Genomic DNA, 69963 nt, shown 5'->3' on the forward strand with positions numbered 1-69963 from the left:
ATGGTCCTGAGCCCAGGGGTGCTGGCAGGATGAGCAGTCCATGCCCAAGAAGATCCCAGTCTGACAAGATGGTCTGGTACACTGACAGTTACAAGGTCCCACTGAAGAATGTTGTAAGAGTGGTAAGAGCAAGGGGCTTCAGAGCTCAAGGAAGTGCTCACCTCTACCTGGGAAGTCAAGGAAGGCTTCCTGGAGGGTGTGTCTTCTGAGCTTCCAGTAAAAAATGAGAACAGAGCAGGTAAGAGTGAGGAGCTACAGACTGGGAGGGGAGAGGACTGAGTGAGTGGGAACTGGGGTAGAGGGAGTGTATCTCCTGGGGTGAACTGACCAAGTGCAAGTGACCTCTTGCAAGGCTGCCCCTACTCTGACAGTTGGCTTGAAGAGTGTGGTATATAGCCTGTGGGGTCTGAACCCTGCTTGGTTTGAGCAACTCGATGCCCTTTCTCTGCTGGGGAGGCGGGCTGCACTAATGGCAGGTCCACAGCCAGAGCCAAGTCTTCGTGTCTCCCAGGGTAACGTCTTTCCAGCCCCTGCTGTTCACGGAGGCTCATCGGGAGAAGTTTCAGCGCAGCCGTCGCCACCAGACCTTGCAGCAGTTCAAGCGCTTTGTGGAGAACTATCGGCGCCACATCGGCTGTGTGGCCGTGTTCTATGCCATCACCGGGGGCCTTTTCCTGGAGCGGGCCTACTGTGAGTGCGGGCAGCCCCAGGGGTGTGGCTCCTGCCAGTGTGCCCGGCCTGCTTGAAGGAAGGCTGCTGTGGGGGAGGCTCCACCTGTAGGCGGCACCCTTTCCTCTGCACTGCGACCCCCTTATCCACCTGGGCCCCTCCACAGACTACGCCTTCGGGGCTCACCACATGGGCATCACAGACACCACCCGTGTGGGCATCATCCTGTCCCGGGGCACGGCCGCCAGCATCTCCTTCATGTTCTCCTACATCCTGCTCACCATGTGCCGCAACCTCATCACCTTCCTGCGCGAGACCTTCCTCAACCACTACATACCCTTCGACGCCGCCGTGGACTTCCATCGTCTCATTGCCTCCACTGCCATCGTCCTCACAGGCAGGACCTGGGGGTCCCAGGGATTCTTGTTTCTGTCCTCCCGCCCCCCCCCCCCCTGGCTTCCCCTCCTCTGAGAGCACCTCCTCTCTCTCTGGGCTTGACTTGAGTATAAATCTTGGAAGTCCTCAGGAGGGTGGAGCTGGCCCCACAGTGGTGTGAAATAAGCCCAGGGGCCACTCACTGCCCCTTCCCATGCTTCCAAAGCCACCTCATCAGCCTCCAGCTGACAAGTTACCAACACCCCAGAACAAGTGCACATATGTGTGATCTCTTCCAGTTTTTATGTTGTAAAACACACTATGAGAGAAACCAAAAGATAGAATTTCTAATGGTATCATTTCAGACTCTTGTGGCTGTGTTCATGGATGGTATATATGGAGCAGGGGTTGGGGGGAGGAACAGGAGGTTGATTAGAGATCAGAGGTACAGATCCCTAGGGTCCTTCTTCAGGCTCCCAATTCTGGGTGGCTGGAGTCCTTCATCTTGGGCTGAATGGGTTGAACACCCCCACCGGGCTGCCCCCAGGCTCACTCCCACCCTTCCTGGTCTTCCTTAGTCTTACACAGTGCGGGCCATGTGGTGAATGTGTACCTGTTCTCCATCAGCCCACTCAGTGTCCTCTCCTGCCTCTTCCCTGGCCTCTTCCATGATGACAGGTGAGTGAGTATGTGCGTGTGTGTGCGTGTACATGTACGTGTGTGTGTGTGTGTCTCAAGGTAGGGGTATTCTTTATGGATGGAAAGAAGCAAATTCTCTTGGCTGAGAGCAGAGTGTCACCTTCCAGATTATAGAGACAGACAATGACCAACCTGAGCCTTGGTCCCAAATGGGCAGAAAGGGACACTAGTGGCTGGGTTGGGGTATTTCCTCTGGAGGATTCTTTCTGGAAGTCCCAGACATCTCCTCTCAGCACCCTTCCTTGCTTTCCATTCTTGACAGGTCTGAGTTTCCCCAGAAGTATTACTGGTGGTTCTTCCAGACTGTGCCAGGTGAGAGCCCTCCCTGTTCTGAATTTCTGGTCTGGCTCTGAGGTGCAGGCTCTGGGTTCTGTCTGCCATGAGGCAGCCTAGTAGCACTCACTTGGCTCTCATGGTGAGCCAGGCTCTGCCCTCTGGTCCTAAGGACTCTCCTGGGCAGTAGGAGCCTCTGCTATCCAGTCCTTCTCTTGGAAGCTTGGCTGGGCTACTGCCCCACTCTGAAGTTCCTCCCTCTGTAGAATGGGAGTGGACTCCCTCACCTCCCACCCCAGTATACACAACCTACCATGACAGTAGCTTTGAGTGCTGTGCCCAGCTGTATGTCAGAGAGACCGGGCTCATTGTCAAACTAGGCAGAACCCCCCATCCCTTGTAGTCTTCTTGACAAGGGCTGTTTAGGGAAATATTCCTAACTCTTCATAATCACCCATTTTAGAACTATTATCTGTGAATCTATTCAAAAGCTTCTTGAACCTGTTTATATTTTCAGTCTATTTCCTCTTTGGGGTAACACATTTTCTATATTCACTCCCCTCTGTGAAACACAGCATTTTTTTTTTTTTTTAATCCTAAAACGATCTGCTTTGAACTTCAGAGTGCTTGCTAATTCCTGCACAGTGGGATTTAGTGGATAAGGCTGTGTTTATGCTCTCCTCTCCGTTCAGGTCTTTACAGGCTTTGGTTAGATCTCTTCTTAACCTCTGCTTTTCCATACTGCAGGGCTCTAATCTTCCTAATTTCTGCCTCTCTCCTCCTTAATCACTTGAGGGGCCATTCTCTGGCCCCAAACTTCCATCCTGAATCTTGTATTGCCCTCTCGTGTACCCCAGGCCTGGGATCCCCTGTAAAGGGGGTTCCTCCCACCAACTCTGGGATGAACCCAGGGGACTCTGGTGGTCACACTTACTCACTAATGGTGCCATTGCTCATGCTGTGTCAGCCAAGTGTGATGCTACAGGGACGTAGGCCAAGCCTTGACTCCACGGGGGCAGGACCTGCAATGTCCAAAGTCTGACCTAGAGGCCAAAGTAGATGCCCCATGGATTCATTCATTCATTCAGCACACATTTATAAAAGCCCCACAGGGTGCCAAGCCCTACAGTAGGCACTAGGATTCAGTGGTGAACTAGCAGCCTGGTCCCTGTTCTTGTAGGCCTGAAAGTCAGGGAAGTGACAGACATAAATGGCACAGTTACTTGAAAAATAACAGTTGTGACAAGGTCTATGAGGGAAGGGTAGAGTCTGTTGAAATAAAAGGCGCCTGTGATCACCAGTGTGGGGAGAGAAGAACAGAGAAGCCTGGGCTTCTGTGCCCTTACCCAGAGCAGTGGAGTGGAAAGGGGACCCTGATCCATGGCAGCCTCAGAATGGCCCTGCTTCTCTGCCCTTCACCCCATGTTCGTTTTGCAGGCCTCACGGGGGTTGTGCTGCTCCTAGTCCTGGCCATCATGTACGTCTTTGCCTCCCACCACTTCCGCCGCCACAGCTTCCGGGGCTTCTGGCTGACCCACCACCTCTACATCCTGCTCTATGTGCTGGTGAGGGCTAGCAGGGTTTTGACAGGATGATCCCAGGGAGGCAGTGAGGACCGAGACATCAGTTTTCTATCCCCTTAGTTATTTCAAGACTCCTCTTGGCTTCTCACTTCAAAGCTGGAGGTTATAGTATGGGGCTGTCAAGCAGACTGACCCCAATATACAGCACTTGGAAGATGGGTGCCCTGACATGGGTTTTGCAGTAGCAGCCCTACTAGGCTGGTCGACATTTCTTCCAGATGTCATTTCTGCCCAGCCACTCACTCCCCAGTTCCAGTGGCTGGTTTGGGCTCCTGGGAGGACTTCCTACTCTCGAGGGAGCATCACCCTTTTTAAGAGAAACTTACCTGAATTTAGTTTTGCCACTTTTGTTCTGATCTTGTTTTCTAGAGTATTAGCACCCCACCCAGCTAAGTGCCACCTGTAAAGTTAATGAGCTTGCTCCAAATGTCTTCACTTGGGCTGTTGATACAATGGGTTTTAAAGAGTCTGTCTGTTCCCTTTCCTTCTCCTTAACCTGGGCTCTTGCCTCCCTTCCTTCACATTCCCTCTCTTCTCTTGTCCTGTTCTCTTTACCTTCCCTGGGTTTGTCATCAATTTCGTCAGCTGGTTAGTTCCAGAGCTGACTGTGATCTGTGACTGTGTCATAGCTCTGATTGGCCTGCCTTTCTCATGGACACGGGCAGTTCCCTAAAGGGCACCCTGAGGGTCTCTCTGAGAAGCTAAACTAAGGTCCAAGGCCCCAGTGTCCCCACTAATGATAGCTTGGCTGCCAGCATTCAAGAAGCACAGAGCCCACCTGGCTGCCATCTGTCACCTGGCTCAAGGCAGAACTTCACACAGGGGTCTCCCTTGTCCTGAGACACAGGGAGAGTCCATTATTGCCTGGGTCAGGCTGGTGTCTGTGGGCTGCCCTCCCTCCTCCTGTCCTCACTGATTGGAAAGGTCTGTTTCCATGCTGCCTGAGGCTCAATACTTCATGGTTGTGAAGATGACTACCCAGTCTTGGCTTAGGTTGTTTCCTAGAACTGATGATGTTTATTTCCAAAGAAATCTCAGCCCTCTTTGGAAGCTGAGGCTAATTTATCCCTTCTTCCCCACCTTTGCTAGGGTGGAGCCCTAGAATCTGGGGTTATTGTTTCTATGAGGGATGGAGATGATGTTCTTGTTTCTGGTGAAGCAGGAGCTTCTTTGAACTAGATGGGAGACCCAGAGGAGTGGCCAGGCCAGACGGGGCTCCCGGAGACCAAGACCTCTTTCTGACTTACTCCTGCGTTTGGGGGCTCACTGGGGTTTAGAGCCACCCTTCCTGCCAGCAGGGAAGTCAGCAGCTCAGAAACGTGCAGGACCCTCTGCTGGGCAATCCTAGCCCTGGCCTCTAAGGAGAGTCTCACCTGGGGGGATATCTGGGCCAAAACTTCTTCCTTCCCATTTATCCCTTATGTTACCATTTTGACTTCAGGCAGAAAGAGAAGTCACAAGTAAAGGGTCCCAGTGTGGAGTAGACCCTGCAGAAGGATGCCAGGCTCCTGCTCCAGGCTAAAGAGGGCACGGCTAGCACAGCAGAAGCTGAGCTGGCGGCAGCTCTCCTGGTTCATCAGCCAACCATGAGTCTGCAGCAGCTTTGTGGTTTAAAAGTAGAGCCAACACCAAATGGGGTGTATAAACAGGAGTATGAGGTCACCCTCACATTGTTCTCAGCCTGGCTGGATGCTTAGAAAGCCTGGAGGGTGGGCATGGTCTCCATAATGAAAGAAGAACTTGGGGAAACCAGAGCCAGTTCAGAGAAGAGCCCACAGAGGTTTAAGTTAGTCCTGTGGGAGAAGGCCCAGGAATTCAGGAATGCTGAGCTGGGGAGAGAGCTGAATGAGGAACCAGAGTTCAGTTTAACAGTTATCTGTCTGTCGGAGGTCTAGTATGTGCTAGTTTGGTGCTAGGCCCAGTGGACACCTTGGGAACTTAGGATTTGCTGCAGAGATAAGTGCCATGCACTTGAAATGATCAAAGTGAGCAGACAATATAGGATTAATTGCTGAGCTGAGTGTTTCAGTGAGTTACAGTAGCTCACTGAAGGGAGTTTCATTTGGACCAAATTGGTTAGTGAAGACTTTGGGGAGAAGATGGGTCTTGGGCCAAGCCTTGAGGAGAGGTAAGCTGAGATTTGACAGGGCAGAGCGGAATCCGAAAAGCATTCCAAGTAGAAGAAAGGGCACAAGCGCTGGTGCAGAGGTGCAAATGATGATGGAATATTCAGGGCATAGAGAGGACAGCCCTGGCTGTGGATGGCCCCAGGGAATTAGGCGGTAGCAGGACATGGTGGACCTGTGCGGGCTGCACTGAACCGCTGAGGGGCTGTGGCTCAGCTGACTGGCCATGCCTCATGGGAGAGCACAGAGGAGAGCAGAGTGAGAAAGCCAGGTTTGGGCAGCATGCAGGATCAGGGGTGGGAGAAGGAACAGAGGGCCGGTGGAGGAGATGGAAAGTGAGTGGCCTGAGAGAGCTAGCACAGCGTTGTTGCAGAAGTGGAACGGAAGGGGTAGTTGCTAGTGCCACAGACTGCCAGTGGTGGGAGCAGATGAAAGGAGACCTTGGGGTCTGGCCATTCATGGGGCCGGTGAGCCCTCAGTGAGCAGGGCCTGAGAAGAGGTGGAGGCAGGAGCCAAACTGACCAGACTTAGGAGCAAGCAGATGGGAAGAATGGGGGCAAGTAGTGTCTGACCTTGTCAGACTAGCTTGTTGGGGAAAGGACCAGAGCTGGACAATACCTGTCAGTTATTTCATGGAAACGGGAGGACTGGTTAGATGTTCTTAGTCTCTAAAGGGAGAGGACAGGGGTGCCTGGGTGGCTCAGTTGGTTAAGCGTCTGACTTCAGCTTAGGTCATGATCTCACAGTTCATGAGTTCAAGCCCTGTGTCAGGCTCTGTGCTGACAGTGTGGAGCCTGGAGACCGCTTTGAGTTCTGTGTCTCCCTCTCTTTCTGCCCCTCCCCTGTCATGCTTTCTCTCTCTCTCTCAAAAACAAACATTAAAAAATATATATTTTTAAAGGGAGAGGATAATTTAGAGGAACTCCTTTTACTGAATCAGCAGTTATTAAGTGTCTCCTGTGTGCCAGAAACTGCCAACAGCTGAGAGTATGATGGGGAAAAAAAAAAAAAAAGGACACCTCCTTCCTCTACAGTCCAGGGAGTGAACGGGCAGGAGGTATGGGGCAGGGGGAAGAAAAGTAGTGTGGATGATGATGAGTGCCCTGAAGGGAGTTGACTGGGAGATAAGATAGAGAGGACTGAGGGAAGGCCCAAGGAGGTAGCGTTTCTGCTGAGGCCTGAATGAAATGGAGGCTCCCATGGGAGCCATGGGAGAGGGAACAGCAGGTGCAAAGGTCATGAAGCAAAAAGGATTTGCCATGTTTAAAGAACAGGGAGGAGGAAATGTTGGCAGGCAGAGGCCCAGAGCATCTCAAGTTTCTGTGGTGTAATGGGAAGTCCACTAAGGCTTTTTAAGCTGGGATGGAATGATAAAATGAACTTTAAAATGTCACACTGGCTGCCTTGAAGGGACTGCGTCATGGTAGGGCACCCTAGTAGAAGACCAGTTAGGAGGCTACTGCAGGAGAGTGGGTGAGAGTCAAAGTTCCAGGAAGGTGCAAGTAGTCTCATTCATCATGGATGCTCTGCAGGATGGGGCTGGGGTTGGGAGTGGTTAGATTTGGGAACCTGAAGGGAGCCTAGTACTTGGAGAGGTGGGGATGGAACGAGCCCTGGGGAGTGTGGGGTGGGTGGAGAATGCAAGGGGCTAAGGGCCAAGCTAGCCAGAGACACTGTTGTGGGTATGGCTTGGTCTGAGCTGTATTCTTCACTCTCTCCAGCTCATCATCCATGGCAGCTTCGGCCTGATCCAGCTGCCCCGTTTCCACATCTTCTTCCTGGTCCCGGCACTAATCTATATGGGGGACAAACTGGTGAGCCTGAGCCGGAAGAAGGTGGAGATCAGCGTGGTGAAGGCAGAGCTGCTGCCTTCAGGTACCAGCCTTTAGGCTGTCAAGGGGCCAGCTGGGTGGTACTGAGGAAGCCAGTGGGGGGTGGGGGTGGGGGTGGCAGAGCCCGGACCTTGCAATCTCCTGACCTGGCCAGTGGAGTTGGCAGGGCCCTTGAGCCAGAAGTGATGAGGGAGCTGGCAAGAGAAGCTCTTTGCCAGAGGACCTGAGCCTCTCTCGCAGCAGAGAGTAGAGGAGCCCAGGCCAGGTGGCTCCTTTCCCTGCTGACCACCAGCACCAGTGCTGCATAGCTTCTCCTCAGGGTGGACGTGGCTCAAGGGGAGTAACGCCTTCCGGTGTGGGGGAGGCCTTCCTTGTCATATTCCAGAAGCAGAGGTGAGGCTTCAGGTGGGGAACTCTCTGGAGGCCACAGTGTTGCTGGGCCCTGGACAGCAGCCTCCTAACCACTTCTTTTCCTCAGGAGTGACCCACCTGCAGTTCCAGCGGCCCCAAGGCTTTGAATACAAGTCAGGACAGTGGGTGCGGATTGCCTGCTTGGCTCTGGGGACCACAGAATACCACCCCTTCACACTGACTTCTGCGCCCCATGAGGACACGCTCAGCCTGCACATCCGGGCAGCAGGGCCCTGGACCACTCGCCTCAGGGAGATCTATTCACCTCCAACGGGAGATGGCTGTGCCAAATACCCGAAGGTGACCAGGCCCAGGCCAGATGTGCCACATGCCCCCACGTCCCCTTAGCAGACCGTGGCCCTGCAACCCCAGGCTCCCCACTGTGTTCCTCCCCTCCCCCAATCCAGAGACTGGTTGTTCCAGGTAATGCCACAGTAGCCGCTTTCCCTTCACTCCTGCCTCCCATTTCCAGCTTCAGAGCTATGGTGGTGGTGGAGCTTAACTCAAACCCACTCCTCCTCTTGCAGCTGTACCTCGATGGACCATTTGGAGAGGGCCACCAGGAGTGGCATAAGTTTGAGGTGTCCGTGCTGGTGGGAGGGGGCATTGGGGTCACCCCCTTTGCCTCCATCCTCAAAGACCTTGTCTTCAAGTCATCAGTCAGCTGCCAAGTGTTCTGTAAGAAGGTGAGTGCCCCCTCCTCCTGCCAACCCATGGCCCCTCATCCCAATCACTGGATCCATCTCTGCCTGTCTCTCATGCCTCTGTTTTTGGCCTGATCTGGGCAAGGCCAAGTTGACTTGCTCCACAGGGATCAGAATATCCCCAGACCCTAAAGAACAGAGTTGGAGAGGGGTAAAGAAACCCATTCCCTCTTACAGAGGAAGCCAGCACTTGAAGGAAGCATTGTTGGGTGAGGAGAAGGAAGGGCACACTTAGGGTGGGGCAAAAGTGAAACTGGCTCTGCTTTCAAGAGGAAAAGGAGGGGAGGTGGCAAGGCTGGGCTGATGGGCTGGGTTGGCTCCAGGAACACAGCCCAGGCCCTTAGGCCCCCTCTATACCGGGTCCCTTCACCCCAGTCTGGACCTGGTAGCAGGCTCCTGCTTGTCTCTCTGGGCCTGGCAGGTGAGTCAGGGGCACAGGAACGCAGCGGGCAGGGGCCTAGCCCATATGCTGTCAGCATTTAGAGGGTGATACGCAGCTTCTCTGCTCCTCTATTGTGCCAGCTCTGGCTCTTTTTTTGTTTGTTTGTTTAATGTTTATTCATTTTTGAGAGAGGGGTGGGGGGCGGGCAGAGAGATCCAGACAGCAAAGAGCCCAGTGCAGGGCTTGAACCCACAAACCATGAGATCATGACCCAAGCTGAAGTCAAGACGCTTAACTGACTGAGCCACCCAGGCATCCCTCTGCCTCTGCTTCTTAACCCAACGCAGTCTCACTTCATCCTCTTCAGAAGTTGGAGATGGGTTCCTCCATGACAGCTTCCATCCCCCTAGTCTCTCTTTGAGCCCACTCCCATCTGCTCCAGGCAGCAGCATCTTCTGTAAGGCTGTTCTGTGACATGCCCCTCAGTGGGACCATATCCCTCTGGGCTAGGTTTGGTTGGGAGCCCAGCAGCCTGAAGAGGGCCCATTGGAGGGAGTGGCAGGTCCAGCTCAGTGTGAAAAAGCGGCTTCCCACCCCATTAGACCTTCAGCTCACTTGACAAGTGTCCTTTTCCATCACCCCAGATTATTATTCCCTTCTACCTCTCCATGACCTGGGGTAACTCCATCTCCCACTCCAGAGCCTGATCCTTTGGCCCCACAACACTCCATCTCCCCCGGCTGTCTGGGGAAAGGCACAAGCTGACTGAGACCAGAGGGTTCTATTGCTATGGGGATCCCCGGGAAATAGGGAGCCTGAGATGAGCCAAGTCCTAAGCTCTAGCCATGTATCCCCAGATCTACTTCATCTGGGTGACACGGACCCAGCGGCAGTTTGAGTGGCTGGCTGACATCATCCGGGAGGTGGAGGAGAATGACTGCCAGGACCTGGTGTCCGTGCACATCTACATCACCCAGCTGGCTGAGAAGTTTGACCTCAGGACCACCATGCTGGTATGTCAGGGCCGGCCAGGCAGGGCAGCTAGGTGGGTATGTGGGTTGGCAGGGTGAGGCACATGGCCAAAGCAGGTGGGTGGACAGCTCAGGTTCAGATGGCAGGAAGCACAGAGATGCTGGTCCTGATCCTCAGCTTCCAGATCCCTCCCCACCCCACTCCCTGTCTCCTGGGCTGCAGGCTGACTTGAGCTAGGCAGTGACCCTGATTTTCCTTGGCCTGATCTGCCCCTGTGCCCCCAGTACATCTGTGAGCGGCACTTCCAGAAGGTGCTGAACCGGAGTCTGTTCACGGGCCTGCGCTCCATCACCCACTTTGGCCGCCCCCCCTTCGAGCCCTTCTTCAAGTCCCTGCAGGAGGTCCACCCACAGGTCAGTCCCACCCCATATCAAGGTTTTCCTGGCTTTTATCATCTGAGGTCTGAGCAAACCTTCCAAACCAGCTCCATGAGGGAAGGAATTGACTTCTGGTGAGAACTGATCACCTGGGAGATAAGTGGGGGTAATTGAACAGAAAAAAAGTAGGGGTTACTTGGGGGGCTAAGGGAGGAGGCAGGTGACAGGGACTTACCACTTCTGAAGCCATGATGCCTATCCACAAGGAACAGCTCAGTGACTGAGCTGGTCCTTACCATAAACTCAGAGCTACTCTTACCACTAATACTGAGCCAACCCTCACCCTGGACACTGAGCTAACCTTTACCATGAACATTGGGTTAGCGCTCAGTGAGACACTAAGCTATCCTTTAATTTGAACATTGATTAACCCAGCCCCTTATCTTGCACCTGAAGCTGACAAATGCCTTGGAGGGGGTAGAGGTTGGACCCACAGGAAGCAAGTCTACCAAAACTGAGCTAGACTTAAAAACACTGAGCCAGCCCTCACCACGCATGGTACAAAGCAAACCTTTATGAGAAACATGGAAGGAGCCGTCACCAAGGACTCTTGCTGGTCTTCAACATGAACACTGAGCCAGCCCTCCCTCTGGACACTGAGTTAGCCTTCATGTTTTCCTCCCCCAACAGGTCCGGAAGATTGGGGTGTTTAGCTGTGGCCCCCCTGGCATGACCAAGAATGTGGAAAAGGCCTGTCAGCTCATCAACAGGCAGGACCGGACTCATTTCTCCCATCATTATGAGAACTTTTAGGTCTCCTGCCCAGGAGCTCTGCCCACTGCACAACTGAGCAGAGATTTGGGCCCGCACCTCACTCTATACTTCCTGTTTCTGGCTTGCCCAGCCTTCTCCCCCCATTCCTGCCTCCCACCTCAGTCCAGGTGGTCATGGTCAATCACACCATATGGATTCAGACCATATGAGTCCAGAATGTCTCAGCCTGGAGAAGGAGGAGGCACTGTCTGGGAAACGGAGGTTGGGAGGTAGGAGAGCTATTATTGCTTTGGGGCAAAGTGACCCCTCTTCTTCCAAACTAAGAAAAAACATCAAAAGACTGGAGCTGACAAGCAGTGTATATGCGTATAAGGGGGCTGTGAGCCTAAGGATGAAGAAAGAGCACAGATGCTGGCATCTTGGAACTCCTTCCCCAAAACCTCCTCCTCCTCTGGGGCTTCCCACTGTCATAAGGGCTGGCAAATGCCTTGGAGGGCATAGAGGCTGGAGCTGCAAAGAGAAATTTACAGGAACCCCTTTAGCATCCTAGTCTAACAGCACAATTGAGCTGCTCTCCCCAGTTTTTAAACATGTATTGTAGTCAGAACCCCAGTCCACTATCTTTGTAGTGCTCCTCAGTCCTTCTCTCTTCTTCCTACTGAAGTAGTCTCCTTTACAAATAAACCACATTTCTGCCCTCTGGGTTTCAGTATTCTGCTCCAGATTGGGGTAGGCACTGGCAGAAGCAGCTACTCAACCAGCCAGGTAACCTAGGCTGGTGCAGACAGTCCTCTGAATTTGCCAGTATCTGCTGAATAAAGGAACCGGCCCAAGGCCAAGTGCTCTAGCTGGAGATTTCTTTCCCAGCTCAGGGGCACCCTTCCTGACAAAGGGCCTCTCAGGGTGGCTAGTGTGAGATTTCTGAAGCCTGATCAGGAAGGGCAGAGAGAGAAGGGGTAGGAGTTCTGGAGAAGGTGTGTGGGGCACGAAGTAGGGATATGTGTGGCAGGACAGAAAAGGAACCTACAGGGAGCCAGAGTTTGCCTGGCTTGCTCCAGGACCTCTGCTACTCCCAGCCCTTCTCTGAACAACAGGAGTTGAGCACCTGTGCCTACATGGGTCTTCCAGGTAAAGAGATGAAAGCAAGATGGATGCTGAGTACATCACCCAAAGTCTCTGAGCCTGTTTTCTCATCTGCAAAGTGACTGAATACCCTCCAAGTGTAAAGATAGGGCAGCCCTCTATGATGGAATTTCTAAAGCAGTGCCCACCTTCAAGTAAGCCTTTCAGTTGTCTCCCCAGAATTCTTAACATTTGTCAGGTCACATACCCTCGATTTCGATAAAATGGCCATGGGATTAGGCAAGCCGAAATCCCATGACTCTTACTTCATTTGGAAGGTTTAGGTTCTGAAAGGAGAGGCTCTCATAGTGCGCTCCCACAGCAGCGGATGTTTGGTAAGCCCCATAGGGCAGCTTCTGTTCATCTCGACCTTGGAAGCAGGAGGGCGAGCCTGGGGTAGGCTGACCTCAGCTTCGACCCGCGGCCCAGTGTGTATTCTCGGGGGTCTGGGCCCACGGGCCTTGGCCATTCTAGCTGCGGGCAGGGGCTGGGGCGTCGCCAGGGCGTGGGCGGGTGTGGCCTGGCGCCCACGGCACGCGGCACAGCCAGCAGGGGGCGCGCGCGGACGGCCCTGCCGGGTTCCTCCGCGAGCCTGAAACCCCAGTCCGAAGACAGATCCGGGCCCAGGCCTGCAGGCTGCAAGTCTCCCAGGGGCCGGACTTACAGGGAATGGGGGAGGCACGGCAGGCCCCGCTTCCTCTGGAAAGAAAACGCAGCCGGCCGCGCCAGCTTTCCCGCCTCCGCGGGTGCGCGGCTTCCGCGTGGCAGAGCCGCCCGCTCCCCCCGCCTGGCGCGCTGCCTCTTTGTCTCTCCGCGGCTCCCCTCCTCCCAGACGAATGGCTGTTGGCAGGAAATTGGAAGCGATCTTGGGGAGCCGCGATCGTCGGCGCGGCGGGGAGGGGCGCCGCTCAGCCTGCCGGCTCCGGGTGCCCCCAGCCCGGGCGGGGAATGTTTTGACATCTAGTCAAAGGAAGGAACTTGATGCTTCTAAAGTGCTTTTCACAGCCGGCCTGTGTCTGCTCCGGAGCTGATTTATAAACAGAATTGCGCTCGCTTCGCCTCTTCCCTCCCCCTGCAGTCCGGGGAGCGGCGCTGGAGGCGCGGACGCGGCTGTGCCTGGCAGGACTGGGTTTATTTATTGCATCTGGCCGAGAGCCGGGGCGGCTCGGGGACTGCGCAAGTTCCCTCCATCCCGAGCCCTTCCCCCTCGTTTCCCTACCTTCAATGCTATCGCCACCCTAGGGGTCTTCCTTCCCCAAGTCCCTCACCAGACTCTGGACGGAGCCCGCCGGTGGTGTGGGGGTGGAGGCGGAGAGATGGCCAGGGCGCCCCGCAGTACCGCGTCCTGCCCCACCCCGCATTGACCCAGGGGGAAGGAGGTGGTGGGGAAGGGGGGGGGGTCGCCATCTGTGCCCTAAGGGCGAAAATGGCGGGGAGCTGCAGATCTTAAACTCCTCAGGACACCAGCGGCTCTGAAGTCCCCTTCCTCCAGGGGCTATCCTTTCTCCCCAGGGATTCCTCTGTCCTCAGCTCCGACAACCTTTTTACTCCAAGGCCCCAGTAGGCCTTCCCCTTTAGAATAAATTAAGGAATCACCAGCTTCCACTCGATCTCAGGGAGAAGGGAAGAAAGGTTTGACAGAACTTGTCCCTGGGAAGGACCACAGCCCTCAGCCAGGGGATGGGCACAGGGCTGGGTCCGGATTTGTCACAGTGCCCGCCCTCACATCTACAGAGTCCGAATGGCCACAGGGTAGAGCAGGGACATGTGCTCGGCCCCCTTAATGGGCAGCTTGCGGCTGGCGTAGTGGTGCACGATTTCAGGGACGCTGCTGAAGGGCGGGCTGTTCTGGCCCAGCACGTACTTGTGTTCCTTGGTCCGGGACAGCTTCATGTGCATGAAGCCCTGACTGCTCCTGGGAAGAGGAGAGGAGACCCTGGTGAGTAGGGGTCCTCTCCAGTCCCCATCCCCTCTTCTCCCCTCGTCCTGCAGCAAATGTGGCTGTTCCAAACCAGCTGTGTGTGGAGGTGACTAGGGAAGGTGGAGGTCACTCCAGAAAAACAGGGAGGAGGCAGAGGGGATTTTGTGAGTAGGTAACATGAGGCACTGGATTTGTATTGAGGGCATCGGGTGTGCCAAAAATGTGTGTGTAAGCGAGTGTACAGGGCATGTGCAAGTGGAAACTGGAGCGACTGCTCTCCCCACCACAAACCCTGGGACCCAGGCACGGGTGTCCTGCTGCCTATTTCGCCAGGACTGGTTTACCTTCCCCATCCCTGAGCTGTGGAGGAGGATACCTGTGGGGGGCTCCTAGTGACTCACGTGGAGACACAAACATCCTTGGCAGGACAGCGTGTGGACAGATGTGACAACCAAAAGTGAATCTTGGTTGAGGCTCGCTCTCTGTCTCTCTCTCGCAGAAACCAGGGGATGGCATGAGCTGCTCTGGAAGTCCCTCCCAAATCCAGGAATGCTCAAATGCCTTGTCCTGGGGATATCCCTTTACCCTCCTGATAACTGGCCTTGAGCCAAGCCCCCAAGCTCCTCTATCCCTTCAGCCTGGGATGACATCATCAGTAAGGCTGCAGCTCCATTCCCTCCCTCAGAGAGGAACCGCTCCACTGCCTCTCTCATCTCCCTGACATAATCCAGGAAATCAACATTAGTGCCTGGCCCTGCCCACAAGACAAGGGCCCTGCTGCTCAGAGCTCTGGCCAGCTCCCAGCGGTCCGGACACCCTCAGCCTTAGAGAGAGAGCATGGGGGTGGGGCCCCAGTAAGAACATTTGCCTAAGCCACCACAGGCTTGGTCCACAGGCAAGGGGTAAGCAATGCTTAGGGGAGCCCTGAAGCCTGAATACTTGTCTCTCCTGGCCAGAGCCTACTTGGGGACAAGTACAAGGCTCAGAAGCTAGTATGGGAGGTAGGGCTGGTGGGGCTGGTGAGGGAGGACCCTCATATTGAAGTAAGGCTGGCAAACCTCTTTTCCTTCCCCTGCCTGGGTACAAAGAGGGCTCTGACTGGACCCATTTCACTGGGCCCACAAGTGAATGAGTGGGGGAGAGGAAAGTGGGTGACTGAAGGGAAGAAAGGATGGGAGGGCAGATAAAACAGGACTTTATCACCCATCCTCCCAATCTACCCCCTCCCCCGCCACACCCCAGGATACAGTGCTCTAAAGCCTGCCGGGGGCCCTAGGCTGGGCATATATGGGGGCAGGAGCATCCTTCTTCTGTAAGCCTGAGATAGTGACTGAAGCTGACAGTGATCACAAGGGCCCTGTGTAAAGGAGCTAAGGGCCTGAGGAAAACGTACAGCCCCTGGGGGCGGTAGAGAAGGGAGGCAGTGAGTAGTCTTCCCATCTGCCCTATGCATGGCCCAGGCCCAAGGCTGTGGGCAGCAGCTTGGGCCCTGCCTTCCCTCACCCTCTCACAGTTTGAGGCCAGCCCCCTACCCACAGTCCACTTGGGATAATCACCTCTCCCCAAAACTGCATTATATCTTCTCCTTGAGGGACAGATCTGGCCCAAAAGGGCTGCTAAGTGGCAACAAGCATTCATCTGAATAACAGACCTCCTGGGGCAAAGTCCCAAGGGTCTGTTACGACATAGTGGAGCCCTTGCCCAACCCTCTGGAGCCTGGGTGGGACTAGCTGGGCCGCAGGGCCAGGGCTGACATGGCTTTTGGAGGAAGCTGTTTAATTACCAGTGAAAGCCCTTCCATTACAGAGAGTAGAGAAACCATAATTGTATTTCAGAGAAGCCATTTATATGTAAACGAGGCTCTGGCAGCCGGCAGTCGGTGGGGCCAGATCAGCCTGAGCTGAAGTGGCATCCAGGCCTACCCTCCCCCTTTTGCTCCCCAGGCTGAGGCAGAGCCCAGCTCTGCTCTAGGAGCCAGACCTTTGAGGTCTCTCCCCCAGACCTGGACTATACCACACTGAATGAGGGGGTGGAGCTATGCAATGAAATAGTGTGGTTCTTGTAGCGGACTCAGCTGGGTTCAAATCCTGTTTTTGGCACTTGATTACCTAGCAGCCTTGAGCAAGTCACACGCCTCTTTGTATTTATTTCTGTCTACAAAAAAGAGATTGATCTTGCAGGTTGGTAGTTGGTTTGGAGAGGGTGTATATGCTGCTAGGCACAGAGTAGATGCTCTATGAAACTTAACTATTAAAGCAATACACATTCCTAGTATTATATAAATCAAATTTTTGACAGATGAACATTATCTAAATGCTCCTTTGACTTTATGATAATTTGCAGATTCCCAGAGTATGAGAGCTTCAAGAAACCTAAATCCATCAATGCATTTTGCAAAGAGAGAAACCAAGGCCCAGAGAGGCTCCATGATTTGCCTAGGGTCACATAGCTAGTTTTATTAAGCCCAAGAATAAAATTCAGGTTATTTGACTATATTCTGGCATTTTCCCCATCATCTTTTAGTTGAAGTTGAATAATCATCCTCAAATGTAACTGTGTAGTGGTCCCAAATCTCTGTATATATTTGCTTGAAGAGGGAGTATACATGTACTCTAATGCCCCCAGGAAATGTGGTAGGATGTGGTACAGATGTCCCAGTAGCGATGGCAGGATGTGAATGGACACAGGATTCTGAAAGGCTGCCATGCGGAGTGCAGGCTCTACCAGGCACTACTCCTGGGTGCCAAAGGGAGGACTGGTCACTCTGCCAGGAAGGCCTGGGAGGCCAATGCTGGCCTGTGTATATCCTCTCCCTAGAAGGAAGGCTGATGGGAGGGGAGGGCCCTGCCTCCTCCTCCTCTTCCAGGATCCTTTAAAACTCAGTTATCAGCCACTGGCACCCAGACCTCCTGCCCACTTCGTCAGAGTGAACAATAGCTTTGTGTCCACTGCTCTACCCTCCTCTCAGGACCCAGCCTCCACCTCACCCTATAGACTCCCTCAGGCACACTTCCCCTCTCCTTGCTTGTGCTTCAAGAACATCTTGGGCTTCCATTAAAAAAGACGATGGTGATAATTTATTTAGCACTTGGCTCCATGTTAAGTGTCTCCCATATATTATTTCATTTGATCCTTCTCCATAAGGTAGGTGTTATTATTTCCCCATTTTATAATTAAGGAAACTGAGGCTGAGAGAGGTTAAGAGGATTCCAGGCTACACGGCTAGTAAGTGGCTGAACCTTTGTGAGCTGGACGCTAGCTTGGCTGTTTCCTCTAATGGACTCTGAGCTACTTGAGATTTGGGGCTGAGCCTCAGACTGCTCCAGATCCCCAGGGCTTGGCCCAGAGTCAGCAAATGTTCATGAGGATGGAATTCTCCCCAGCTTAGTTGGGCATGGGGGAATGTTGGGAGTCTTCTCCTATCCTGCTGGTTGTCTTCCCATGGAGTCCCCTGGTACCATCCTGACAGGCTAATCCTGCCTAAAGCTGCTAGTTGGCCCACCTCTACTCACTTGAGGGACAGGGAGAAATCATTCTTGCTGGTCTCACTGTTGCGCACCAGGTAGCTGGCCTCTTTGCACAGGCGGAGCAGGTTCTCGGCATCTGTTCGACTGATGGCCCCGTGGTACCAGCTGAGGACGAGAGAGAGGAAGGGGGGCATCTCTGCTGGGTCCCTCGCCGTCCAGGCCCACCCATTCTGGGTGTCCCCTGCAGGCAAGCTGCTGGCAGGAGGGGAAGGGAGGGGGAGAGAGTCCCCAGCTGGACACAGACACTCACACCTGGTTTTCCAGAGGCAGTGCTGGGTCTGTCCACTCCCCCAGGGGGCTGCTGGGTTCCACGTTTAGGGGCTTGGCTGACTTGGGGTTCCCTGCAGAGAGTCGGGGAGGTAGCCGCCCCTTCTCCTCCCGGCCGGGTGACAGGCAGCTCTTCTCAGATCCTTCAAATTGGGCTGTGGGGAATATACCAGTCATAGTCTCTGAGAACCCTAGACATAGGGCCTTATAGAGTAACCAGTGCACAACCCCCATTTTCTGCCCAAAGGGGTCAAAGGAATGTTCTGAAAGGGCAAGATCTGCTCCTGGGCCTGACTGGCTCTAGAGATAGAATCCTGGATCCACTCCCCAGTTGGGATGGGGCTCAGCCCTCCTATGCCACATGAGGCCTGCCAGTCCCCATGCTGTGGCAGGAGAGGGGAGAGGAGCAACACGAGAAACCACTTAAACTTCTCCCTCTGGAGCAGCTGCCTGCCTTCCCCTATTCTATTCCCCCTCCAGTGGCTTCAGCGCTGATAATATTGTTTCGTTCTCCTCCTCAGAGTTCATTACCGTTCTCCAAATCACCCTGCCAAGCCATTCTGTAGAAATGACTTATCGATTTGAGAACAATTATCTGATTCCCCTTGGTGCCATCCTGACAGGCTAATCCTGCCCAAAGCCGCCAGCCAGCCCGCCCCTCCCCCGCCCTGAAGGCTGCTGCCCACAGGCTCCCTGCCCCCACCCAGAGAAACCCAGCTGAGGCGGCTCTGTCCTCCCAGACCAGGGCAGGCCTGACCACTGAGCCAGCACAAGGGAGGACTGAAGTCAGTGGGCCACAAAAGGCACAGGCACACACGCACAGGCGACAGAGACCCTCCTTCATCCTGTATTTACAAAATACTCCTCACACTCAGGCACAAATACAAACGGGTGATCACACACACACCCTTGGCTGCCCATTCTGTACAAAACTAAACACAGATGAAGTGTTCAGTGCTTCATTTCTACCTATTTGGGCTTTTTCTCTCCTTGTAGCACTTTTAAGCCTTTGCAGTCTGTCACCAGATGCAAGGATCAGACCATTCCCTTACTCTAAGGAGTCAGACACTTCCTGTGCTAGCATCACCCCCACCTCAAGAGTTACTTGCATTGCTCATGGATCAGGGAAGGAGTCAGGCAAAATCCTATACAGAAAAGTGAATTTAAAATGGTGGGTTTTTGTGGCATGGTGAGGAAGATATTCGGAAATATCTCCTTTAGGAGACACCTTCCCCACACCTTTGGGAGGAATGAGGAATGTGTACTTTGTCCCTTCTTTCTTCCTCCAGGACATGGGGGATTCTTCCTGGGTTCTTCAGACCCTGCCCCACTTCAGCTCCTCCAACCCACGCCACAGGGCCTGAAGGGTGAGAGGACATGTCACCCTGGCCAGAAGCCCCCACAGGACCCACCGCTGCCGTCCTCCAGGCTGGGCTCAGGGAGGGGTGAGGCTGGACCGGAGATGTCCCTGTCCCCATCAGGCAGGGAGGGGCTGCTGTCCAGCTGTCCCACCGGTGGAGGCCAAGGTAGGTCTTTGATGACCTTAATGTCAACTGGAGCCAGTAGCAGCAGGGAGAAAAGACACAGACAGGGACAGAGACAGAGAGAGAGACAGAAAGAGGCAGAGGTTGAGACACCAAAACCCAGAGCCAGGACACAGGATAGCCTAGAAAGGAGGAGGGTTGGAGCAGAGGCAGGGGTGCTTCTGAGGGGGGAACAGGACTCTCAGAGGGTTGAGTGGAGCCACAGCACCCACACTAGGCTAGCTTAGTCAAAGGGTGGGAGGCACAGGTAGCAAACAGCAGGAAGCAGAGTCTTGCCCTGCCAGCCGTGTGGGTCCCCTTCATTTGAACTCTCACAGGCCTCCAGGGCCCAAAGGGACCAGGAAAGGAGGAAGAGAGGAACAAGGAGCTGCCCACACCTCCCAGCACCACACCCAGGTTCCCACAGCCTCCTGACACCCTCAGACCTGCCTCCCTTCCTCCTTTTCCCCACAGCCTGGGAACTCATGGGCAGCAGGACCAAGACAGCCCAGCTTCAGGCTGTCAGGAATACTCAGATGTGGGGGCAGATATTTATTGAAAGTTACCCCCCACACCCTCAATCCTGAGCCTTGACAATTAGAAGGGTGATGCCACTGGCGGCTGCAGGACTGCTAACGAGGTTTCCTAATGAGGAGCATAGATTTTCCCATTAAGCAATCCAAACAGTATTGATTCTCCAAGGAGACTTCTGGAGATAAACGGGCCATCCTCAATGGTGCACGCTTTACAGGAAACAAACCAGAAACCTGTGGTTTCACAGTCTGGCTGCCAGGGTGGGGAGGACCCAGAGGATAGCTGAGTCCAGCTCCAGGATGAGCCCCTTGCCCAAGGAGGGGTAAGGGGGACATGAAAGTGGGAATGAAGTCTCATGGCATTTAAATCCTTTACGTTCTCACTGAATCAAGGATCCAGGGGCTAAAGCTCTCTCCAGGCTCCCCAGGCTGTAGCGCCACCCACTCAGACCACCAACACACACAGCCCCGTGTTGGACTCCAGGCCTGGGATAGGCACTAGGATGCTTGGTACAGGAGACACCTAATCTTCATTCAGCAAAGGGGATTTCTCATAGCCTCCCTCGCCCTATGGGTTCCTGCTTCTCAGACATCCCCCTGGGGCGTATGCACCCCTGGTCTGGCGCAGCTTGCTACTGGGAGACTCAGCTCTCTAATTCAGGGCTGGTATCTCTAAAGATTACACACACAGCTGTTCTCATTGTCTAGAGTGTTAAATGCCTTCTTTTGTTAAGTGTAAGTATTTAATATATGCCACAAGTTTTATCATTTTGTTTGGAATTTCTTTATTTTAAAACATACCCATGGGGCACCTGGGTGGCTCTGTTGGTTGAGCGTCCAACTCTTGATTTTGGCTCAGGTCATAATTGCACGGTTTGTGAAATCGAGCCCTGCATTGGGCTCTGTGCTGACAGCGTGGAGCCTGCTTGGGATTCTCTCTCTCTCTCTCTCTCTCTCTCTCTCTCTCTCTCTGCACTCCCCTGCTCGTGCATTTTTGTCTCTCAAAATAAATCAACTTAGAAAAATAACAAAAAATAAATAAAACATACCCAGTCTCTCAAAAAACAGAAGTGGCCTAAGCCTCTTGGCCTCCAAGAGATGGTGATGTAGGGAGACACCTTCATCTTTCCCCCATGCCCATTCCCTGACCCTGCACACGGTGCTGCAACCACATTGCCCAATTCACCAATCTCTGTGGTGCAGACTCAACTACACTTCCCCTGAGCCTAGCTCCTGGGCCTCCTCCAGCCCCTGGGGTCCACTCCTCCCACTCCCCTGAACCTGGAGAGTTGTTTAGAGGCCCCAGCAGACCCACTCTCTCCACCCAGGGCTTACCTGCAAAGGCTTTGGAAATCCGCTCCTTCTTCCATTCCCAGGGCTGGTCATACTCCTCAGGGGGCCTCTCATCATCCTCTGGCAGACGGGACTCCCGGGGCCAGGGGGTCCCCTCACCCTCTGGGGTGGTCCCCTCCTCCTCTGGCTCATAGGGCGTGTCATACAGAGGCAGGGGCTGAGCTGCTGTCTCCTTGGAGCTCCGGATCTCTGCCAGGGCAAGGCAGGAGGGGAGGTGTGAGAACAGCCCCCACTGCCTGGCTCAGCTCCTCTGCCAGTGCCCCTCAGCATCACACCATGCCTCCTGCAGAGGAGATGCCATTGGCTCTAGGGGCCCAATGGCCGCACATCCAGGGTCCCTTGCCCTCAAAACACCTCTGGGCTTCCAAAAGCATGGGATCCAATGGAGGCAGGGGCAGAGAAGCACCAGTGTGAAGGACAGAAAAAAAGATCTTTTGATGGCCAGCAAGGGCTTGGGAAATGAGGCTGACACAGTTAGGAAACTGAAGCAGGGTCCTCTCCTAATCCACCTCCTCTTGGCTACCCAGCTCCAATTCTTTCTTTGTGTCCCAAGTACTGTCACTGGACAATCAGAAAATCCTTCTTCGTTGCTCAGACACTGCTGATCACTCCCTCCTTGAAACTGTCTCTTTTGATAAGTAATTTTCATGGTTCTCCTCTCTGATCACCTGATTAGGTCACCTGATTAGACCTCTGATTAGGTCTCTTTCCGTGGACCCTCTCTTGGTCTCTGTTCCCCAGAACCAGGTCTTCATCTCTTCCCGCTCTCACTCCTTGCCCTGTCTGTTTCATGGCAACCTACACACTTCCAGTTGCCATCAAGATTTTTCATTTCAGCATTTCAAATTCTCCTCTTTCCCCAGTTCTTCTAGTCTGGTCTGTTCTGTGATTTTCTTTTTGGGATCACTGACCCCAGTGAAAACTGAATAAAAGCCATGGAGCTACTCCCCCAGAAAAATGTGCTCATTTTCACATCCAATACCAGGGCATTTGTGGGCCTCCTAGGGGTACTCACCTCTCTGACCTAAATAGGGTAGCCACCCTCCCACTCCCACTTTCCTCATTCCTGTCCACTACACTGCTCTCCATGGTCCTGGTCTTCCTTCATCTCTCTAAATCCCATGTGTTCACCACCAGTACCTGATGACTCTCACCCCTGACTAGGGTGAACCTCTACTCTACAGGCTCACGTTTCCATGAGCTCCGTGGAATAACACTGCTGATAGCTCCACCCCTCCCCCCTCTCCCAAGAAGGGGAGCAGCTTATCTGATCACCAGTGGATGCTCGCTCTCTTTCTCACCTCTGCCTTCTGGTTCTTTCTCCTCCTGCCCCCGTGAAGGGGCCTATAGCTGTCCTGCATGGCACAAGCCTGAGCAAGCCCAAGCCCCATTTTAATTCTGTGAGGTATTAAGAAGCTCATTGTGGAGACAGAATTGAGTTGTGTTCTCCAGTCTACTTTATCAGGAATAAAACTGACATTCTCATCTTCATCTGTTTCCTTAATCTTATTTCTCAATTATTTCCAAGCTCAGGAGAGGAGGAAAGTGGTGTTGTTGGTCCCTTAAAGCCTCAACAATTTCTACAACTACTAACTCATCTTTCTGATGCCCAGTTCTTCTAGTGTGTTCTGTACACCGAAGCCTCAGTAATCCCCTTACACGCCATATTTGTCCTATTTCTTTCTTGCTTAAGAATCCACAATGGTTCCCCTCCTCTTCTGGAGCAAGTCCAAATGCCTCATTCCAGCCTTTGAAGCCCTTCACTGCCCCTCTTGGCCACTCTCATCTTGGCTCTCTGGTATGCCCAACACTAAAACTATCTGCTCTTGAACAAACCTTCCTTTCATCCTGCCTTGGGACCTTGGCTTGGCCTGACTCACCCCTGTTCTCCTCTCTGATCACCCCCATTCATTTCTTTCCCTGGATCGTCTCCTGACTTCTGCTCTGTTCCCCAGGGCCAGGTCTTATTCATTGCTCCCTGTGCCCATTTCTCCACATGCTTGCCCAGTCTCACGTGCATTGCATTTGCTTCTCTAGCCATGTGTTTCCAACTGCCATAAAGATGTTTCACGTCAACATCACATCATCTCAAACTCACTACCTTCCCTAAACCTAATGATTTTCTTTTTGGGTTCCATGACCCCCAGCCCACACCATTATCTTTCCCTTCCTAACTATCCTAGTTCTATCTGTCTGACCTTTGGTGTGTGGCCTTCCCTACCACTTCATGTATCAGGCATCACACGTCACTGCTCCTTCTCCAAAGTGACTCTCTTGAAGGCAGTGGCCAAGGACCCAAGGGGGTCCATAGTGGACCCGTGGTCCCCAAGGACCCAGTAAAGGGACCATAGGATCAGTCCTTAAACTTGTAGGTCCCAGGGCCTGTTGTACAAATACCCAGGCTTCAGGGAGCAATCCCCCACTCCTGACTCCATCACGCACCAGCCATCATCTTTTGGGCCTCATAGGGCTCCATGTAGCCATCATTTTCAGGGACCTTCTCTGGAGCTCCTGAAGCTCCTGCTGGGCCTTCAGCAGTCTCCTGAACGTCAAATGGGTCCGCATAGTCTTCTAGGATTGCCAACTGTGGGAAGACAGTGAGAAGAGCAGACTTCAGACATCTGAGAGACATCTCTGCTTCTCCCCAGATGCTATGTCCGTGGGAATGACTCCTGGGCAGAATGTCTTAGACACAGAGCCTGAGGCATCCAGGGGAAGGCTCTGAGCTTAGATGGGGACAAGCTTTGGATCTTCCTTTGCAGGGCTGCCCTACTAGGCTGCCAACAGAGTGGGAGATCTTTCTTTTCTGTTAATTTTGTGCTCCTGGGCCATTCCTTAGCTTACATTGCCAGGATGAATCTCTGGGCCTTAAGGCCTGCCTCAGTCAGGGTCCAGGAAGGGCAACAGAGGTGTTCAACACCAGGTGGTTCAACAGAAGGAATTAAATCAGAGAGCTGGTTACAAAGGTGGTGGGGGAATTCAAAGAACAAGCAGGGAGCAGCAGGTGACTCAGAGGACCACGGACTCATGGTCCATGCCTAGAAGTTCATTCCTAGATGCTGAACAAAGAAAAATTTGCTGACCATCGAGAAAAGAAAGGCTAAGTACTCACTTTATGGCACATATCTGTTGGTTTATCCTCACAACATCCATCACAATGCCATGTGGGTATTATTATCCTCATTTTAAGGAAATGGAGGCTCAGGGCAGGTAGGGAACAACATGCCCAAGACCATTTCTCTTAAGTGGAGGAACCAGGATTGTGCAAAATTATGCTGCCAACCTGCCACCAGTGGGCAAGGTGGCCATCCTGGGAGAGAGGCCACTTTATAGGACAGCCCTGAGGAAAGCCAGGATTTGGGCTTTTCTGAAATCTCCTGGCTCCTGGAGGACAGGAACAGGAAAGGTGTTGCCTTGGCCCACCACATCCCACACTGCTCCTGTCTCCCCTACAAGTGGCTCATGACTACCCCTCTGTACCTGCTCCTAGTCAAGGCAGAGTGAACTGTAAGCCACACACCCTTAGTAAGAGCTCAAGGTGCTCAGGGCGGGGTGCAGCTGAGGACAATAGAGCCTTTCTCCAAGCTGGGCACAGGCTTCTGGGAGGGGGGAGGCTGAGGCAGGGACAGAGCCCAGCCCACCCAGGGCTGCCAGCACCTCAGGGGAAGCACTGCACACTGAGTTGACAGGCATTGACAAGAGGTGGCTCTGGGGCCTGCGGCACAAGGAGGGGCCAATCCTGCCTCTCCCCCATTCTCAGTGTAGGCTTTGGGTCTGGGCCAGACCAGGACTCTAGGAGCCAGTTGAGCAGGGACGCTGTGGGGTGACCCCCTGCCCTGGGTCAGTGGATCTAGGATCCTAGCAAGGCAGAGATGGAGAAAGGAAACTGCCTACTACAGAGACCACTCCTGCATGTTTCTTGAGCCCTGTACGAGCCCTGTAGGGGTCTCTGAAGCACATCCCGAACAACTCCTACCATCTCTTCCTTCGGTTCCTCAGCTCCCACCTTGTTCTATCTTGTTCCACCCAAGCCCCCTAACAACTTCACCTCCCTCAAATCTCTACCTGCGTCTGAGAAGACCACCATCTCAGGTCATCCCATCCCCACCACCATATCATCCACTAGCTTAGAGTTCTTTCCTGTTTCTGTCTCTCCAGCTGTAGCATCTGGCACACAGTAGGTACTAGAAAAATGTTTCTACTAGATCACTGCCTATCTCCCCATGGAGCCCTCTACCCCTAGTCCTCTTTCCTCCGTGAAGTAGAGACAAGAAATCCACTCCCACCCCAAGCTGCTTCCTCCTAGGCCAACTAGCACTCACAGCCCCACCCGCCTGACCAAAGGGGACTCTGGAGTTGGCAGTTGGCACCCAGCCTCATGCTTCTATGTGGCAGCTACTTAGTAACTGAATCAATGAACGTGTTATCCTTAAACCGTGTAATGCCCACAAGAAAAAGCCCAAAGTAGGGGCACCTGGGTGGCTCAGTCAGTTGAGCAGCCATCTTCAGCTCAGGTCATGATCTTGTAGTTTGTGGGTTCAAGCCCTGTGTTGGGCTCTGTGCTGAGAGCTCAGAGCCTAGAGCCTGCTTTGGATTCTGGGTCTCCCTCTTTCTCTGCCCCTCCCCTGCCCTATGCTCTTTCTCTCTCTCAAAATTAAATAATTATTAAAGAGAGAGAAAAAAAAAGCCCAAAGTTAAAGGGATTTAAAGATTCTATTTTCCTCTTACCTTTCTCCCTACCCACCATAGATTACTTTGTTACCTGAAAGCTCTATGCTTTGTTTCTTACTTTCCCTCTGCCCGGATTGGATTATTTTCTTTCTTCAGAAAGCCTTTCCATTCTCCCCGCAGGTATGCTTAGGTGCCTCTGTGCTGGGCTATTATTGTGTCTAAACACTTATCTTCTTCCTACAGACTGTGAGCTTCCTGAGGGTAGGAAACACGTTTACTGCTAAATTCCCTGTGCCTGAAAGTATTTAGTAGATAACTGTTAAATTAGTTCACATAAAACAGGAAGAATGGACAAAGGAACCACTTTTCCTTGTTTATTAGGAAAAGAAAGGAATCACGAATCTGGTTGGGGAGGGGGGCATTGAATCCTGGGAAACTGCTCAGTGAGAAGTACCTGGCCAAGCCCAGCAACCCCAACTTTACAGAGCACCCTAGCCCTTCCCTCCCAAGCCAGTGCCCTTCCCACTGGAATCCTGGCTGGTGCTCGAACTGTGACCCCTCCCAGCCAGCGTGGGCCTCCCCAGTGCCAGCCCACGGTGCCTGTGGGCACCCAGGTGGCAGCTCTGTAGGCAGCTCAATGGCTCCTCTGTTCCATCCCTGACTCCACACCCTGCTCCAGGAAAACCTAGCCCCCCACCCTGGGCGGGTCACCCAGAGAAGCCACCCACAGGGCTGGGAGTCAGGAGCAGAGGCAGAAACTCCTGCTGGAAAGGTTGGCAAGATGGACACCCATCCTGGGCACAGAGGATCCCTGTCAGAGGCCAGGCCTGCCTTCCCAGTGGCTTCTAGATCATGTGCAGAGGCAAAACCTCTCAGCGGGGAAAAGCTGCCTCTGCAGGCTTCTGACACCTTTGCTCTACCATGATTTATTTTGTTTATAGGACCTTTACCTGACTCTGCTGTACTTACTATTGTATACCACATCCATCACAGGGCCTGGCACACGGTAGGTGCTCAATGCACATTTACTGGATGCTCGAAAGGCCTCCCTCTCCTCAGACTCTATCTTCTGGGGTGACACAGACTCTCAGATCCCCAATTGCCCCAACTCTGACCATTCTGACCAACCAGTAGCAGCTGTAGGAGCAGGCTGTCAGGAGAATCGACATTTGAAAGGAAATCCAAGCCTCTGATTCAAGGGCAGAGGTGAAAGAACTGGCAGGGAAGGTATCTAAAAACAGGGCTAATATTTCGGCAAACACTGTGGTAGACAGAATGCTACCGAAATGCTGAAATACTTCCAAACTAGTAGGCAAGTAGCTGCTGCCCAAAGGGCCGCCTTTGCCTCCTGCCAACCAGATCCCCTCCCTCCTGCCATCCAGCAGGGTGCCTCCAGACCCAGCTCTTGTGCCTGTTCCAATTGGGCAGCGCCCCTCCCACAGCAGCTGCCATGCTTTCACTCTCCTTCCTGCCTAAGCCTCTCCTGAGGTGGCTGTTAGGCCCACCATCTGGCTTGACCTTCCGCTCTGCAGCTGGAGCTGGCTATGAGTTCCTGACCATGTCCATGGAGCTTGTGCGTCCAAGTGGAGCAAGGGGGGGGGGGGGGAATGTGTCACAGGATTTGGGCTCTGCAAGGTCCCCAAAGTCTACCACTGCCCCCTTTCCTCCATTTCTTGTTGACACTTAATGTCTGGGAGCCCCTGGTTTTTTACCTGTAGAATGGGGATGGTATTAGTTCCTATGTCAGAGGATTGGGAAGAGGAAAATGAATATAGAAATCCTTAGTTCAGAAGCTATGGAGTCAGTGTTCAGCAAATGTTAGCCCTGATGATGATCTCTTATATTCAGACACTACAGCCCACAGTTTAGGTGCTTGGTGGGGTGCATGGCCTGCAGCAGTAGAGACACCCAGGTGTCCTGACTCTCAGTGCCTTGCTGCAGATTTTCCAGAGAATTTAGGAAATGTAGCATCTTCTCTCTGCTGCTTGTAGATTTAAAATACACTTTAGCATGGGAGTGCCTGTGTGGCCCAATCAGTTAAGCACCAGACTCTTGGTTTTGGCTCAGGTCACGATCTCACGCTTTCGTGGGTTCAAGCCCCGCATCAGGCTCTGCTCTGGCAGCACAGAACCTGCTTGGGATTCTCTCTCCCTCTCTGTCTACCCTTTCCCCGCTCACTCTGTCTCTCCCAAATAAATAAATAAGACCTTAAAACTCATGACAGCTAACTTTGTTTAACTCAGCATTTCTTCAAAGTATTTAACTGTGAAGTCCTTTTTCCACTGAAAGTCTGTCAGTTTAGGAAAAGGTATACCATTTACCTTTCTCAAGATCAAACTTTTTGTACCCTCTGTTCCCACTTCTTGGAATAGCCTTCCCAGTTTTATCTGCCATGGAAACTCATTCACATGCAATGAATTTGTTATATCATCTTTTTCTAATTACAGAGAAATGCCATGCTTGTAAAACATTCAAATGTCACAGACATACAATCGATGTTGACAACATCTGTGGCCCTGGATTCGGTGGCAAGTGCTGGCCTTCAGCATTCAGGTAATGGCGAACTCAGCACAGAATGCACTCTTCATTCCTTCTCTGAGTCTCCTTCCCCTTGTTCATTAACAAATACTTAGTGAATGCTTCCTGTCTGCAGGGCCCCTCTCAGGTGCAAGGTCCCAGGGCCTGGCATTGGTGGCCAGTCTGTAGTCAGGCTGCCTGGTTGTGAACCTGGGCTCTCCTTACTAGCTGTGAAACCATGCAAGTGTGACTCAACATTGCTGTGCTTCAGTTTCCCTAGATAGAACCTGGGGATAATAACAGAATTTTCTCGTAAGGTCGTTGTAAGAATCAACTGGTCTAAAACGTATCAGCCGCTTCAAAATGGTACCAGGCACAAGGTAAGGACTCAGTAAATATCTGCCATTATATCATTAAAGACGAAAAGACCAAATTTCTGGGTCCTCCAGGAGCTCACGGTGACAGCCACAAAGCAAGCTCCAAAACGAGTGTGGCACCTTGAGGTGCTGTGAAGCCCCACGGCTGGGCATCAGGCAGCGTGCTGGGACTGGGCTCCACCTCTGCTTTCACATAACATCACAGTGGTTCTGTGGGGAGGGCAAATTGGAGAGGGCAGCAGCTACCCCTCCAAGCCCCAGGCCCCAGTCAGCTGCTCCCACCCATGGTCCACAGGGCCCCAGCTGTTCCCAGCTCTCAACAGGTGGAGTGCCATGGCTGACTGAGGTGTCACCGAGTCACTGGCCAAGCCAACAAGCTGCAGGTGTCTTCCCAAAGGAGTGTCACCATGTGAGGAGGCGACACTGGGAAGAGTGGATAGGCCTACCATAAAATCCCAGGGTAGCTACAGGCCTCAGCAAACCAATGGCAGCACAGATGGGCAGCCCAGGCCCCAAAGGGTTAAGAGGTCTAACCAGTCTACAAAGGTCCCTTCACCTGGGCCCTTCTTCCCTCCCTCTGCCTCCATCAGAGGACATTTGCAACATAAGCAGATCAAACTCCAGCCTCTGTGGAACTCATAGAAGGAAAATTAAAGCAAATGAACTCCAAAAAGGCAAGGACCAGGTAGATCTTCTAGGTGGTGAGTCCCTTTCAGCGCCCAGGCCAGTGTCACTTAATGATATACAGACCCTCAGTGAACATGGGCTAAAGCAGGGTCCTGCAGTAGCAGCCCCCACCTGCCTTCCTAACCCCAGGGCAGGGATGTCTTGCTTGACTTCAGACCCCCTGAACGTCTCCTTTCCTTTCCTCATTCCACCTGTCTTTTCACTTGTTTCCAAGTTTGGGCCTGGAGGATCAAAGTCCCTGTGGACACCATGTATAAGGTATACCTATTTTAAAGGTTCTTAATATTTTGGGTCCTAGGAACCCCTATGAGAATGTGGGAGAAAAATGCTCATGCACCCAAATATTTGTCCACAATTTCTGGAAGGTTCATGAACCGCAGAAGCCCCTCCATGAGCTAAGAACAAGAGCCCTAGTTTCAACTCCTACAGGGTGCCTGTCTTATTGTTCACATCATCTCTTTCTCTGTCTCTCTGTCACACACACACACACACACAATCTTGGCAGGATCAAGGCAAAGGACACACTGTGCAGATGGTCACAGGCAGCTCAAAACTTCATCCAATCAGGGCCACTTTCCTATACCCATCCCCCTTTCCTAATTAGACCAGGATTCTCCTGTTGCAGGTCTGAGAAAAGGGAACAAAGTAAGGAAGGCCCAGCTCTCTAACCCCTCTAACAGAGCATGGCCTGGAGGCCGGACAGGGCCCAGCACCATGAGGGAGTTCTTCCTATGGCCAGATGGCAAGGCCCTGCCTGCCTGCTTCAGGGTGCGGCTCCTGCTGCTCCCACACCTGCCCTGCCAGGCCTACCCAGATGGCCACCCTTGCCCCCTTGCCAAATGCAGCGGTGGGTCTCAGGGAGAGCCAGTAGCCAGAGCCCTGCATGGGGAGACATTACTGGTCCTAAGCCCCCTTGGCCTCTCAAGGTTCTGTCCAAATCCCCATTATTTCCTGCCCCCACATTCACATCCCACAGGGCTCATTTCCCCCTCAATCTTCTCATCACAGAAGCATTTCCACCCATTTCATCAAACCTCACAACCCAGGCCCTCTCAGAGGGTTCTAACCCACCCAGCACCAACCACTGGGCTCCAGGAGGAGGAAAATGGACCAGCCCAAGGCACACCCTGGTCCATAGTCCCCATCTCACCTCAGGAAGGAACCCAAAAGCAACAAGCCAAGAAGACCTGCATGGCTGAGAGGAGAGGAACAGAGAATAGGGCGAAAACAGCCTCACAGAACAGAAATTCCAGCTCGACAGGCAGGCTCACCATTTAGGGACAGCAACTCTGTGTGAGCTCTGCAGGTCTATGTGAACACTTAGGTTTAGGATAAGGAGTTCAGGTACCTAGCCTGGACTCTTCCTAAGGTAAGACTCTAGGATCCCCCAAAGTCTGCTCCTAGATGAGTGGAGCTGCTCTCTCTCAATGGTGGGAAGCTCCAGGTCAGGGCCCACAGAGCAATGTCCCTGCCCCTGAGCCAGCTTGGATGGCACCCTGAATCCCTCTCATCACACCCACTAAAGAAACCACAGATTGTGTGGCTCCTGGGAGATCCTGCTGGATTTCATTCCTGTCCCTGTAGTTGACAAAGGAGTCAGACACTCTTGGCCCCTAAGGTCTGAATAGCCCACAGATCATAGAGCTGACCCAGGTTGAGGCATGGATGCCCTCAGTGAGAGGCTATGGGTCTCCACATCGTTGTGTGGATGCAGCCCCTTCCTTGGGGGTCTCTGTGGGGGGAATGTACAAAAGGGAGCTATAGTCAAGGGAGTCTCTGACCTTCAGGTCACCCTAGCAATGGACAGTTGCTGTTCAATGGACATATTTCATTCACTCTGCCCCCCCCCTTTTTTTTTTAACATTTATTTACTTTTGAGAGACAGAGAGAGACAGAGTGCGAGTCAGGGAGGGGCAGAGAGGGAGACACAGAATCTGAAGCAGTCTCCATGTTCTGAGCTGTCAGAACAGAGCCTGACAAGGGACTCAAACCCACAAACCACGAGATCATGACCTGAGCCGAAGTCGGCTGCTTACCTGACTGAGCCAACCAGGCTCCCCTCATTCACCCTTTTTTATGCCAAGCGTATGTCAGGCACTTGGGAGATATAGATATGAGGAGGACACCATCCTTGTCCTAGAGGAGCCCCTGGCTTGGGACGCAGCCTGTTAGGACATTCCAAGACATTGCAGAGAGGAAGGCCAGGGACAACTAAGGTCACGTGCCAATGGTCAGGGAGGAAACTAACTGGTCAATAGTAATAACAAGGCCTAATGCTCCCTCTGCCTCACTGCCACCACCACCATCACATCACCCAGTAGAAGGGGACAAGGAAGTGGCGGAGCCAAAGGACATGTGATGAAAGCACTGCCTTCTTTTGCAGGCTAAGGATCCTGGCCCAGGATGGGCAGTCATGCCCCATGGCAGGAACTAGGGGAAAAATAATTCACATTCCTGAGGCTTCTGCTGTGACCCTGACACATCTATCTTATCCAGGGAATCAGGCAGAATGTCGCTCTCTCCACTGAAAGCCTCAACATTGGAGCCAATAGATTGAGACGGCAACTTTGCTCTCCAATCAAATAAAACTGTGTTCTCTGCTAAGGGATTAAATCCTAGAGCTGAGCTCCCATGGATGTGTGAGGAGGGGACAACAAAGCCAGGGCAGCCCAGAGTCACTGTCAAGGAATTTAGAGCTACAGGGACCTGGGGATGGCTTTCAAGCTATCAAGGAGGGATAAGGCCAAAATGGGGTAAGATAGGGGATGGCTTCTCCACCGAGGGCCTCTGATGCAGAGTGGATGTTCTCTAGAACAGTGAATGCCCAGCTCTCCTTTCATCCCATGCCTGCAGGTCCACTAAAGGCTCTAGCCTCCCTCAGAATGGACCTAGGAAAGGGGAGGCCAGGAGGGGAGAAGTGGGATCCGCTGTTCATCCCCTTCTGGGCAACAAGTTCTAAGCACTGATTGCCCCCATACCTGGGGGGACAAGGGAAGGAGTGCAGGAGTGGGCCTGCCTGGCTGGACCTTAGTGGTCAGTATCCTCGGTGAAGAGCTACATACTGCCTGTTCGGCTTCCTGAGAACAACAGTCCACCTGGCTCCAGTACCATTGGGTAAGGCAAAGGCCAGCTCTTGCTCTAGCCACAGGGAGAACCCCCAGCCCTCACCTTCCTGGGGCTTTCAGCACCTGCAAGGATGCTTGGGCTCCCCGAGGAGGAGGAATGGAGCTTTGTGTTGCTTCTGCCCTGGGGGGTGGGGGGGGGGGGAGGGTCAGAGATCAAAGGGCAGGGAGTTGCTGCTCCTGGAGGGCAGAAAGGCCATAAACTGGTGAAGGGGCTGGGGAGTGGTGTGCGCAGATCCAGTTAGAAAAAACCTAGCTGATTAGGTCCCCGGGCGAGGGGGGTAGGCGGGGGGACTGAGATGAGGAGAGCAGAGCCCGAGATGAAGAGGGTCACTAGTCTTGCGCGGTAACAGGGACAGAAGCAGAGTTTGGGGCGCCCGTCCCAGATTAGTCGGTCGAGAATTTGAACAAAGGTGGGTGAAGGCTCCAAGCCCCCGGATCAAGGATTCAGATCGTGTCCGCCAGGAACTGTGACACTGAGGGGCCCAGCCCCGGCCAGGCCACCTTTGTCCCTCTTGAAAGCCCCAGACCTCCTACCACCTCTCTTCTCGGCCACCCCCGCCCGGCGCAGCACTCACCCTGTCGCTGCTGGCGGGGGGTCCAGAGATCCGCTCCTCGGGAGGGGGCGCTGGGGGGCCAGGGGTCTCAACCCGAATAAGGCGGTGGGGAGGCGAGCCGTGGCGCGGGGGCGGCGTGGGGCCGGGGACGGCGGGGGTGGCTGGGGCAGCAGCGGAGCTGGACGGCCCCCCAGAGTACGGGTCTTCGAAGTCGCGCTCCCTCTGCAGCCGGTAGGCGGCCAGGATGTCCGGGGGTGGCGCAGGGGGCGCGGCCGGGGAGGGTGCGGGGGGACGGTAGTCCGGCTCCGGGGGCGCCGGCTTGCCCCCACCTCCGCCGCCGCCCCCTCCGCGGAAGCCCAGGTGCTCCCGGAGCCACTTGGCCACTCCGCCACTGCCGCCCCCTCCTGGGCCGGCTCCCGCTCCCCCGGCGCCTCGGCGCGACCCCCCCGGGCCGCTCCCCGAGCTCCCCTGCGCCCGCTGCCCCGGGCCGGAGCCCGCGGGAGGAGCTCCGCTCAGTAACATGGGGCCAACCAGACTAAGCGAGGGGAGCTTGGTGGCCGGGCGGGGGGCGGGGGCCGGAGCGGGGCGGGGGCGGAGCTCCGCCGGGCGGCGGGAGGGGGCGGGGCTCCTCAGTAACAAGGGAGGGGCGGGGTTCCGTTCGCTCTCGGGGTCGACCCCCCCCCCGCCCCTCGCCAGGGAGGAGAAGAGGGGGTGCGGGTTTCCAGCCGGTGTGGACGCACGAGAAGTAAGTGGGCGACCCCAGGGCAGGGGATGCAAATCCTGGACTGAAGGTGAAACCTCCACGTGTCCCCACACGTGCCCCTGTGCGGGCGCACCTGTCTCCATCTGTTCCCCCTCCCCAGCTCCCAGCTCACGAGCGGCGTCTCACACTCCTGGGGTCCTGGCCCTTGGACGCCTCCCGTCCCTCCCCTCCCTTCCCCCAACGCCTCCTAACTGGAAAATATCCCAGGAGGTAAAGCTAGGGAGGGCGAGAGAAGGGGCTGTTCCATAAGATGTGTCTTTAACAACCGCCTCTCTTCTGTGTACCATGGGAGCCCCACCTACCTCCTCCCATCCGAATGCTCCCACTGCATTGCTTCCCAATCCAGGCAGACACATCTCACATCATAGATAATCAACTCCCTAGTGACACCCACTTCTCCCGTGTCGTTTCCACACACGCCTTCCTCACATGCAAACAGCTCTCACGCAAACGTCTCCCATCCACGGGAGCACCAGCTTGGAGCAGGCCCACTCGGCCCTGACGGCCTCACGCATACACACGCAGAAATCCCTTCAATCAAATCCCGGGTTTCATTGTCAATCAGATTAGTGACAGAATAGAAACAGACAAGTCAATAAATCAAGTCTAGAAACAGTTCCAATGTTGTCTATCACAAACCCCTTATCCTCTGGAGGCTCAGATGCTCCAGCGATAGGCATTTTTGTCTTAGAAATAAAGCCAGTTTCTGCACAGAAATAATGTAGCCCTGAAGCCAACACCAATATTTGCTTTTGGTTCTGCTGGGAAGGTAGCAGCTTCACCTCATCATCATCCATCCCCCCTGGCACTGCCTCAGTCTCTCTCTCACCCTTGGGCTTACATCTGCCATGTGAGGGAGCAAAGAGCCACATGAGGCCCCAAAGGGAAGGGGGCTCAAAGGTGGGGTAGTAGAAAAGGATGTGATGGCAAACCTGCGAGTCCCCTCGGAATCCCAGGGCCCAGGTTTGGAAATATTTGTTGGCTTTCTGCTTTGTGCATATTCTGGTTGGCATTATAGGACAGTGCTTCTCAAACTTTAATGTGAACGTGAAACACCTAGGGAACTTGATAAACTGCAGTTTCTGATTCTGCAGGTCTAGCTGGGGTGGGGTCCTAGACTGTAGTTTTAACAGGCTCACCGTTTATCCAGACGCTGCTGGTCTCCACACCCCACCCCCAAACATACACACACTTGGCTGTGGGAGACACTGACTAAGGAGTCCAATAGTTGTGGGCTCTAGCCAGATTTCTGGGCAAGATACTCAGTGCAACTGATCCTCATTTTCCTTGTATCTGCAAAGGGCATAATTGTTGTGTGAGGATTGGGGAGATGATGGGTAATGAACATGCTCTGAAACCTGTAAAAAAATGCTTACAATGGTAGGTGTCACATGAAGGCCCATATGTTTAAAAAGTATGGAGTTAACCTGCTGACAGCTCAGGGGAATGGAATCAATCAAGTTTACACAGAAGATGCAGCCTTCTTGGGGGAGGTAGACCTGAGCTGGGTAGGATTTGGACAGATGAAGCAAAAGCGTGAAAGGTCACTCTAAGCTACGAGGTCAGCATGAGCTGAGCAAAGGTGATGGGGTAGGAAGCAGCATAAGAGAGAGGATTCATGGTGGTGAAGAACGCGAATAAATGCTAGATGAGGAGGGGAGAGGTTATGATAAAGGTAGCCTTTAAATGATAATTTTAAAACTACCTTTTGTGCACCCTGCAGTTCCTGTTGTTTTAATTGATCTGTTAATGCACTTTCTTCCGTCACCAGGGTACGGACTCCTGGAAGCAGGCTGTTGAGCACCTCGTGGAAGCCAAGGAACTTGCTATGAACCAAGGATATGGAGGTGAGGTCATCACAGCAAGGCTCTCTGAGACTTCGGTGAGGTTTGCCAGATTCAAAGTCTTGCATTTTAAGCATTACACATAAAATCAGGAGTCTGTAGGGGAGCAGGGTACTCTCATCATTTAGTGCAGAGCCTGTCATGTGGCAGGAGCTTAACAAATGTTGAAATGAATAAAGATAATTTCTCTTGTTCTTATTTTTATATAGCTATAATTGTGGTATACACAATTTTATGTCCTTATTTTTTTCACTTAACATTGCATAATTTCCCCATTTTTATTATGTAAGCTTTATTTTCTTCCATTTTTAAAAAATAATGTCAAACCTACAGACAAGTTCAAAGAAAGTACAGTGGAAATCTGTGTGCCCTTTCCCTAGATTCACTACTTTTTATCATTTTGCCATATTTACTCTATCCCTTCTCTTCTTTCCTTAAATGTTTGATGCAATTTGCAAATATCATGACACTTTCACTCTAAATAATTCAACACTCATTTCCTAAAAATAAAGAATTCTTTTAGAGGGCCATATGAACACATCCACAACAGTGTTGTCTATTATGCAGTCCATATTAAATTTTTCCCATTTTTCCCTCAAAATGTCTTTTACATATATATTTTTGTCCTGATTCAGGATTTAATCAGGACCCCTCCATTGCATTTGTTTAAGTTTCTTTAATCTTTCGAAATCTTGAACAGGTCCCCATTTTATCGTTGCCACTTTGTTTTTCATGACATTGATCATTATGAAGTGTCAGGGCAGTTGTTACGTAGAATGTCCCACATTCTGGATCTTTCCATAGTTTATTAGATTCAGTCCAGACATTTTGGAAAAGACCACTACATAGAGGATGTTGTGTACTTCCCACTGTGTTACACTGGCAGGCCAGTAATGCACATTTGTCCCTTTATTGGTGAAACTAGGCTAGATCACTTGGTTAACATGGAGTCCATCAGATCTTTCCTTTGCAATTTAAAGTAAGCTGTGGTGTGATAGCCTAAGATCTTTGATTATTTGCTCCCAATAATGTTTTACCTAGCGGTTTTTACTTCCATTGATGATCTCTGCTTGTATTTGTTATTACACTGAGGATTGCAAAAAATGGTGACTCTAACCCTGTCATTTCTTCTGCATTTATTATCTGGCATTCTTTTGTAAAGAAGAGCTGCTGTTGCTCCTATCTCTGTCTCTTTGTCTCTGTTTCTCTCTCTCATCTCCATCATCTCAAAAATTACCTATCTATCTATCTATCTATCTATCTATCTATCTATCTATCTATCAAATGTGATATAATCCATTATCATTATTACTGTTATTACTTTTTTTAAACTTGTTTTATTTTTTATTTTTTAAAATTTACATCCAAATTAGTTAGCATATAGTGCAACAATGATTTCAGGAGTAGATTCCTTAATGCCTCTTACCTTTTTAGCCCATCCCCCCTCTCACAACCCCTCCAGTAACCCTCAGTTCGTTCTCCATATTTAAGTCTCTTATGTTTTGTCCCCTCCCTGTTTTTATATTATTTTTGTTTCCCTTTCTTTATGTTCATGTGTTTTGTCTCTTAAAGTCCTCATATGAGTGAAGTCATATGATTTTTGTCTTTCTCTGACTAATTTCACTTAGCATAATACCCTCCAGTCCCATCCACGTAGTTGCAAATGGCAAGATTTCATTCTTTTTGATTGCTGAGTAATACTCCATTGTGTGTGTTTATATATATATATATATATATATATATATATATATATATATCACATCTTCTTATCCATTCATCCATCGATGGACATTTGGGCTGTCTCCATACTTTGGCTATTGTTGATAGTGCTGCTATAAACATGGGGGTGCATGTGTCCCTTCGAAACAGCACACCTGTATCCCTTGGATAAATGCTTAGTAGTGCAATTGCTGGGTGGTAGGGTAGTTCTATTTTTAGTTTTCTGAGGAACCTCCATACTGTTTTCCAGAATGGCTGCACCAGCTTGCATTCTTACCGTTATTATTCTTTGATGCTCCAATTGTCTCAAATTTGGCCAACAGAAGTTCTTTAAAGAGGCTTCTGTGTCCTTTTGACTTGGTCCCCTCAATATTTAAGCAGTTAACTTGCTTTCTTACAGAAAATATTCTAGATTTACACTTCCCCTTCTGTAGACTTGTAATCAGTCATTTTTTAAAAAGGAACTTCATTCTTTTTAGTTGGAAATGGTATTTAAAAGCTGACTTAATACTTCATATATGTACTTTTGATACTTTAAAAATGACAATTCAATATATCATCAAATGAACATATTTTAGTTTAGTTCAATATTACCTTATTTGTTAAGCAGTCAGGCTATTTACACTCTCTTCCCTTCTAAATAGCCCTGTAATAAACATCTTTATGCACATAACTTTTCCAAGTTTAGGATTATTTCCTATAGTAAGTTTCCCAGAAATGGAATTATTGGGGCAAAGGTGTACTTTTCTTTTTCTGATTCTTGATAAACATTGCCTAGTTGCTCTCATGGAAGGTTTTTAAAATCAACAATGACTTCTAAGTGTCAAGCCCAAAGATTTTATCTTATTCCTCTTTCTCCTTTGCAGCACCTGAATGTGCCGACCTCCATCCCTGAAACCTTCTCCCAAACTTTCCTTAAATGACACTGTTATCATTCTCCTCCTTTCTTTCAGGCTATACCCTCTTCCTCCTTTAACCTCCTAAATTTGTGCCTGTCTCAAGGCCTGGTCCTTAGCCCTCACTTTTCTTAGTGGGTACTGAGTGGGGGTGTCCTCCCTTCTGTTTGTCTGACCTTGGATGCCCAGTCCTCTCCGGAGCTCTGATCCCTTCTGGGTTTTGTCTTTTAAGACTGGTGCTTGCCTTTTGTCTCCAGCCTTGCCTCAGGCCCATCTCTGTACACAAACTTGAGAGAACAAACATCTTAGTATGCTTAGATATGCACTCTGTACTTTGAGATTCTAGATGTAGATTGAGTTTCATTTGGGCCAAGTTTTCTATTTGATATGAAAATAACATGATTTTGTTTTGAAAGAATACAACCTGAGATGCAATGAAGTAAACTGGGCCACTTGCCTCAATTTTGGACTCCATAAGAAACCTCTCTTCAAATATTTATGGAGATGCTGTATGCTTGGAATATACACATAGTAAGATTCAGTTTTACCTTTCATTAACCTGAATTTTTTAACTTTAGTAGTCTGTAATTTAAGTTTGATCCTGATAAGATAGCAGAGAGATGGAAGTGAAGGGTCTCCAAATGGACTACCAAGTCCCTCTTCCCAACTCCAAAACTAGGATACTACCCTGCCCTTCCAACATGCAATCGAATTAGGGCTGCTTCTCAGCAGAGCCCAGGCTACCATCCAATGGTTTTTATAAACACAATGAGGGATCCCTTTCCCCTATATCTCACCAACCCAGTCAGCCTTCACTTGCCCCAGCCAGCATCCAGGACCTGGGGAGAAAAAGGACAGGATCCGTGGTGGATATTCCCTCCTGGTATGTGTACTCTTCTTTGTAAAGGGAGTATGCCTATCTGCATATTTGTTACCTCAAGTCCTGTCTGACTTCTGGGGGTGAAAGCGAGGAAGGGAAGAGGTCATTTGTGTTATGTAAGAAGCAGAGATGGGGGTTATACTTTTATGCAAATATGCATATATAAATATTTGTTTATACAAGGACTGTCATGGAAAGATGAGGGAAACTAATAATTGGTGGGTGAGGTGAAGATAGGGAGACTTACTGTTCATTGGACTTGTGCGCATGTCTTCTCTATTTAAACATACAACTCAAGTTTTAAAAATTCATGAAAAGGAAAAAAAATTGGAAGGTCACAAGGGCGCGGTTTTGCTGCTGTAGAGTGATTTAGACACCATTTCCAATTTTTTCGGGCAGGGAGGGATTCTAACTCATGTGAAACCGTATTCAGAGCATTAAATGAGAATTACTGGAGGTGGTGATCTTAGGGCCGGCTCAGTTTTCAAGGTGGAAAGACTCGGTGATTCACTTCAAGAAAGCGAGTTGTGATCAATATAAAACGTTATCCACAAAAAGAAAAAAAAAAAAAAACTAAAAGGAGAAGCCCCTTGCCGTGCCATTGTTCCCACAATGCCGTGACTCGGATTCGAACCGAGGTTGCTGCGGCCACAACGCAGAGTACTAACCACTATACGATCACGGCGAGCTACCGGGGACCTGTAAGGATCGCCTTCTGATTGTCCTCTTCAACAGTCATAGGCCTTCCCGCTCTGCACGTCACCAAAAGATCCACCTATAGGGCGGAGTTCCAGCGTAACACAGATTCTGGGAATGCGCAGGCGCAGTGCGCTCTCGCCAGTCGCTCTCGCTCTCTCGGGTTTTGGTCCATTAGCTACAGAAAGTGTTTATGTTGGAGTGGGGAATGGTGGGTTCCGTGTGAATGAGGTGGGCGTTTAGGGGGACCACTTGGGCATCCAGGGACTGGACCGTCCGGAACTCAGTGTCCACAAGTTGTGTAACCACCATTCCTAGGATGCCCATCTCCTGTGCCTGAGAGATCTTTGCAGCGACCCCGGATCTGAAGGGGGCGCTCCTAAGGGGTTATAGTCCCTGCTGATTCCCCCAGGAGTGACCCAATGTCGCCGCCGTGGAGGATGTGGACTCCCCCACGCCTGACTGTACACATGTAAGGGACTCAATGAATGCATCTCACCCTGCCTACCCGCTCCCCACCAACTTCCTTGCAGCTTCTGCTACTGCCGCAACGATCCTGACTTCTTCCGCGGTACTCCCGCCGGTACCGTTGGCCACCTCGGTTGTGCCCAAGGAGCAGCAGGGGCCGGTGCGATTTTTCTTCTTGTCCATCAGTGTTCCCGCCCCACCGCGCCTAGAACCAGGCCGAGTCCACAGTAGGCAGAGGATTTTTGCTAAACTGAGAACGTGCCACTAGTTCTAACAAGAGAATCCAGGGTGGCCACCTGTCTGCTCTAATCATCACCCTCACCGCCTGCAGAGTCACCAGAGGGATATTACTAAATACAAGCTGAATCCTTTCACTCCTCCACCCCTCACCCCCACCCACAGACTGTAGGAAATTCGTCCACCTTTTGCAGCCCATCCTTGGCCCTCCCTCAGTGTCGCTTCCCATTCCCTAATTACTCGCATTCATTCACTCAACAGGTCCTTTAGAAGTGAGGGTGGGGAAGAGGTAGGATTTATAGAGTAATTGCCATAGTTCCTTTTTGAGACCTCCATCATACCTGTGCACACGAGATTATCCTGGCTGCTCGGAAAATTCCTTTTCTGACTTTAAGAGCTACTTCAAAAATCACCTCCTCTGTGAAGACTTCTCTTCCTATTATTATCGGGAGTCCTCTTCCAGCGCTGCTATGGAAATTCATATATATGCCTATGACAACACTTATTAGCCTTGTGAGTGCTCTGTGCTTTGTCTCCAGTGAACGGTATAGCGCGTAGCCGCGGTAACAGGAAGCCTATATTCTTCCGAGGTCCAATTTGGCCAGAGCTGGCATGACGTAAACGTCGTTTCCAACTGGCACAGGGGACTGGGATCCATTTTCGAGAATGTTGTTACAAACTCGAAATAAAAATGGAGGACAGCAATAAAAACCAAATCCCCTGCCGTGCCACTGCTCTCGCAATGCCGTGACTCGGATTCGAACCGAGGTTGCTGCGGCCACAACGCAGAGTACTAACCACTATACGATCACGGCGAGCTACTGGGGACTTGGCCTTCGGTTTCCTCGCCTGAGTTCTTCTCTATTGAAAGCCCCGCCCCCTTGTTACGTCACGGTCTGTACCTGCTGATCTCCAACTTAGCCTCTAGCTGTGAGAACACCGACGCCCTCGTTTCCCTGCTTTTTTGATTTCTGTCCACACTCGCCCGGGGGTCAGACCCCACTGCTTCACCAGTTTGAAGGCTGCGCTCCAGGTTTCCGTCCCCCCACCCCGCCCCGCACCTCGAAGGAAGTTGTGCGGGTGCGTCGGAACTGTATTTCCTTCTTGTGGAATTCTAGAGACAACCCCGTTCCCAGCCGGAGTCCACTCAGATAGCGTGACCGCCAGGGCATGGGGGTGTGAAACGGACCTACCGTTCGGGCGACCCCGGGCATCACGTCCGTACAGGCTAGACGTGAGCATAACGGCCTCATAGGAGTTCTTTCTTTTACGATCCGTACGCACGACCGGCTGAGACCTGCTGGAGAGTCCTCGGCGCCCCTACTCCGCTTAGGGGTCAGCGCGAGTGCCAGAAGGGCCTGGCACACCATGGGCGACTTCGGAAGGCCAGGGCGGCCGGCCAGCTAGACTAGAAGATCCATACTTGGAAGCATGGTTTCTTGTGGCGTTCCGGTAGCGCGCCGTGATCGTATAGTGGTTAGTACTCTGCGTTGTGGCCGCAGCAACCTCGGTTCGAATCCGAGTCACGGCATTGTGGGAACAATGGCACGGCTAGGGCGCCTTTTTAAGTTGGGGAAGCCACTTTGTACTCCGTGACTGTGCCCCGCTGCTCCTTAATATTAGGTTAGTGCCGAAATTGAAGTTCTGGGACTTTACTTCCTCTTTCTAATTCTAGAAGTGCTAGCGAATCGGCCCACTCTCCATCTTGCCCGCTGTGTGTTTCAGGACGTTCTGTGGGGGTACTTTCTCTTTCCTCATTTGGCCTCTGTTAATGGTCAGATCGTTAGTGAAGAATGGGCCTCTCCAGCTCCTCTCAGGGGACCTGAGGGTGGCAAGGCAAGTCAGGAATCATTTCTGGAAGAGTTGGGACATTTCGGTGGGGTGCTCCCTTTACTCACAATCCATCAGCAAAAACTCACTGAACAGCATGTAAAAAGCAAGACAATGCTGCATGCTGCAATTTCCCTGGGTCTTCCTGCTCCCAGTTCCCTAAATTTGATGAGTTTAAAGCTACAAAACAGGACAACTAAGACCATGAGAGAATAGAATGGTGGAAGGTGAACCTGAGAACTTGCTTTCTCTTCCATCTTGAGGTCTTTTCTAGGCATCAGAACCAGGAAAGGGGTAGAGGCTGTAAGAACTCTCTAGTCACACATTCCAGCTCCAGCTGTTTCTGTTTTGGGGATGGATTTATTTTCTGTAGGCTTCCAGTCTCCACTCTAAGTCACTTAATTTCTTTCTTTTCCTTCTGATAGACTCCATAGTAGCTGACACTCTTTCTTTAGGCTATTCCTAACACTGTTTAAAGTTAGCATAGCTTAATAATTAATCCCATGACACCTGGAAGCAGGCTGCCTAGGGTTTGAACCTGACTCTTGCATTAATTAGCTGGGTGACTTTAGGTAAGCCACATATTGTCTCTGTGCCTCAGTTTTCTCATTTGTAAAATGGGAATAAAAGCAGGCTTATGAGAATTAAATGAGATAATACTTGTAAAGCAACAGTGCCTGCCACTCATCAAGCCCTATTTAAGTTTTACTTAAATAAACTAGTAATAAAATTAACTCCTTAAAAATGGACACAGTGACACTTAAGCATCTGAATGTTTCAAAGTAAACATTCCCCTTTCTCCAACCAGCTGCCCCAAATATTTTTGGAACTGTTGTTTGGGGATAACTTTCAGGGCTGATTTATAAGCCATGTAAGTAAATCCATCTCAATATTTATAATCACATTTTATTTTGAAATGTTTTTTGACTGCTTTTCAAATTCACCTTCAAAGAAAAAGATGTCACCACTGAGTTTTAAAGGTGCAATAAGCTTCAACAGCAATTCCAAAAATGTTTTAGGCAAGATCCCTGCAAAATATTTTCTGCAAAAGATCCCTGCAAAAAATTTTTGAATATTTTCTGATTCAAAATTCAGAATCTGGGGGCGCCTGGGTGGCACAGTCGGTTGAGCGTCCAACTTCAGCCAGGTCACGATCTCGCGGTCCGTGAGTTCGAGCCCCGCATCAGGCTCTGGGCTGATGGCTCAGAGCCTGGAGCCTGTTTCCGATTCTGTGTCTCCCTCTCTCTCTGCCCCTCCCCCATTCATGCTCTGTCTCTCTCTGTCCCAAAAATAAATAAACGTTGAAAAAAAAATTAAAAAAAAAATTCAGAATCTTGGTTCACAACCCAAAACCACTAGATTGGAATCTTCATTTTATTAAGATCCTCCCCAGGTGATTCATCTGCACATTCAAGTTTGAGAAGTGCTGCTGTTGCCTAGAACCACTTGGCTGGAATGGAGGCCTTCATTGTTCACCTTGTCAGTATTTGGGGTGACTAGAGGGGACCTGCCAGAGTCTACTGGGCCTCATCCAGGGGAGTAACATTAAGGTTTTGAGGATGAAAAGATGGTGGTCTGGGAGGGAGTCACCAAGAGGCCCATATTGAGGGATGGCTTGGGAAGAGGCAGCACCCCTGGACTTCCACTAGGAGGTGCTACACCCCAGAAGTGGATGTGGAATGCTGAGGCTGGATAAGACTCAGTCTAGAAGACACCACTTTGGACTTAACCCCCAATAGGGAGCCCATTCCTCAGGGATTCTCTGGATATTCAGGACTCAAGTTTCATTTATTCATTCATTCTTCATTCATTCAGTAAACTAGCATCTTTTATCTCTAAAAGAGAGATATATACCTTTGGGGAGCTCCAAAGGTATATACTGATACTCTTGACCCAAAATACTTTAGTTTTCCAGCCAAGAGAAAGCCCAGAAACAAAAACCAGAAAACAGCACAAGAAATGGTAGAATGAAGAGGCATTTCCTTCTGCAGTGGAACAAAACTTTTCCAAGGGAAAGCTGACATAAACTTTCACCATAATTGTAAAATAATTGAAGTTTATTTTTAGCACTTCCAGTCCCCTCACTCTGACACCCTTCCACCTCTTTGTGTTATTCTTATCTCATTTATTCTCAGTCATTAGAGCAACAATATTTATTGAGGGCCTATGTGCCAGACACTGTTCTAGGTTCTGGGGTTATAGTAATGAATAAGACAGATGTGTTGTTCTCATAGAACTGTAGTCTAGTGCAGACATCAGAAAAGAAAGCTGAACAAAAAATAAATAGGAGAATTTGAGCCAATGGAAGTAATGTGATACAGATAATGTGATACTGTTCCCTGCCTATTGTCCACCCTTCTATTCCCTCAGTTCCTTTGTCTGTACAGAGTATGATGACCGATAATAGTAAGTGTTGCATTTTAAAAGGGATCAAAATTTATACTGAAGAGATAAAGTCTAACCCTGAGTGGCCCAGATGTGGCATAAAGAGCCTTCAGATTGGAGGCAGTCTTATGTGGACAGGGTGAGGAGGAGTCCATGGTGATCTGCATGGACCCACAATAAAATCCAATCCATCCAAGTGGATGCTAAGGGCCAATGAACAAAACCAGATGAACCCTCTGGTAGGCCAAGAACTTATCAAGGGCCCCAGGAAAACAAAGCATCTACCCAAGAATGTAAGACAGTTCTTTTGAAAGAATAAAAAGCACTGACGTGATAATTTCAGGAGAGAGGGGGGGAAAAAAAAACCCTAACTGAACTTTGTTAGGAAATAATTAACTGTAAGTATTTAAATTTTTTTCAATTACATATGACTCATCATAATCTTTTCACTGCTTAAGACCTTGGGAGGTTTAATCTAGCCCTGCTTGTGCACTAAGTCAGTCCCCTGGATCAAAGATGCAACCCTCAGGGAAAGAAAGGGAGAGAGACCCTGAATTAAGATCATAGTTGTCACCTAGTGGAACATATTCAAATAAAAAATAAATTCAGTAAGAAAAAGAGATAAAGTTGCATTGCTTGTATTCTTGAGTTTTTAACTGAGTGGTGCACCTAATACACAATGCCAAGTGACCAGCACAGAAGTTGCACACAGTAAGTGCTCAGTATGCTTAGTTGGTCTCTTGTTTCTAGGTTCTTCTGTTTCCTCAAAAAGAAACCCATGGGTAGATCCAGCAGGACTAGTCCTGTCATGAGGCCTAAATCTCATTCCTGAGGAAGAATGCAGGAGCTGCCTCTCAGAAGCAAAGGTTTAAATCAGTGGTTTCCAAACATTATTCTAGAACTCATAAACAGGGATGAAGTTTTCATCATGGAATAAGAGAAAATAAGGTCAATGTGGTAAGCTTTTCGAAAGGCTGAATGTATTTAATTTAAAAGACTGTCTTCTAGGCTGAGATTATGTCCTTCATACTTTTGAGGTGTTAAAGTGGCTTTGCTTTTATTACCTGATGGAGAACTGATCATTTTTTAAGTCTTTGCTTGGAAAATTAAAAATTGGCAAGCCTATGTTGATCTCCAAAATTATTTTTGCAATTTTACAAATGAGTAAAATCTAAAAGTACAAAGCTCATTACAGAGCAAAGCATTAGGCCGGGAAGAAATGGTCTTCAGTTTATAGGGAGTCTGCAGAGAAATGCTCAGAGGGAGGTGTCCCTGTTCTGTCAGTCAGTAGTCCAAGCCAACACCCATCCACCTACACAACAAACAGTGGGTCCTAGTATGATCTATGCTAGGCATTGAGATTTAAATGTAAATAAGAGTCATTATTACTCTGAGATTATAATTTCAGTCCAGGGTTAATCAAAAGGGGGAAGAAACAATTACAATTATGTTAGAAGTATATACGAACTGCGTTACAGCTTAGATCACTCATTCCCCCAGGATATGATATTTGAGCTGGGTTCCAAGGCATGTATAGTAATTTTCCTGGCAGAAAGGAGGGAAGGTATTCTAGGCAGAGACAAAGGCAGAAACAAAGGCAAGGAAGCATGAACATACAGGTAGCATTGGGAAAGACAAGTCAGAGCTGTGACATAAGATACAGAAAGGAGGGTAAGGGTGAAGCCAAATTGTGATGATTCTGTTGCTCCTTGTTGAGTCAGGCCTTTTCCCTGGAGGTCAGTGGTTCCTGGCATTTTGTGGTAACTTCCTATTTGGGGGATTCTCTTAAAACTATAGGCTTGTTCTCCAAATGACGTACCTATCACAAAAATATCAGGAATACACCAATTTCCTGAAGGACATTTATAGACTTTGTTATAGGCATTGGGGGACCATTTTTGTGTCCATTTTTAAGCAGAAGAGGAACATAATCACATCTGTATTTTAGAAAGGTGAGGTGTAAATGGGTGATTATTGACAAAGTCTTAATTCAAAGGAGAGACAGAAGAGAATTTCAGCTTCCTGGTCTGGTTTTTGAGGTTGGGGCTTGGAGACTAATCTGGAGGTGAAGGAAGGACTCTTCCCTCACACTCTTCCTTCCCATAGGTGTATGATCAGAGGGCAGTGAGCTCAAAGGCTCTTTAGCCCAGAGGTAAGGGGATGGACATGATGGATGAAGGAAATGGATGTGAGGTTGAGAGGAACCTCCAATATCAAGTGTGGAATACTTTTGGGGTCGTGGCAGTCAAAATAGTATGAAAATAGATGTATCTGTGTTACCCTAATATCATTGTTAGTATTGAGAATCTGACATGAATGACAGAATATCCAAATTTCAAATGTAATTTTAAGTTAAAAGGGAGATACACACGTAAAAGTTGCAAAAAACTGACTCAACTCTTTTCCCAATTTCTCCTAAATTTCAGGGTCAAAATACTTCTGCATCATGACTACCTTTTGGTTCACTGGCCTCATCCTGAGTCTGGATGACTTTCTTACCATATCATCAAAACTGCTAAGAACTCCTTTCCTCCTTAAATCTCTTTAGATTAAATGCTCTAAGAAAACTTGTGGTTTTAAAATACGTTCACAAATTTTTTTGATACTCCTCCCAGAAGTAGGGCTTCTTTTCTCTCCCTGGAGTGAGGGCTAGACTTAGTGACATCTTCAAATGAATAAAGTAGAGGTGATAGTATGCCATTTCTGCGAAGAGGTCATAAAGTGCATTGTGGCTTCCTGTTTGCTCTCTCTCTTGGATCTGCCGGGGAGGAATAATTTACAACGTCCTTCTAGCTAGACTAAGAATCAAATTGACATGAGACAGATTAACAGTAGAAAATCAAATTTAATAGCGTATGCACAGGGAATCCACATAGACATGGAAATTCCAAAGACAGTGAGGTAACATGATGCTTATATGAGCTAAGGGGAAGGATAGGAATCTGAGGATACAAAGGGGAGAAAGACTATTAGCAGGAAGATGAAAGGAGATGTTTGGGAAAAAAAGGTTACCCTATGATGTAGTTAAGTTCCTTAGGTAAAGAGGAATCTGTTAATAGCTCTCTTCCTAGTACAAGCAGGCAGTTGAGGGGGACGTAAAGAGCTTTTCCTGAATCTACTGGATTTTGATTGTTTTTAGCTCAAAATATGTTCACATCAAAGTGGTCTATATTGGGGCAGCCTGCCCTTGGCACCTACAGATCACTACCTCCAGAGGAAGCCAGCTACTGTGTCATGAGGACACTCAAGTAACCCTATGGAGAAACCCATGAGTTGAGGAACTGAGGGTTCCTGCTAACAACAAAACGAGATCTTTAACCGATAGCTATGTGAGTGAGCCATCTTGGAAGCAGTTCCTCCAGCATCAGTATCAAACCTTCAGATGACTGTACCCTGGCTGACATCTTGACTTGAAATTTTATGAGAAACTCTGAACCTAAACCACTCAGCTAAGTCACTTCCAAATTCCTGAATTAAGAAACTGAGATAATCAATGTTCATCATCTTAAGCTGTTAAAATTTCAGGTAATTAGTTACACTGTGATAGATAATTAATACCGAGTTTATTACCTAGAAATGGGGCATTGCCATAACATAAAAACCGAACTATGAAAGTGGCTTTGGAACCGGGCAGACATTAGAAGAACTTTGAGGAAAGTGTTAGGGAAAGTCTGAATGGTTGTTTTGTTGTTTTTTTTTTTTTTTTTGCCTTCATTATGGTAAGTGTACTCTTTAATCCCCATCACCTATTTCATCAATCTCTCCCACCTACTTCCTTTCTGGTAACCATCAGTTTGTTCTTTATAGTTGAGTCAATTTTTGGTTTGCCTCTCTCTCTCTTTTTCTTTGCTTGTTTTGTTTCTTAAATTCCACGAGTGAAATCATATTGTATTTGTCTTTCTCTGACTGACTTATTTTGTGCCACATTATACTCTCTAGCTCCATCCATGTTGTTGCAAATGGCAAGATTTCATTCTGTTTTATGGCTGAATAATATTCAATCACACACACACACACACACACACACACACACACACACCACATCTTCTTTATCCATTTATCTATCGATGCACACTTGGCTGTTTTTATAGTTTGGCTATTGTAAGTAATGCTGCAATAAACAGGGGTGCATGTATCACTTTGAGTCAGTGTTTTTGTATTTTGGGGATAAATACCGAGTAGTGTGATTACTAGATTGTAGGGTAGTTCTATTTTTCATATTTTCAAGAACCTCCATAATGTCTTCCACAGTGGCTGCACCAGTTTGTATTCCCACAAATCATGCACAGGGTTCCTTTTTCTATACATCTTTACCAACCCTTCTTGTTTCTTGTGAGTTTTTTTTTCTTTTTTTTTTCCCCATTCTGACAGGTGTTAGGTGATATCTCATTGTAGTTTTGATTTACATTTCCCTGTTGATGAATGATGTTGAGCATTGTTTTATGTGTCTGTTGGCCATATGTATGTCTTCTTTGGAGAAATATCTGTTCATGTCTTCTGCCCATTTAATAAGATTGGACATTGAGTTGTATCAGTTCTTTATATATTTTGGATACCAATCTTTTATTGGATATGTCATCTGCAAATATCTTCTCCCACTCATTAGGGTGCTTTTTAGTTTTGTTGTTTCCTTCACTCTTCAGAAACTTTATTTTGATGTAGTCCCAAGAACGTGCTCATTTTGGCAGCACATATACTAAAATTGGAACAATACAGAGATTAGTATGACCCCTGTGCAAGGATGACAAATTGATATAGTCCCAATAGTTTATTTTTGCTTTTATTTCCCTTGCCTCAGGAGACTTATCTAGAAAAATGTTGCTATAGCCAATGTCAGAGAAACTACCTGTGCTCTTTTCAAGGGTTTTTATGGTTTCAGGTCTCACATTTAGGTCTTTAATCCATTTGGACTTTATTTTTGTGTATGATGTAAGAAAGTGGTCCAGTTTCTTTTTTGCATGTAGCTGCCCAGCTTTCTCTAGCACCATTTGTTGAAGAGACTTTCTTTTTCCCATTGTATATTCATTCCTCCTTTGTCAAAGATTAATTGACTGTGTAATTGTGATTTATTTCTGGTTTTCTATTTTATTCTATTGATCTATGTATCTGTTTTTGTGCTGGTACCATACTGTTTTAATTACTACCATTTTGTAATATAATTTGAAGTCTGGAATTGTGATAACCTCCAAGTTTTGTTTTTCTTTTTCAAGATTGCTTTGGCTATTTGAAGCCTTTTGTAGTTCCACACAAATTTTAGGATTGTTTGTTCTAGTTCTGTGGAGAATGCTGTTGGTATTTTGATAGGCATTGCATTAAATTTGTAGATTGCTTTCGGTAGTATAGACATTTTAACAATATTTGTGCTTCCATCCCGTGAGCATGGAATGTCTTTCCGTTTCTTTGCATCATCTTGAGTTTCTTTCATCAGTGTTTTATAGTTTTTAGATTATAGGTCTTTCACCTCTGGTTAAGTTTATTCCTAGAAATTTTATTGTTTTGGCACAATTATAAATGGGATTGTTTTCTGAGTTTCACTTTCTGCTGCTTCATTATTAATGTATAGGAATGCAACAGATTTCTGTACATTGATTTTGTATCCTACAATGTTACTGAATTCATTTATCACTTCTAGTAGCTTTTGTGGAGTCTTTAGGGTTTTCCATATATAGTATTATTTCACCTGAAAATAGGGAGTGTTTTACTTCTTCCTTACCAATTTGGATGCCCTTTATTTCTTTATGTTTGATTGCTGTGGCTAGGGCTTCCAGTACTGTATTGAATAAAAGTGGTTAGAGTGGACATCCTTGTCTTTTTCTTGGACTTAGGAGAAAAGCTCTCTGTTTTTCACCATTGAGTATAATGTTAGCTATGGATTTTTCATAGAAGGCCTTTATTTTGTTGAGGTATGTTTGCTCTAGACCTAATTTGCAGAGGGTTTTTTTAAAAATCATGAATAGATGTTGTACTAAAGTCTGAATAGTCTAGAAGAAGCTGCCTCTTTTCTGTTCTTCAAATTTCATACAAGTGCCTCTCATTTGTGGAATCTAATATGGAAAATGGCTGTAAAGGGATTCTAAGAAATATTTTCTAGTCTTCTTAACTCTTGGGGAAGCAAAGAAGTACAGAAGCACAGCTGAGTTGCCAGTAGACAGGCTGGTGCAGTTCATTATTTCAGGTATCCAGTATCCATATGTACCATTTTACTAAAATTTAGTTCCCATCCTATATGGAAGAGTACAGGAAGGGAAAAAAGGAGGAGAAGAAAGAAACTAACAAATGTAAATATATACAGGATAAACCAAGGAAAAAATATGCCTAGCTACTAAGACCTTTTTTTCTTAATTGGTAATCAAGACAGTAATTGATGTTTGTTTATTTAATTTTTTTAGTAGTTGGTATTTATAATCTCCTTCTTCCCCTGCCCAAATCACATGCCCTATGCCCTCAGCCAGTACTTCAACTACTGATTCTTTATCTGATAACTCAAACCTTTACTCTTAGGTGTATGAACTATTTGTGGTCCTGAACTATATTGCTAAAGTCTTCCCTTAACTTTTACTGTGGGACATAAAAATTAAGGGACACCATATCCAGAATAAATGTTAAATTCACTGAGGAATTGCTGCCCCATCCATTGTGGGACAACATAATCAATCTGTCCCAGGTGACTGGCTAGTGTCCCTGAAGAATGATGCCATACTATAGATTTAGCATTGGTCTTTGATCTTGGTATATTCAGCAATCACCACCAGCAGAGGCCAGATTATCCTTGGTAAGAAGAAGTTCCTGTTGTAGAGCCTATGCAAAACTTCCACCCCTGCTATCATGGCCACTTTGTTTATGAGTCCATTGAACAAGTGCTGGGGTAGTTGATGAAATAGACTGAAAGATACCAAGTCTCCTGCCATTGGTTGCCATTGATTCCCATTGGCTAAATTCAGCTCAGTTCCAAATACCATCATATTGGGGGTTAGGGCTTCAACTCCAAATACCAACACTTCCCTCAAAGAACTTCCCCTCTGGAGAAAGGGAACAAAGGCCCTAGCTCTAACACATACTTGCTTCACATCCCACCATGAGGGCCCCACTCTCAGACCTCATCTAACCTAACCCATGCTTAACTTAAGGCCAAATGAAGGAAAGTGCCAGTGGGGCATGGGGGTAGGTGGACACAGGAGGAGAGAAGCAAGTATAAGGAGTGCTTTACCTAACAGAGGGGAACTGGGAGTAGATGGTATCTGAGAAGATACAGAAAGTTATTGTGTAGAACACACTGGTGCTGAGACATCAGTGGGTCATCTAAGTGGAAATAACCTTCAGGTTTTGGGGAAGACAGGAGTGTGGAAGGAAACTTCTTAAGGTCAGGGTTAGAGAGAGGAACTGGATGTCCTCTCCATGAAGTGGGAGGTGTAATAGGCTGTGAGTTCACTGAGGGCCTGAGTGCACAGCCAGCAGAGCAGAGTCCTTATGCCATGGCCAGCAGGCAACTGCATGTGACTTGATGATTTGGATGATCTACAATCAGTGTAGTTGTGGTTAGTAGGAAGATCTTAAAGGTCCATTTTGCTCTACAAATCTACATAATTCTACAAGATAATCTGTTTGACACTCCCAGATAACAGCTATTTTATGACTCTGGCTGACACCAAGGAATTGAAATGGAATTGAGTAAGAAATGGAATTGAAGAACAGGAGGGCCTCCAACTACTCCTTCTTGGTACTTTGATTTTTTCAGTCATTCTCTTGGAAGCAGGATAATTTCTAGGTCTGTTCTCTTAGCTGATAGCAAGATAATATAACCACTCAACATTAGCTCAGCCTAATTAAATCAGGAGGAGATTAAAATCTCCTGATTTTTAATTCTCCTGATTAAAAAGTTGGAGTTTTCAGTCTCTTGGCTCTCTGCCTTTCCTCTTAATATAACTCCTTCATTTAAACAAATTTTCAGCATTTTCTCCAGAGGTGGCTAAATGACTTCAGCACTGCATTAACACTGGCAGACCCAGTGTTAGAGCTCAAGAAGGGGTTAACCACATAGAAAGATTTCAGGAGTGCCAGGATGATCCTGATGTTCAAAGGTATCTAGCTCCTTTCCTTACAGCATGATTTCTTCTGTCTTCGTTATTTTAATTTTTTTTTCCTTTTTTTTTAAATTGAAGCTTAGTTGATACACAGGGCTAGTTTCAGGTGTACAACATAGTGATTTGACCGCTGTATGTGTTATGCTATGTTCACCACAAGTGTACCTCCAACCTGTCACCATACAGCACTATTACAATATCATTGACTATATTCTTTAATCTGTACCCTTCATCCCTGTGACTTATTCATTCCACAACTGGAAGACTGTACCTTCCACTCCCCTTCACCCATTTTACCCATCCCTCCCTTCTCCTCCCCTCCCCTCTAGCAACCATCAGTTTGTACTCTGTATTTATGGGTCTGTTTCTGTTTTGTTTGTTCATTTGTTTTGTTTTTGTATATTCCACATATAAGTGAAATCATATGGTATTTGTCTTTCTCTGAGTTATTTCCCTTCACATAATATCCTCTAGGTCCATCCATGTTATTGAAAATGGCAAGATCTCATTCTTTTTTATGGTTGAGTAATAATCCTGTGTGTGTGTGTGTGTGTGTGTGTGTGTGTGTGTGTGTGTGTGTATAACACATCTTCTTTACCCATTCATCTATTGATGGACACTTGGGCTACTTCCATATCGTGGCTATTATAAATAATACTGCAGTAAACATAGGGGTGCACGTATCCCTTTGAATTAGTGTTTTTTGTATTCTTTGGGTAAATACCTCGTAGCAGAATTACTGGATCATATGGTATTTCCCTTTTTAATTTTTTGAGAAAACTCCATACTGTTTTCCATAGTGGATGCACCAATTGCATTCCCACCAACAATGCATGAGCATTCCTTTTTCTCCACATCTTCATCAACACTTGTTCTCTCTTGTCTTTTTGATTTTAGCCATTCTGACAGGTGTGAGGTGATATCTCATTGTGGTCTGATTTGCATTTTCCTGATGATTAGTCATGTTAAGCATCTTTTCATGTGTTTGTTGGCCATCTATATATCTTCTTTGGAAAGGTATTCAGGTCCTCTCCCCATTTTGTATTTGGACTTTTTTTTTATTTTTTATTTTTGGTGTTGAGTTGTTCTTCATTATTCGCTATCCAACAAGTATCTCTCAAGTGCCTTCTGTGTAACAGCCCTAGGAAGCAGTATGCATTAGAGTTATGAGCAATGAGTGTTTTGGTTGGTTTGTATGTTTCACCTAGATTACTGGGCTGTGATAGAAGCTTTAGACAGATGGCTGAGGACACCACAGAAGAGAATGGAATCTTTCTGAAGGTGAGACAGGAGCAGGAAGGCCTTTTGTGTGTTAATCTAATCTGTAGACAGTTTAAACAACTATAAAAAAAGTTTGAAATTGAACTTCTAGAAATGAAAATACAACTTCTGGAATGGAAAATACCTGAATGGGATTAATAGCAGCTTAGACATTGCAGAAGAAAAGATTAGTAAATTTGAAGCCATAGCAATAGAAACTACCCAACATAAAACACAGAAAGGGCAAAAAGACTGAGAGAGAGAGAGAGAGAGAGAGAGAGAGAGAGAGAGAGAGAGAGAATACTAATAGTGATCTGTGGGATATCATCAAATGGCCTAATATACATATAACTGGAGTCCTAGAAGAGAGGATAGATGGGGAAACAAAAAATATTTGAAGATACACTATTTTTAAAATTATATGTTAAAGTATCTTTTGTTAAACTTCATTTTTTGTTTCATAGAAACACCGTCGATTTTTGTATTTTGTTTTTGCCTGTTCTTGCGTAAATCATTCCCACCACCAATTTATGAGAATTACAGTTGCTCTGAAAACTCATTAGTACTTGGTATCGTCCTTGGCTCTCCTGTAAACAGCTCTCTCAAACAGAACCAGTCACTTCTTCACTACCAAATCTAGCATCTTCTCATTTGTCATGCTACCTGATTGTATACATCACTGAATATCATTGACCTCTCCTCCTTCTTACAGATTATCTCTCTTTTTCACTTTTCCTCCTAGCTCTCCAACTGATTCTACTGTCTGCTTTTCTTCTGGCTGTCCTATCAGAGCAACTGTTCTGACTTCCTGGGAGAATGGGGGTAAGCCTGGCAGGGTTGGGTGGGGATAGCAAGGTAGGTGGGTGGGTATGATCTGGACAAGTTACCAGGGAGGAGGTCTGGAAGAATGTCTCCAGCCTGACTATGTTACATGTCAATGCAAATCCTAAGTGAAGAATTTTAGGCAGCCCATCCTTGGTAGGAGCTCCTTCCCCACCTCCATTTTTTTTCTCATTAGGGCCTGAGCCTGCTATCTGCAGCTGAAGGAGCTAGAGCTTTTGTGTCCTCAAATTCCTACTGAAATCATGAAAAGAATGTATAAACAAGGGCAAATTGCATCAGCACAGGAAGTCAGTGATCAGCATTAACTTTATACTAGAAACCAGGAGAAACTTTTGCTAACGACAGAACGTAGGGCTTGGCTTAAAAAGGCCCCTGGAGTTAGAGTCATGATTCTCCCCAGTGAGAGAGAGCACCTTATCTGGGAAAGACTTTACTGCCCATCAGAACCAGTGCTACCTCTAACTCGGAGAGGTAAGAGTTCTATAAGGAAGAAGTTGAGGGTGGGTTGAAGGGCCATTTGGATATTTCACACCATAGGTCTTGACTGTCTTTGTGGATCTTTGGCATTAGATCTCCACCATTAGTGTGAAGAAGTTCTGATGTTTTCTGTTGTCTGAAATGGGCACATGAAACAGATGTGGGTGCTCTGTGGAGAAAGAGTTCTCTTCTAAGGTAATACATCCATCACAACTCAGCAGTTAAGCACCTGACCATGTTCTGATTTAGGTTCCCTTCTCATTATACCTGGGCTGATGGCTCTCAGAACTGGTCATCCCCAGGTTCATGGAGTCTCTTCCTTCAATGTAAGTTTGCTGGCCTCCATCTGATAGAGCTTTCTTTTGCCTTCTGTGATTTTCCAGCTCCTATTTAGCTTTCCACTGTGGCTTATGGATAACCTTTTTGTTTCTTAGACTCAGTCATTCTTACTTTAAGCTAGAGCAGGAAAGAATCAACCCGGCCACAATGTCAACAGTCACTAGAGATGGATTTTCTGAAAGTTGTCCTAAGCTTTCCACCCTAACTGCTAAATGCAAATACCCCAGACTCTGGGAGTTTCCATAGCTTTGTCTGTGTTAGTTGGGAGTTTCCACATCCTATAGATAAGGCCATTGAGAAAATGCACAAACACCTTTGCTGCTAAGCCTGACCTGTAGTGACCACTAATGCTCTATTTCGCTAACACTACCTATCATCTTTACCCTACTCTCCTCTCGCTTTGTCAGTTGAAGCTGCGGGCAGTAGGCACGTGAAAGGATTATTGTTAGTCCATATCTGAAAAGCCCCCATACACATACCTAGAGAAGTTATCAGAGGGTACATACTTCACAGCAAGTTATGGCCAAGCTATTATGTTCCACATTTATCAGATAGATTTTTTTCTCAATTCAGCTTCCAGATATAACACAGTTACTAACCCTCAAATTGTACCATTATGTAAAGAGCTTGATAGTATTAGATCCCAAGCCAAACAGGATACCAAGACAGTGAACTCACATGATTCTACGTACTGCTTCTCAGTTGGTTTAAAAGGTGTGAGAGTTTGTTTTTTCTTTCCTTTGCAATGCCCCTTATGGCTTTCTTGTTTTTTAATTTTAATGTTTTGCAACAGAGGTCTGGTTTCAATTTGATATTCTAGGATCAGGTTGTTAATGGATTTTGCTAAAGTGATTGTTCCTTTTTTTATTTTTAAAAAAAAATTTAAAGTTTATTTATTGAGAGAGAAAGACAGAGACAGAGACAGAGAGAGACATAGAAAGAGAGAGTCAGGCTCTGTGCTGTCAGTGCAGGGCCCAACGTGGGGCTGAAACTCACAAACCTCAAGATCATGAACCTGAGCTGAAATCAAGAGTTGGATGCTTAACTGACCGAGCCACCCAGGCACCACTAAAGTGATTGTTCTGTTAAAAAAATTTTTTTATGTCTTTATTTTATTTTAAGGGAGAGACAGAATGCAAGTGGGGGGAGGGAGCAGAGAGAGAGGGAGACACAATCCGAAGCAGGCTTCAGGCTGTCAGCACAGAGCCCGACGCGGGGCTCCTACTCATGCCTCCTAAGGTCATGACCTGAGTTGAAGTCCGCGCCCACGTCCAGCCCACTGGGCCACCCAGGCGCCCCCTAAAGTGACTGTTCTTAACTGATTTCTCGTGGTACCCACTGAACTTTCCCAGGAAATGGTAGAATGTGCTTGCGAAGTGATGACAGAAATCATTTCTGGGCATGTGGTTTATATTTATTTTTAGACTAGTGCGCCCCCTCTAATTTTGCAGTGGCTTTACTGAACCGGCATTTGACCAAGTATAATTTTAAATCAGCTTCACCTAGTGTATCAGTTTGGGTACCAATAGGAAACAGATGGAATACTTGAATTCAGATAATTACAGGAGGGTTTATTTACAAAGAGATCATTACAAAGATGTGTGCAAGATGTGGTGGAGCCACAAGAAAGGATAGTGCAAGAACCTGTAAGCAGTGAACTCTTGCTATTCCTAGGCCTGAAGGGACAAGACGTAAGAGAAGTGAGGAGGAAAGTCAGATAAAGAGCTCCTCAATACACTGACTTCAGTCTTTTCATATACTCTGATCTCCTTCTGAGTCACCCTGGTAGAACCCAACTAGCGGAGCTAAAGGGCATAGGAGCCCATTGACAGAGTCAACAGGGTCAGGCTCCTAGGGTATAGAGAAAGGTGGAGAGTGGGTCTGGAGAAGCAAACCAAAGGTACCTGACACACACAAGAAGTCTAGGATTAAAATTAAATCAATTCCTTGACACACTTTGTGAATGATGTTCCGGAGATAATGATGCCCTTTCAGGTATACTGACACCTCTAAACAATCCTTTTTACTTACACTTTCTCTATTAAGCATGGAAAGGCAAAAGAGCTCTTGAGATCCTAAAGCAGCCTCTTGAATTGATTCAGTTACATGGTGATAAAGATGATATTTTCTTCTCTCAGATTACCTATATCTGATAATATACACTCTTCTCAGTCCAACAGGGTTGGACTCCCTGCCAAAGGGAAATGAGGAGGAAGGGGAGGAGGAGGGAAGAGGGAAAAGAAAGGCTATGTATAGGAAGAGGGAACATCTCAGATGGCAGAGACAGCAGTGGAGAAAGTCATGGAAATCTGTGAACCAAGACCCCTGGGCATTTGAGCTTAGCGACTGGCCCCACCCAGCCCTGGCCAAGCATTTCTGACTCAGCATAATGGCCAATTGGGGCCTTCTTGCTGGGCTCACCTTCTTTGAAATTCCCAAGAGTTTGAGAATTCAAGTTTTTACTTACATGACTTTAGTGTGCTGAGGATACTTAGGAATGGCAGAGACGGGTAAGTCTGGAGGCCAGGTGAGATGCAGCATGGGATGATTATTGAGGGCTCAGATTCTGAAGCCAGGCTGCCTGAGTTTACATTCTGTCTGCTCCTTATAGCTTCCATGACCTTGGGAGAGTTATTTAACTTCTGTATTCTAGTTTCCACATCTGCAAAATGGAAAAGATAACAGTAATCACCTCAAGAATTCTTGGGAGGACTTACTACTTGTAAAGTTCCTACAAAGAGCCCCACATATAGAAAGCACACTGTTAATGTTAAATCACATTTGAATAGCTCTACTTGCTGGGCATCTTCTCTCAGGCCCTGCCCACCAGAGATTCTTGGGGGTGGCGGTGTTTTCCTTCTAGTCTGTCAGTGCATATCTGATTGACTGCTCAGGATTATGGGTTCGTGTGGTTTTTAGGAATGGTCAAAGCTGCCTTTCAGAATAGGCCCTTTACTGAATCTGGAAGCTAAACAATCCCTTGTTCCTGAGGAGCAAGGAAGGAGTAAGTCCCAAGAGTCTCTCCTGATGGAACTAGTGTCTACCTGTGTGGTAAGAGATTACTGGGGATACTGCTAGTCCAGGCAGGGTAGGGTTATTCTGACCTGCTGCTCCTTGGCAAGATTTGATCTGGCTTTTTTGCCACTGCCACAACATTATCAGTCGTCCTCTGGCTGAATAATTGTCCTTATTGAGAAACAGAAAATTCTTTCTCAGGCCAGATAATCTAAGTTCTGGGAATTGATGTAAATGGAATGGAGTAACTTTTGTAACTTAATTTTTGGGTTATCAGGAGGGACCCATAACCTTTCACCAGGGCAAGAAGTTTCTGCAGAACATGCGCTGGCTTATTCAGGAAGATCCTGCTGGGCCTGTTTGGGTGAGAATTCATGGGGGCAAGAGACACAGTTGTTTTAGGAAAGTGACCTTGTGTCAAGACAATTACTAGATAGAAAGCAACTCTATTCACAAATTGATCTAAAGAGCTATTTGATGTATAAATCTTAATTACTTATAAGTGAATCATAATTTATTGAATTGCACTTCCAGGAATAGGTAAAATCTGAGAATCAACTATTTTTTGAAACTTTTCTATTTGATAGACTTAAATATTTGAGAGAATCTGGGTTTGTCTCTTTTTTGTTTCTTGAGATCCTAAAGCAGCCTTTTGAATTGATTCAGTTACATGGTGATAAAGATGATTTTTTCTTCTCTCAATTACCTATATCTGATAACCATGCAGGGCATGGTTCTTATAGGCTTTACAAGAGAAGCCTAGTATTTGTTACTTATTTCCTGGTTTATTCATAAGATAAATGATATAAAATATTTGAAAAAGACAGAAAACATGTTTAAAATATACTGTCGGTGATGTATGGGACTTTGATGACAATGTTAGAGCTGGAGTAGTGAAAAGAAAATTTTTATTTTGGGGTGAGTCAGGGATCCATGAGGTGAGAACTATATGGCTATACTTCCTATTAGTAGCCTTGTTTACTTGGTTTTATTCCAGAGGAAAGGTTAAAATGACTGGGATTATACAGTTTTGAGAACAGATGACTTTTGAAGAGTCTAGTGGTAGATACTGATCAAATCTACTCCAGGGGACAGAAAGAGGATATCAGATAAATTAGAAGAGAGTGAGATGTCACTAGAGGTAAGTGAAAAAATGTAGTATTCAAACTAAGCTGAACTCTCCCTGGGAATCCTCAAGAAGAAAACAGCCATCTATCCTGGCCTTGAGAATGACAGCTCCAGCTCAGTCTGACAATTAGGGCTGGGTAGCAAAGTCGTGGGAGGGTTTTTCTTGTTTTATTTCTAACATTCATGACTAGAGCTTCATTTGACCCCGAGGAGCCCCGTTTGCTGAACCTTACTCTGTACTTTCTTTTATGTTGCTTATTGCCTGGCAGCCTGCCTTGTGGATTTCCAGAGAGCTCTGGCCTTGTCTGTCCTTACCTGTTTGGTGCTCTTTTTTTTAATGTTTATTTATTTATTTATTTATTTATTTATTTATTTATTTATTTATTTTTGAGACACACACATACACACACACACACACACACACACACACACACACAGACCATGAGTGGGGTAAGAGTAGAAACAGAGAGGGAGACACAGAATCCGAAGCAGGCTCCAGGCTCCATGCCGTCAGCACAGAGCCTGATGCAGGGCTTGAACTCACGAACTGTGAGATCATGACCTGAGCCGAAGTCGTACACTTAACCGACTGAGCCACCCAGGCACCCCACCTGTTTGCTGCTCTTGATCCTGGTTCACCACTTTTTGAAAAAGATTCTTTGGTAAAAAACTAACAAGATGTCTAAAGCCCTTTAAAAATTCCTGCCGGAAGCTTTGGATGAAATGATGAGAAAGATAAAAATTTCAGTATCCCAGTTTCCATAACTTGTCCCGAACTCTGTTCTCTTTCCTTTTTCTTCTTGGACAGTTCCTGAGCTGTCTCTCAACCCCCACCTCTGTACTTACAAACCCAAGGCTCAGGGAGCAAAATAGCAACAAACTTCTGTGCCCTGGACTTTAGTCCAGTTTCTTGTAGCCTCGTGTCTCAACATTGCTAGGGGGCAGAAGGGGTTATGTTTCAGAGAAGAGTTTCAGTCTGTTTATCATCAGGGCTTGTGTCAGAAATGAGAAAAACCATACTCCTTTTCATCAAAGTGATCATAACAAAGAGGCTTGCAGCTGCATTAAGCTATCGAATTGATTTGGTGGTCGTATGTGTCTCCCTTTACTTCCCTGATACTTTTTATGCTTTTTTCCCCTCCTGTCCTCCCAACTTCCTGCACCCACTGGTGTCTTTTACAATTCCTTACAGTTTAAGGAGCAAATTTCCTGTTCAGTGTATGCTGAACTGGATTCTGTAGCAGCCACAGCTCATCTGACTATAGCATGTACATGTCCTCCGGTAACAGGCCTAGGGGGAGAGAGTAACTTTCAGACTCTCTCTCTCAAGTTCCTCTTTTCTGCCTGTTCTCCAAATGGATGCACAGAAAATAGGTGTTAAGAATGTTTGCAACAGTGATAATTTGGAGAAACCCACCAAGACTACAACCTAAATTTTGTATCCTTGACTTATTTGGCACTGAGGAGATAGAGCTAAAAAGACCGCATTCATTAGGAGGATGGATTCTGGAAGCCAGATCTGATTCACTTTAAGTGCAATGAGTTCACAACATGAACAGCTCTGAAATGAAACTCTGTTGACCTGTGATGCTTTTTGTCATTGTTGTTTCTGAGGCATCTTAATGAGCAACATGCTCTTTTTGTTTTCTTTTCATATGTGACCTCTCTTCTAATTCTCTGTCCTTGTCCAACACTCAGACATGAGGAAACCAGTGTGTGTATTGATCAGACATATCTGGTACATCAAGGAACCATAAAGTAGTTGATCTATGGCTTAGCCTTTGCTCTTGCCCTGGGAGTGGTTGGATATCGGGTGGAGTTCCATGGGAGAACCAAGTATACTTTTCCCCCTTAAAAAATATTTTGATTATTCATTAGAACAATCTTACAGAATAAACCTTTGTATTACATCTTACTGATACCAAAACTTGAGGAAAAAGAAGTCATGTGATTTGTGTCCTAATTCTGTAAGAGTCGGGGGAGAGAGATGGTAACCAGAAAACTACCAGATGAAAATTCTCAAGATAAGTCTCTGTGTCTGATCTGTTGAATTATTTCACTTACCCTTGGGGTGAACTTCTATTTTTCAATGGTAAATTTAATTATTTGTTATCCATTCACTAAGTTGGTGACATAGTCTTGGCATTACCTCTTCAGGGTGTTTGCAGGAGTCTTCTTGGTTGGCCCTATCCTATGTCTTGCCCTAGACACAGCCCACAGAGCAGTTGTGTCTTTCCTTTGCAGGAATCTGCATGTTCATCCTTACCTCTGCCTCCTCCAAACTCCACAGTGCAGAGTTTTGGGTATGCAGGATAAGTATAACAACACATAGCCAAAGACCATGTGTTACTAATTATTGATTGCAAAGGCACAGAACTAAGTTCTTAACAATCTGTGGAATTTGCTTCTGTGACAGTTTTGCTCCTAAGAGAAATTTTAAAGTTCTTAGAGGCCTTGGATCACTTAGTTTCAAACTGTAGGTTCTGATCCATTAGTGAATCTTGATGTCAATTTGTGGATCTAGGCCAGTGTTAAAGAAAGAACAAACAAAAAAAAAATAAAGAAGGAAAGAAAGAAAATAGAATACAAGAGAGAATCCACATTGCACATAATAATATTAAAGTATTTATTTATGATGCTTTTATTTGTATGTATGTAAGTGTGACATCTACCCTGTAGACAGTTTTAAAAAAAAAACATATGGACATATGTGGCTCTTTCTATATTACTAACCTGTTTCCCCCTGCTCCCTACTCTATATCACCCCAGATTTACTATTAATATCTTAGGTTGGTTCCAGAGTACATGTACTCATGTTTAAAACCCCAACCAGGTAATGGACAACTAGGATTCAAGACTCACATTGGAATAATGTTCTAATTGGTCCTAGGTGTCCTGGAGGGCAGTGCTTTGGGCCTGGGTCTTCAACTTGCCTTTGGGATTTTGGTCATCAGAACTGATCCTCAATTTAATGCACTTCAATGGCTGGGAGACCAGGTTCAGGTATGAGAGACTGAATGTGAGGGTTCTGCTCTTTTATAACCCCAGATAAAGGAAATTTAGGGGAAGCATGAGCAGGTTGGGCTGTGTCTTGTTAATGATGGTAGTAGGAGATCTGGTAGGAAAGTAAAAAGTACACTGGGGTACAATAACCATATGCATAAAGGGAACTGAACAGCTGAGTCCTATGTCATTAAATGAGCAGCTCATAAGGACATAGCCCTCCCTCCACTTAGTAGCGGCAGTAGGTCCTAATCATGCATGAGGCCAATCCCCTCTCCCTTGCATCCTTCCTGGCTTCACTTTTGTTTACTCTTTCTTTCTTTCAAATTTTCCTGAACTATACTGTGGCTGGCTCCAATTTTGATATGTCAGTGAAGAATATCATTGCTTTTCAGCTCATATAAATTTTCATGGGGAGGAATGAGAGTGTCAGTGTTGGGGGAGGTGTAGAGGATGAAAATGTGAGTCCAAGAGATGAGCCAGTATATATGTCAGTTTGACTCTAAGAAGAGAATTTGATCCCATCAGTAAAGGAAACAGCATCAATCTCTTGCCCATTGATTATTATATTTGGAAATTGGAATGAAATAGGGGTTGGGGAGGAAGGCTCAGAAGACCCCTTGTGGCTTAGTACTGATGGGATAATAGATTTGTAGTACATTTAAATGTATTCCTGAAATAGCCTGTGTTTAAATATCTACTGAGTACCTACACTGTATCAGCTATCCTTGGGATGCTAAGAGCTTAATTCATAGGCCTGCAATGAAGTTCACTTATGGCATACATGAACACATTCAGTGTAACATCTCACCAGATGCCCTGTCATTCTTTTTATGGACCTTACCAATCATCCCTTTCTTTGGATGCATGATGCCCATTCTCTACTACCTGGGTGTTACAGAAGGTGAGTCATCTCCTATACCACTCAGGGTGGGCTTTCATCTTGTGATCTGTCAAGAGGCAAAGAAATGACACTTTTTGGGGCACTTGGGTGGCTCAGTTAATTAAGACTCCAACTTCGGCTCAGGTCATGATCTCATGGTTTGTGGGTTTGAGCCCCACGTCGGGCTCTGTGCTGACAGCTTGGAGCCTGGAGCTTGTGTCGAATTCTGTGTCTCCCTCTCTTTTTGCCCCTCCCCCACTTGTGATCTGTCCCTCTCTCTCAAAAATAAACAAACATTAAAAAAAAAAACTTAAAAAAAAAAGAAATGACACTTTTGACACTTATTCTGGAAAAATGCTCATATGTAGGATGTAGAGTGGTAAACCCAATGTGAAGAGGCAAACCCTTTCAAGCATACCTGATTTCAGATGGTCAAGTCCAGGCCCTGTGTAGGCTGAGGGTCAGAGAAGGGACAGAAAATAGGCTGGACTACTATTTCATAATTAATTTATTTTAATATACTTGTTCTGGAAGCCAAGAGTCCTGAGTTCTGGTCCAGGCTCTGTTTGTAACTTGCTTTGTGGTCTTAAGCTTGTCACTCTACTTCTCTAGACCTTAGTTTCCTTACCAATAAAATGGAGGAGGGGTTTTGCTGGAGACTCTCTAACATTCCTGCTAATGTTAATGCTTTAGGTCTTTACATCCCTTTAGGTCACCTGGTTTTTGCAAATCACCATGAGTACCACTTGTCACAGATACCCTGGCTGTGGCAGGAAACATCTTTGAGGGGTTGGTAAGCACTCGAAGGCATTTTGATCTTCTTTTCTTTGGGGAACACAAAGTGGAGCAGAAAACAGATTGAGAGAAAGTATGCTTTCTGGTAAGTCAAATAGATGAGGACTGTATGGGCAGCCAATCACTGATAAAAGAAAACTCAGAAGCTCCAAGGGAACTCTGCTCATTGCTTTCACACTTCATGCCTTCATACTTCAAACTTATCTGGGCACCCTTATTCTGGATATCCTTAACCACTGACCCATCTTTTTACACAGGAATGCATGGAAATGTCCTGGTCCAACTTTTCTCCTTCTGTCGGGACTATGACAGATATTTGCCCTATATTCTGGTTTCTCTCTGAGACCCTTGTTTTCCAGTATCTCTAATGAGGCAATAGCTTACCTTGCTCAGGGCTAACATGAAGGCTCTCTCCCATACTTATTTGATACATTTGTCTCTATGGAGTAGGTGCTCAGCATATGCTATTGACTGCTCAGCTCAATGCCTGGGACGATAGCTTGTCAAATTGGCATGAAGTTAGTATTGAGGTCTTTGTCTCCCAAAGCTTAGGCTAATTAACTGTTTCTGAAATGTTCTTAGGGTACTTCTGCACACTTCTACCATAGCACTTCACATTTTGCTGCAATTATGTATTATCAGCTTAGTTTCTTCTGCTAGACTCTTAACAGCAGGAACTTTGCCTTAGTCATATTAATATCCCTATTATCTTGTACAGCAGTAGGCATATAGTTAGGTCTTCATACTTTCACAACATTTTCACAACCTTTTAAATTGAAGTATAATTGACACACAGTGTAACGACAAACATGGTTTCTTTTGATTCTTTCATCAACACCGGGCTCTAATAATCTATTTGCAATTCATTTAATAAGTACTTTTTAAGCAGCTAATATGTACTCCATAAGGTCATTCATTAAGTATATGGCTTTAGACACTGAGAGCATACACAAGAAAGATACCATTTCCTTTCTATAGCTTTTTAAAATTTAAATTGATGAGACAAACTCATGTGAAAACATGAGAACAATGCCAGCCAGGATATGAGTAGGTGCCAGAAGGAGTGAGACAGACACTGGGAAGGTCTGACAGCAGAGCTGAGTGCTGAAAGGGCACTCACACTGGAGGGATGTATCCCGGGGTATGGGGTGAGCACTCTGGGGCTGGGGAGCCACACCCTCCTGAATCTGACACAGCTCTCCTTGTTTAATGACAGAGGCACCCCTGCTCATCTGCTATGTCTTGCAGACACGATGCCCTCTGAAATCCATGCAGTGATGACTGGAAGGTTTGCCACCATTTTGGGCATTGTGTTGGGATCCTCCAAATCCTTCAGGGCAGGCATAGTCTGATGACACCCTGCTGAGCTTTAGTCTGGGTTCTACAGATACTGATTCCTAAGTTTGGCCTTACTGATTGATGCATCATCCTTGCTTGATTTCTGCCTCTATGATGGCTGCTCCTTCTGCTCTTGCCTTGTCAAACTGATAACTTGGATGAGTCCAAGTTCAAGAATATGGAGGAGGTAAAATCACTCTGTGCATGAGTCCAATGAAGCATATAATTTGAGGGGGTGGTGAGGTCAAGTGCAGGGTCAAGAGTGGTGTGATGGCAGAGGCTTCAAGTCTCTTGGAGAAGTAATAAAATGATTACATATCCCCTCTTGTCTACCTCTGCCTCTAGCTAACCATGTTGATTTCCCTCTTTTATTTAATACTTCCACCAGCCTCTATCTTCTACATGCCATTATCCTCTATCCTTGATGTCAGTATAATTTCATGGCAATTCAGTCAGATATTGTTTCACTGTGATTGCCACCAAACCCCTTTCACCTCTTAAGCTGGTCTTGCCTCTCCTCCTGTGTTCCTGGACTGCAGGGACCATGGAATTTCTCTTCTCTGAGGGGCTGAGACTACTCTAGACACCATATTCTTCCCTTAGGCCCAATAACCACAGGAAGGAGAAGAATGTCCTGGAAGCTATCAGTAATGAACCATGGATGCCATAGACCATTTTGGTAATGTAGCAGCTATCCTCATTGCCTTTTAATGGGCGTGTTGTCCTACATCAATGTTGCCCTCTCCTGGCTAGGAGAATTGGTAGACATGCAGAAACTCCCTTTCCAGATAAAGGGTTACATTTGTTGGGCTATCCCTCTAGTTGTGGTTAAGTAGTGCTTTGAACTGTACATACCCTGCCCCTTAGTGAGCTAAGAGAGAACATGGATAGGAGAAGGGTGGAGGAGACAGAGTCAAGGCTCCAGAGAGAGTCCTTGGCTCCAGGACTCCTTTTCCTTGGATATCTCTTTCTTTCACCCGGGTCAACTGCTCCTACATACTAAAGCCCATGGTTTTCATGATGGGTGTAGAGTGGGGCAGACTATTCTGTGAGTATGATGGTGGAGATCAAGTTCTTCACAAATGAGTTGGTGGCTTGTCAGCAACTGTCTCAATATAAGAACAAACATCTTTCTGCAGAAGAGTGGATTGGGGGAGAGAAACAGTGGATTTCTGTAAGTGAGAATCCTGAAAAGCACAAATAGTCTGTGGACAGAAAGAACATGTTAAACAAAAGCTTGTTTCATACTTGCAGATCCCTTCCCAGTGTCCCAGCCCTAACCAGAAAGCAAGCATAACTTTACACTTAGCTCCAATACCCAAACTTCCCTGAGGTCTTTTTCCAACACTGTCTGACCCAGCCTCTCTCTGTAATGTAATTAATTGTTGGGTCTTCACAGTCGGGGCAGTCCAGGGTGGACACTGATGGTCTAAGGTCCCTTCTTCATTCATAAGTTTAAGTTGCCATAAATTGATCTCCTTTTCTCTCTCTCCCTCTGTCTTTCCCTTCTTGATCGTTATCATTCCTAGGCCTTCTCCTTATTCACAGGCTTCAACAAGAAGAGTGTTGGGCAAAGAGGCCCATGGTCGTTTCCATGTAATTATCCCTGTAACAACTCAGGAACTGATTATTTTCTGAGCATCCTTTCCACATTCTTTAGGGTAATGTGACTAGATTGAGGTTCTAAGTACTCTGGAACTTTTATCCTGATTATATGGGTGCACACAAGGGACTGAGTTTATTTACTTATTTATTTTTATTTCCCTAAGTGACAGCTGAAATCATTATACTTTCACACTGTGGATTTGCTAATCTCAGTTCCATAGGAATCATACTGGGAGGGTTGAATGAGTTAATTCATTTTCCCAACTACCCAATAAGCCAACCAGATCCCAGTGGGCACTACTGGTACTTCAGTACAACTTGAGACCAGATAGAGAAGCTGATGTGAAATGGGCCCTCTCAGGCAGCAGTTAATTTGGAGTTAAGGCAACCATGATACTGGGCTATGCATGGATCCCATCTGGATTTACAATGTTAATTTTTGTTACTTTTTTCCCTTTTGACTGGAGGTCCAAAAGACCAATTTTATTTTTATTTTTTTCTATGAGGAAGATTGTAATGATACATTTTTCTTTTGCCATTAAATGGGCATAGTGGATATATAAGTAAAGATATTTGGGGTTCTATTCAATAGTAAAAGTCCCTTCGGAAATTAGGGTACTCACCAGCTACCTTCATAGAAATAGAAGTTGCACAAGGAATCAAAATACAAATAAAAACAGTGCACACATAAGGCAGATAGACAGGAAGTCCAAGTGGTATGAAGCGTTGGATTAAAAGCTACGGGTCATCAGGTGTAGGAGGTGTAAGTATGTAAAGCAGGCACAGATACAGTTAGACTACTGAAGATATTGCTGAATGTGGGTGATGATTGCCAGAAAATGATATGAGGAAAGTGGAATTGTCTCTGAGGGTAGCAGCAGGGAGAATGACTAGCATTCTAAGGGTTTAGAAGTTCCAGGTTAGAAATAATGTATAAAAAGAAATACACTTCAGTGTGTCCATTTTTTATGGCACTCATATTCTGGAATAGAACCATTACATTGATTTATTTGGTAGCTGATTGAACAACTTAAAAGTGACACAATTTCATTTCAGTTTATCTTTTCCTTTCTGTTAAACAACTGGCTGTATTCTGATCTTGATGTCTGGTTAGTGTCTGACTGCAATTGCCATCCAGTAGTGGGAAATGCATCATGTGGCTGAGGTTTAGGTGAATGTTGCCTTCTTTATCCCTCAGGCTCAAAGCAGTCCATCTAATTCTGGTCCTGGCTTAAGAATGCAGATCTCATCTAGTGAACACCCAAGGATCTGTGCCTGCCTGCAGCAATGAAGAGCTTTGCTTGATCCATATACATCTTAGGAATGTTCACAGAAGCAATGAAGTTAGGGTCATATACAAATCCTTGACCTAGGGCATTTCTGAGTTAGTGACCCATCAGGATTGATGTATAAAACACACTTGTTGGGGTACCATTGGCTGGCTTCTGGTGGTCAGTGGTAGGGATCGTATTCATCTGCTGTGTTTGTTCCTCTGCATTCTTCTAGGTGGGTGCTCACTGGGTATACCTGATTGCCTGGTGGGGGAAGAGATCAAGTTATTGTGTTTTGTTGTCTATAGCATCAATGGTACTCCACCAGAAGAGTGACTTGTTTCCAAGGTTGAGGTCAGTGCCCTCTTCACAGGGGCCTATGTATCCTTTATCGCTGCCTGTGTGGCAGGTAGGCACCTCAGCTTAGTCTCTTGGCAGAAATCCCTTACCTAGATCCTAAAAAAAATCTCTCTGAGAATATTGATTTAACCATCCATCTCAAAGATGCATAGAAAAGGCATCTAAACAACATTCTCAATTCACACCCAAGAATTAAGAGCCTTAAGGAATATGTGTAAAATCTTTTTCTTAGTAATTCTGTCTTCCTTATGTAGGAATCTTCTATGTCCCCAGGGAGCTGAAACTGACTGTGTCTCCTTCCTAAACACAGGTTTCACCAGTAGCACCTACAAGGCCTATGTGTGCTGCAAAGACCTCTTTCGGAGTTGAGTGAGCACCAGGATTCCTGCTCCCTTCTCTTGTACTCTATTCTCCACTCAGGAATTTTCTGGGTGTGGGGAGAAATAAGGTCTCGATAATCATGTGGATGCTAATATAGTATATAAAAAGAGAT

General features: G+C 47.5%; 2 protein-coding genes, 1 long non-coding RNA gene and 4 other non-coding genes across 13 annotated transcripts in view; 4 read left to right on the top strand and 3 right to left on the bottom strand.

Moving 5' to 3' along the window:
* Positions 1-11881, top strand: part of DUOX1 (dual oxidase 1) — a 32143-nt gene extending 20262 nt beyond the window's left edge. The window contains 11 exon segments of the mRNA XM_040492577.1: positions 512-690; positions 836-1066; positions 1623-1722; positions 2006-2055; positions 3454-3581; positions 7447-7600; positions 8036-8268; positions 8496-8654; positions 9912-10067; positions 10311-10439; positions 11094-11881. Of these exon segments, the coding sequence (XP_040348511.1) occupies positions 512-690; positions 836-1066; positions 1623-1722; positions 2006-2055; positions 3454-3581; positions 7447-7600; positions 8036-8268; positions 8496-8654; positions 9912-10067; positions 10311-10439; positions 11094-11216 (1642 nt within the window). The 3' untranslated portion in view covers positions 11217-11881.
* Positions 11882-13412: 1531 nt separating this feature from the next.
* Positions 13413-33903, bottom strand: SHF (Src homology 2 domain containing F). Of its 7 annotated transcripts, none has more exons than XM_040492570.1 (7): positions 33376-33891; positions 23866-24007; positions 21406-21612; positions 19427-19567; positions 17998-18169; positions 17733-17852; positions 13413-14214 (listed from the first exon to the last, which is right to left on the bottom strand). In XM_040492570.1, the coding sequence occupies exons 1-7, from the start codon at positions 33874-33876 to the stop codon at positions 14028-14030; spliced, it is 1470 nt and encodes a 489-aa protein (XP_040348504.1). In that variant the 5' UTR covers positions 33877-33891; the 3' UTR covers positions 13413-14027. The 7 variants fall into 7 exon arrangements, with proteins under 7 accessions (XP_040348504.1, XP_040348506.1, XP_040348509.1 ...); XM_040492573.1 differs by lacking the exon at positions 13413-14214 and adding an exon at positions 16827-16956 and having other exon boundaries at positions 33376-33894; XM_040492572.1 differs by lacking the exon at positions 19427-19567 and having other exon boundaries at positions 33376-33892.
* A 126-nt stretch (positions 33904-34029) lies between these two features.
* On the top strand, positions 34030-36155 carry LOC121041641 (uncharacterized). Its single transcript, XR_005795800.1, has 2 exons — positions 34030-34099; positions 35889-36155. It is a non-coding gene; the product is annotated as an uncharacterized LOC121041641 (long non-coding RNA).
* Positions 36156-40069: 3914 nt separating this feature from the next.
* TRNAH-GUG (transfer RNA histidin (anticodon GUG)) lies at positions 40070-40141 on the bottom strand. The gene has a single exon. It is a non-coding gene; the product is annotated as a tRNA-His (tRNA).
* Positions 40142-41600: 1459 nt separating this feature from the next.
* Positions 41601-41672, bottom strand: TRNAH-GUG (transfer RNA histidin (anticodon GUG)). The gene has a single exon. It is a non-coding gene; the product is annotated as a tRNA-His (tRNA).
* Positions 41673-42316: 644 nt separating this feature from the next.
* Positions 42317-42388, top strand: TRNAH-GUG (transfer RNA histidin (anticodon GUG)). Its single transcript has one exon. It is a non-coding gene; the product is annotated as a tRNA-His (tRNA).
* A 7356-nt stretch (positions 42389-49744) lies between these two features.
* Positions 49745-49848, top strand: LOC121042192 (U6 spliceosomal RNA). The gene has a single exon (XR_005796035.1). It is a non-coding gene; the product is annotated as a U6 spliceosomal RNA (small nuclear RNA).
* Positions 49849-69963: the final 20115 nt, after the last annotated feature.

This window comes from Herpailurus yagouaroundi, unplaced genomic scaffold (genome assembly GCF_014898765.1).
Source record: "Herpailurus yagouaroundi ecotype Mexico unplaced genomic scaffold, PumYag 184, whole genome shotgun sequence".
NCBI lineage: Eukaryota > Metazoa > Chordata > Mammalia > Carnivora > Felidae > Herpailurus > Herpailurus yagouaroundi.

Bases quoted from the DNA above. Each gene is read 5' to 3' on its own strand.
- SHF (XM_040492570.1), bottom strand. From the start codon at position 33,876: ATGTTACTGAGCGGAGCTCCTCCCGCGGGCTCCGGCCCGGGGCAGCGG. The intron at 18,170-19,426 runs GTGGGTCCTGTG...TATTCCCCACAG, and splicing joins CAGCCTGGAGGACGGCAGCG to CCCAATTTGAAGGATCTGAG. The intron at 14,215-17,732 runs GTGAGTAGAGGT...TCCTCTTCCCAG, and splicing joins GATTTCTCCCTGTCCCTCAA to GAGCAGTCAGGGCTTCATGC.